This window comes from Dreissena polymorpha, chromosome 8 (genome assembly GCF_020536995.1).
Source record: "Dreissena polymorpha isolate Duluth1 chromosome 8, UMN_Dpol_1.0, whole genome shotgun sequence".
In the NCBI taxonomy this organism is placed as follows: domain Eukaryota; kingdom Metazoa; phylum Mollusca; class Bivalvia; order Myida; family Dreissenidae; genus Dreissena; species Dreissena polymorpha.
Window position 1 is genome coordinate 56,192,615 of NC_068362.1, and position 72,089 is coordinate 56,264,703.

Below are 72,089 nucleotides of genomic sequence, written 5' to 3' on the forward strand. Positions count from 1 at the left end.
TTTTCCGACATTAAATATTAACTTTTTTCAGGTCCTAAATTTATATACAACACATATTGTAACAAGAGGGCCTGAAAGGCCCAAAGTCGCTCACCTGAGATTCAAAGGAACCGACCTGTTCTGTGCAGCGCAAGATAAGAACTAAATGTTCTTACCAACTTTCATGACTAGTGACCACCCTGGCAGCCACATTTTTTCTACAGACCAGAACCATTTTCATACACATCCAAGATATCATTTACACAAATATTCTGACAAAGTTTCATGAAGATTCATGAAGCCATATAAGGAAAAATACCCAGCCCCCTGGTGGCCATATTTTTCAAACAACTGGAACCATTTTCGAACTTGTCCAAGATATCATTGGGACAAATCTTCTGACAATGTTTCATGATGATCGGACAATAGTTATGGCTTCTAGCTGCCACGCCTCCTTGGTGGCCATGTTTTTCCACCAACCGGAACCATTTTCAAACTCATCAAAAGATATCATTGGGATGAATGTTCTGACCAAGTTTCATTAAGATTGGACAATAAATGTGGCCTCTAGAATGTTAACAAGGTTTTACTAAAGCCATATAAGGAAAAATGCCCCGCCCCCTGGTGGCCATGTTTTTCAAGCAAACGAAACCATTTTCGAACTTGTCCAAGATATTATTGGGACAAATCTTCTGACCAAGTTTCATGAAGATCGAAAAATAAATGTGGCCTCTAGAGTGTTAACAAGGTTTTACTATAGCCATATGGGGAAAAATGCCCCGCCCCCTGGCGGCCATGTTTTTCAACCAACAGGCATCATTTTTGAACTCGTCCAACATATTATTGAGATGAATCTCCTGACCAGGTTTCATGAAGATCGGACAATAAATGTGGCCTCTAGAGTGTTAACAAGATTTTACTATAGCCATATATGGAAAAATGCCCCGCCCCTTGGCAGCCATGTTTTTCAAGCAAACGTAAACTCATCCAAGATATTATTGAGACCAATCTTCTGACCAATACATTTAAAATTTTAAACCTACTGACTGTCAGTCATTCAACCTATTAGCAAACTTGTATGTACCGGTATGTCGCTTTTACAATACATCTCCAAAGTAGGCTCAAGAAACAAGTGCTAAGAACCTTCCAGTACATATAAGTTTCCAAGATCTAAATCCACAGACATTTAAACGAAACACTGATTACAAAGAATCAAAAATAGGATTAAGTTAATAATTACTTACATAAATGCAATCAGTTTGGAACTGAGGTAAAGTACCAAAGAGACAGCTGATCATGTGACTTAAACCAGTGTGCAAGAGATGGGACTACTTTCTGAACCAATTTCAGAGGTGAGTGGAACGCAAGAGACGTTTTAGTTGAGCCAACAATATAGTTGAGTGAAATGTAGCCACTGGGCAATAAATGGAACTACTTTCTGATCCAAATATATATGTGAGTGAAAATTGTAGTCAAGATGCAAGACATTTTTTTTACTCAAATGCATAGGTGAGTGAAATGTAGCCAGTATGCAAGAGATGGGACTTCTTTCTGAACCAACTACATGGGTGAGTGGAATTTAGCCAGTATGCAAGAGATTGGACTACTAAGCCGACTATATACATACATGCCATAATTTTTTAGACCAATTCCGGGACATTGAGTTAAATTGTCCGGGACTTTGGCCGATTTTCCAGGACATATAAAATGTTCCGATATTTATAGACAAATGCATGTTTGGTACGTCTTTTTTTGATACGCATCGTTTATTGCAAACGTTGGAAAGCCTATTTGAAATACACTTGATCTATTAACGTCAAATTAAACATTACTACTTCCGTTACTAGATACAATCCACGTGTTTTCAGTGTAAGCGTTATAAACATAGATGGTGACATCACTGCGTTATTGTTATTAAGACCGGTGTGTAACGCGTAGTTGTTGAAACGCCTTTATTCATTCATTAACTGGGGGTTTAGAACAAGACAATAATAAACCTAGTTAGGATGACGTTTTTATTTGCTTACTTTTTTACTCAACTTCTTTGTCGGTTAAACGTGCGAACATAAACTGCTTTTAATATTTTACTCAGCGATGTTGGACATCAGATGTGTGAACAACTTTCCTTTGCCCTTATGCAGCGGGAAATAATGACGTAGTAGATTAAAGTAAAATAACAACCACATTAAACAATGCCGCCTTTTCGGTTTGACCGCGAACGTGAGACAATCGATATGATAACAGGACCCCTGTTAATTGATCGATTTTGACACGTAGCGTATTCTGCCTATTCGGGTAGGCATTGTCATGGAGACGCTGCAGATATACACAGATTCGAGGTGCAGTTAAGCCTAAGATAAGGTACATGTATATATGGATTTTGTAAATTCCGGGACATTTGACAGATTTCCGGCATAGCGCAACAAGTTCTTTATTTCCGGGACTGTCCCGGACAATCCGGGACGTATGGCATGTATGCTATATAGGTGAGTGTAATAAGAGGGGGTAATCACATGATAGTCAAGACGGCAACATCCATGCCGAGACAGTTATTTTTTGCCGTTTTATACCCTTTATTACTTTTGTTTAATTTTTAAATGATGCTCACTTTCCAGCCATATCAGTAAACATGTGATTAGCAATATTTCGTATTAAATTCGCTTCATATCTCTACTTTACTACCCCATATTTTCTTAGTGGAGCTTTAATTAGGTCATCCCGCTAAGAAATTTCGTAGGGAGTGAAATCCAGATAAAAAGCAAAAATCAACGAGAAATAAACGCTAGTAACTTTCTTTCTGATATGGCTGGGAAGTGAGCGGCATTTAAACAATAAATCAAGTAATAAAGGGTATAAAATGGCGAAAAATACCTGCCTTCGCTTGAACGTCGCCATCTTGACTATCACGTGATTTCCCCCTCTGGTAATGAACTGAGTGTCAAATAGATGGGACTACTTTTTGAACCCACTGCTAAGTTGAGCAAAATCTAGCCAGTTTCCAAGAGATGGCATTACTTTCTCAAACAACAACATAGGTGAGTGTAACATAGCCAGTATTAAAAAAATGGGACTATTTTCAAAGTCAACTTCAGGAATTCAGCCTGTGTGCGTGAGATTATTAAGACTGACCTGCAGGCTGTCCATGATATGTCCCAGCTGTGTTGCCATGGGAGACAGACTGTCCCCAGCCTCCTTGTGACCCAGCGCCTTGGTAACCATCTGTAGCTGGTACAGCGATGTCCTCGTCTCATCTACCAGCAGCTGATATAGCAAAATAGATAAATCTATGAATGTGTAAAGATAGGATTTTCAAATGTTAAGCTTTGAGAAGAAAAACTGCAAATCTTAGATACTAGATACTCAGATTTTGGTGATAATTAACCCTTTCCCACTTAGAAGAAAAGTGAAAATGGCTATGTGCAAACAGCATAAAGCCAGAACAGCCTACCAGTAACTATGTCAGTTCAGGTTCTATGCTGTTTGCTGCTACCAGTAATTAGTATCTTAGGGTTGGAAATGAGGGCTTTAAAATTTGAATCTAGTAAAAAAGGGATTTGATTTAAATTTGTTTTCCAAGGTTCTTCAAATTGGTCAAAGTGCGCATCTGAGTGGAAAAGGTTCATGACAAAGAATCTCTGACATCATACCTTGAGGTCGGTCTGTGAGATAAGCAGGAAGTTGCCTACGGCCATACTGCCCAGGTACTGGTGGGTCTTGGTGCGACACCAGTGCAGGGAGGCCCCAGACGTGGCCACTAGTCTGATAGCAACTGCCACCACCTCACACCCCATCGCAGGCATCCCTGAAATGGAGTTTGTCTGTGCATCTATTTGAATCTTAAAAAAATCAATAAATGCTCTGGGAAAACATGGTTTAATAGATATGCATAAAGTGTTGTCCCAGATAAGCCTGTGCAGTCGGCAAATGTTTATCTGGGACGACACCTTATCTGGGACGACACCTTATCTGGGACGACACCTTATCTGGGACGACACCTTATCTGGGACGACACCTTCTGTTTTATGGTATTTTTCCTTTTAAGGAAGTATCTTCTCAGCTAAAGTCCATTTAACTCTTTCAGTGCTGGAACCAAATTTTGAAGGTCTTTGCAAACAGTTTGGATCCAGATGAGACGCCACAAAACGTGGCGTCTCATCAGGATCCAAACTGTTTGCTATTCTGATAGTATTGTTTTGAAAAAAAATCGAAGAAAATGCTATTTTTAGAAATTCAGCAGACAACATTTTAGCAGACGACAAATTTCCCAGCATGCAAAGGGTTAAGGCAGACTGCAAAGGCTTATCTTGGATTACACTTTACGAACATTGAGCCATGTTTTCCTAGAAGCTCAGCAATCCCATTTCAACAATTAAACTAAATATAGTTTCAGGACTAATATCCACAAAAGTTATGAGGGCAAGCCAGAAATAAACTCGTAATCATCCAGTCTGTAATCAAGCAATCTACCCACTGGATTAGCCTGTACTGTAGGGTGTCACAGATTGTACATGGAAATACATTGAACCGTACTTTTAATATTGTTATCTTTTTTTAATTTTTAATGCGTTAATACACGTTAATATGGAGTCCTGATGCATATGAATTATAAAATGAACTCCATTGAAGTCATGAATCAGAATGGTAAGGAGCTGTTCATTGATCGTGAAATAATGACAAGAGATCCTAACGGCTCTGGTCCCTCACCGGAGACATGAAGAAACTTGAGAACTCTGCCAGAGTAGGGATAGAACCCTGAACCCTTTGGCAGAAATCCATTTTGCCACCAAAACAAGACCCCTAGAGACAATAGTCTAACTGACTTTCTAATGACTTGTTATAATTATTACTCTTGAATGCAACAAAAATTAAAAACAATAAAAACAATATTCAGACTCTGTTGTATTTAAAACTTCTAATAAGTTCCTTAATATGATTCTTGTTCTGGGAAAACTGGGATAAATGAAAGTGCATAAAGGGTCCTCATAGAAAAACCTCAGCAGTCTGCACAGGCTTATCAGGGACAGCAATTTCAGCCTTTGTGGATTTTTCTCATTTAAAGTCTCTTCTACACAAAAATCCAGCCTAAGCAGAAAAAGTTGTCCCTGATTAGCCTGTGCAAACTTCATAGGCTAATCTTGGACATACAATATAAGGAGGTACATTTAGCCCAGTATTCCCTTAGCCCAGCTCATATGAAGTCTCAGACCCCAAGTACCGACCTCCATGTGACGGCTCTATGGTCTCGGCCAGGTGCTCTCTCAGGAGGTGTAGCGCAGGCTGGAACGTATCCCTCAGCAACATGCCTGTGCGCGTGCTGTAGTCCCCACCAACCAGGGGGCATGGGTAGCACTTGTCTGACCTCTGAGAAGCCAGTGCCTCAGACATGCCTGCAAACACGGGGGTATCAGATTTAATAAAATACTGAAAAATCATTCCTATTCTTGGTACATTAACCCTTTACCACTTTAATATGTATTTTTACACTTATGTATTCACTTAGAAAATTTAATTAAATTAAAGACCTTTCTTACAAGATTCAAGTTTTAAAGGCTTCATTTCCAGCTTTTGATACTGATAAGGAGCAAACAGCATTGAACCTTAACAGACTGCGAGTTACTTGCAGGCTGTTCTGGTTTGATGCTGTTTGCACATAACCATTTTCACTTTGCCTATTCCCCAACCAGTCTTACGGGTACTGAAACCCCACTCTACCCCAACCAGTCTTACGGGTACTGAGACCCCACTCTACCCCAACCAGTCTTACAGTTACTGAGACCCAACTATATCTCAACCAGCACTTACAGGTATCCCAGGCACCAAATGCTGCTACATGGAGACATTTCTTGGCGGCCATTAACATGGGTGTAACACTGGCCGGTGGAAACAGATCTGAAACAAATGAGACAGGAGATGCTAATGACGAAGTAGTCTAACACCATAGAAATACCAACAATACTTGAGGCAATTATTCACTTGGCTACACAACTTGAATAACTTGGTTATACATGTACAATTTAGAAGGTACAATTATTTGTTTGTAACAGCTTATTGTCTGTATAGTTATTTGAACAATAAAACAGGTCGAATTATACTTATATAACCAAACTTATGCAAAACAGGGAATAAAAGTAAAATTTGAGCATACAATCATAAACATGTTAAGCTGAAAGAGTTATAATGCATTGAGTTCATTAACAAAATTACATCACACACTTATTAATACAAACCAAGCATAAAACTTATTGCTAAACCAAGTTTGTATGCTTTCTGCAATACATACATATACTTTATTATTAAAAATATATACTGGTTATTCACAACAAGTTACATGCCATAAGTGAAATATTTCTTTCAACACATCATATACAATTTAGCAAGCTGAAATCACAAGAGCTACGCGGTGAGAGACAGATGCCCCCCAAACAGGGCCTTGACACCCATCACTCAATCCTTCCATGACATTACAAACGGAAACAAATTTAATGCTATATGTCACAGTGCCCTTGACCTTTGAAGTAGTGACCCCAATTTCAAAAGAGGCCATCTAATGTCCAATGCCAATGTACATGTTAAGTATCAAGCCAATTGGTCAATTAGTTGACGAGTTATTGATAGGAAACGATTTTCACATGTATTTTGACAGTGACCATGACTTATGATTTAATGACCCCAATTTCAATAAGGGTCACCTACTGGCCAAGGCCAATGCACATAAAAAGTATCAAGCCATTTGGTTAATTCATTGACAAGTTATTGATTGGAACAGATGTTCACACTTATTGTGACAGTGACCTTGACCTAAAACATAGTGACCCCTATTTCAATAGCCTTCATCTACTGTCCAAGGCCAATGCCCATGTGAAGTATCAAGCTAATTGGTAATTGGTCAATTTGTTTGAGAGACATTGATCAGAAACAATTTTCACACTTATTGTGACAGTGTCCTCGACCTTTGACCTAGTGACCTAAGTTTCAATAGGGCTCATTTACTGTCCAATGCCAATGCATATGTGAAGTATCAAGCCAATCAGTCAATTCAATGAGAGTTATTGATCAGGAACGATTTTCACACTTATTGTGACCTTGAACTTTGACCTTGTGACCCAAATTTCAATATGGGCCATCTACTCCCAAGGCCAATGCACATGTAAAGTATCAAGCAAATCGGTCAATAAGTTGAGGAGTTATTGATTGACAACTATTTTCACACTTACAATGACAGTAACCTTGACCTTTGACCTCGTGAACCCAATTTCAATCAAGGTCATCTACTATCCAAGGCCAATACACATGTAAAGCATCAAGCCAATCAGTCAATTCGTTGATTAGTCATTGATCCGAAACGAACTGGTCTACCAACAGACAGACATCCACCAAAACAAAATACCCCCTATTCTTTGAAGGGGGACATTTAAGCATTGCAATGTAAAAGCCATGCCAAAAAGGTCATTTAAATTATCTATACTAACACATAGCTGTAAAAGCACACTGCCTCTGAGTTGGTACCATCAGTAAGTTTTGTACATATTCTAAAAAACCTAAATATATATTCTAGTATATGGCAAAAACAGATCTGTTTGTCTGGCCTTGTCATCCTGCTAATAGCATTAGTACAAATATATTGCACTCACTAAAACATCATTCCCAATAGAAAACACATGTTAACAGCGCTATCAACACCAACTCAAACATAAACACTGCTGACAAACATAAACACTGTTAACACAAGCATCATGACATTTATTGCTGGAATGCAGGTACGCCTAGGGAATGCAGGTACGCCTAGGGAATGCAGGTATGCCTAGCTAATGACTACACAAGCTGCTCTGGAAGGACACTTTATACGTCGGCCATTCTCAATTAGAATGAACACCCCCTTAAAATGCTTGTCGCTGCTTATTTTTTCGCAAATGCAATTGGATGGTTATCACTTATTTACATTTTTAGGTAAAACCATACGTATCCTTATCACAGCACATATACAATAAAAATACCAATCATCGTTTTTGAAAAAAATATAATAAAATATGTCAAAATGACAGGTTCGCTACTGTCGCCGTCCAAATTTTACAATATAAATACAAATCCAGATGCATTAAACACAGTAAACTTGGCTTCTTTTGACACTACATTATCATTTAAACACAGATGTTTCGGAAAATGCGAAATAAGTACGTAATATGATAATTAACATTTTAATTTCTATTCAATAATATTTGTCATTGAAACTGCATACAAAAGGACTGACGTTAAAAACCTGGCTACATCATCACCTGAAATTCTCTTATTTTTTAAAGTTGAAGTGTTCTAAAGCATGTATTTATACCATATAATGAATTAATAATGTGGGTAAGTATGTATGCTTCCGAAATTTTGAAATTAAATTACTCATTTCACATATTTTTGCGAGACAATTTAAAGTGAAAAGGTTCGCTACCGCGATTCATTTTATTACACACTAAGTTTACGAAATTTACATCCGCTAACACCATGAATGCTGTGGATGGAACCTGTGAGAAAGAATTTCACCTATTCTAGTAACCTTTCATACGTGTAAAGAACAAGAAAATGTGTTGAAAACAGGTTCATGACAAAAGGTTGGTGCAGGTGCAGCATTAATTTATATTTATTTAACAATCACGCGTGAAACACAGCTTGTACTTGACAAGTATGTTCGTTAATGACATCATGCGGTTATTACGTCACCATTCTTTCCAAAATGGTTGCTTCTGTGACACAGCGCATTGTGTAAAAAACAATTTACCAGAAACCTTCGGTAAGTAGTTGTGATTTATTGTGTGTGTGAAAAAAAATTCAGAGTATTTTATGACATGGCATTGATTAAAGAGGGTGCTGTGTTCAATTGCCATTACTTTATTTAAGGCATTTCATGTTATATATCCTTAATATGTGTAGTTATATATGAGGGAAGGTTCGTTACATTTAATCATGAACTTTTCTATTAGAGCTTTTCTGTACAACTTTATATGCTTCACACATAAAATGAAGGTTCAATATCGTCTCTAGTATTGTCTAGTGTATAATATATTCATTTTGAGGGAGAAAAAGTATCTATATTATAATTCGAGATATTATAACGAAGAGGCTGAAGTTTATTGGTAAATAAATTCTATAAATCCAATAATTTTGAGTTAAAAAAAACAACATATGTCAATATATATTAACAGGGACACATGTTTTGGTAAAAAATGAATTATTTAAATGAATCAACAAACTTTTATACTTAAAATACATGCTGAACAAATCTTAACAGCACATTTTCAAATGAAAGGCTCGTTACCAATGGTCACGAACCTTTCAATGAGAAAAAACGCTAAAATTCACGTTGTTAATAAAAAGAATGGTTTACAAATTATTTATTTTTACATTGTAGGTATACATGATGGCCAAGTCAAGGGCAGAGATTATGCAGGACTACTGCAAGTGAATGAAAGAGGATCCAGCAAGGTATCTGGAATACCTTGCACAGGCAAGGAACAGGAAGAGAAAAAACTACGTTGCTGCAGAAAAGTTAACCAAAAAGGAAAAGGAAAAGCGTAGTGAAAAAAATAAAGAATACCTTAGTCGACATCGGCAGAAGAAGAAACTTGAAAGAGAGTTAGAAACAGCTAGAAGAGACCTTGACCAACCGACACCAGAGTCAAGTGGTTACGACACAGGCCGATCAGAAAGCACACAGCTTGTTGTCGACTTTCAATTTCCAAATAGAAGAAATGGACCAAGAAGGAGAGTATCAAACGCACTTGCTAAGAAGCAGAAAGAATTACGCAGACTGAAAGCTGAAAATGAAGAAATGCACTTGAAATACCAGAGAACACTTAGAAGATTACAGAGATATAAAAAAGCAGAGAAAAAAACTGACGAAAGTGATCGAATGTTCTATTCAACAGGAAAATGAAAAGTCACTGAATATAAATAAAACTTTAACACCAAAATAGCAAAACAAAACGTATGATGAAAATGGCAAATTATCCCAAGAACAAAGGTCAAAGGTACACAAGCAATTCCTGTTTAGTTTTGCCGTACAAAATCTAATGAAAACGGAGAAGCGTGGCATAAAGCCAACAGAGAAAGGCTCTCTCAGAACACACATTGGTTCAATTTTGAAGAAGTACGGATTGAAGAAGACTGTAAGCAAGAACATAGGGTTATCTAGAAACTGCTTGAACGGTTTGAGCATACATGACATAACAAGAAGAAGAGAGACCAGTAAGTACAAGCAGAAAGTCATAGATTTTCTATCACGAGATGATAGCTCAAGATCGAACCCTGGGAAGAGAGATAAAGTTAAGACACCTAATGGCCAAGAGCAAACACGTACATTGACCGATTACATGAAGAATCTTTATCAACAGTTTATGAGTGAAAATCCAACTGTAAAACTCTCTCTTTCCTCATTTTGTAAATTACGACCTCGCAGCATTAAACTTCCGGCATTCATCACACGAAGTTCATGCCTTTGCACTAAACATCAAAATATGTCGTTATCTGCACGTGCGTTGAGGGGTTGTGGACTCAATCTACCTATCAACCCAGAGGAGTTTGTTAAAGATGAAAGGGTGAATCATGTACTTGAAAATGACATTCTAGATTCAATAAAAGTTGGACAGTGGAAGCGTGTCCCTGTGGAAGAGAAAGGTAAAAAGAAAATGATTATGAAGATAGTCAAAAGTGAGTTCAAACGAGAAGATTTCTTGAAATTTGTCAAGGAACAAATGCAGTCGTTCAGTGAACACGTTTACCGAGTGAAGAGACAGTACGAGGAAATAAAGCAGCTGAAAGAAAACCTGAAAGCTACAGATGCCATTCTACACATGGATTTCGCAGAGAACTACACGTGCGAAACGGTGGAAGAGATACAAACAGCGTACTGGAACAAAAGAGGGGTCTCCTTACACTCAATAGTAGTTTATTACAAGGGAGACGAAGACACGCTTTCACATAAAAGTATGGTTATGGTTTCCGATGAGCAGGGACATAATTCGTCAACCATTCTTGCTTTCTTGGACAAAGCAATACCACAAGTGAAAACATCGGATTCATTATTGGACGGATTGTCCGACGAGTCAATACCGGAACAAACCATCTTTGACGCAGTGGAAAGGCATGAAGAGTTATTCGGAGCATCCTGGAATTTCGAATCAGGGCATGGGAAGGGCCCATGTGATGGGTTGGGCGGGCTAACTAAGAGACTTGCTGATGAAGCTGTTAACATGGGAAAAGTCACAATACAGGACCCAGCCGAATTTCATGCCTTGACTCAGTCTACCCATTGCACAATGAAAAACGTTGATTTCATATTTGTATCCAGTGAGGAGTGTACAAGGAAGGCTGAAGAACTTAGCAGAGTTGTGATTAAACAGGTTCCAGGAACGATGAAGCTTCATGCAATAGTAGGTGGACTGGAGCTTACGAATGTGTATGTAGCCAATGTAAGCTGTTATTGCTCATAGTTTAGAACAGGAGACATGTGTGAACATTGGAAGAAAGTGACAATAAGTAGGTGTGAACGAAAAGCGGATGAACCATCTGTTCAAGTACAAGAACCTGATGAGCAGACTACGGCAGCAACCGACCTTGAAAAGGACAGCAACGAACTAAATGGTGAGAAGTCTAAAAGTGATAATGGAAGATTCAATGAGCTGACACAAGTGAACCATCTGTTCAAGTACAAGAACCTGATGAGCAGACTACGGCACCAAACGACCTTGAAATGGACTGCAACGAACCAAATGGTGAGAAGTCTAAAAGTGATAATGGATCGAAGATTCAATGAGCTGACACAAGTGAACCATCTGTTCAAGTACAAGAACCTGATAAGCAGACTACGGCACCAAATGACCTTGAAATGGACTGCAACGAACCAAAGGGTGAGAAGTCTACAAGTGATAATGTAAGGTTCAATGAGCTAGAAACAAGTGAACAAACCTCTACAAAAGATGAAAGTTAAAATATTGATGAGTATAGCAAGGGAGACTTTGTGGCCGCAGTATACTTGAATAAGTGGTATGTTGGTAAAATCGTCGACAGACGAAAGTGAACTAGAAATCAGTTTCATGAAATCTAATTTGTGCATGACTTTTCAGTGGCACGCGTCCAGAGACAAAATATGGTTAAAATGTGAAGACATACGTACTAAGATCGGAAAGCCAAAGCCAACAGGTAGGACCAAGAGAGCGTTCAAGTTTGAAGAACAAGAACTTCAACTAATTCAAACTTTCTTTGACGCCAATAATGGTAGCGTCAAAGCGTAACAAGCCTTTCTTCCGAGATTGTACCAATGGATGCATTGTTTTGTTGGTCTGCTTTGTCAGTCTTTTACAGTAACTGTGTGAATAGTTTGTGTTTGTAAAACAATGATTAAAAATACAGAGTTATAAGTGTTTTGATTTTGTTATATTCGAATTGTTTTAAACCTTGTATATTCTATGTACTGCACTTGTTCATAAGGTTCCAAAATACTATACTCTATAGTCAAAATTTAAGCTAGATGGATTTGACAGTTTGCTGTCTTATAGTACTTTCGTCATTAAATCATCAAAATAGTGACAGTTTAATAACACATTGTAGAGATTACGAGTTTATTTGAACAGTATGTGCGATAAAAGTATGTGCGAGAATATTTGTGAAAGGTTCGTGATTAACAAAAACATATTTTACGCAATTACACCATATTATTTATAATTGTGGGAGTGTACTGGTTCATATAAACATATAATTCTTTATGTACATAATGAAGTTAGTAACATAGTTTCTTCTTGTTTGTGGTTCACTACCAGAGTTAGTTAATATGTTCTAACATTTAGCAATAGCTCACAAATTAAAAAAAAAGACAGGATATTTTCAGAATATTTTTTTCTTAAAATGTGTTTTACAAGTTTGGTTGAATAAAATTGTTTAAAATAATACATATATTTTACATTTCTGTCCATCAGAAACAAGTATAAATCTAAAACAAATAGTTATATTGTTCTTAGAATGTACTAAAAGGTTCGTGATTTTACACATACAATGTCTTACTTAAATTGGTTCCCTGAAGATAAATGTTGTAGTACAGTTTTCGCTACTCTTTAAATAACAAGTAATAGAATAAAGTTTGGTGTAGAACAGCATAATATGCGTTTTTATTGTTCCGATATGGGATGATATTGTCTTTAACAAAATTGATTTAATAGTTTGATATTTATATAGTTGTTCGATGATATTTTGCCAAAGATTCAGACCAAGTTTAAACTTTATGAAGCTGACTTATCAGATAAGTTTTTTTTTTTATTAAGTATAAAGTTTAACAACTGTTTTATCCAAAGGAATGTGTTTCAATTTCGTTAAATTGATCATATATTACTGAATGGTGCCTTAAATTATATGGTAACCATTTTCACGAACCTTTTTAGCACTTCTTAGTAACAGTCAGGGTCATCTCGAATTAACAACCATTGCAAGATAACGAGTACACTGATGAAAATTACACAACTCATAAGTAAGTCATCTAGGATTCTAAAAACGTCATTCAATTGACAATATAGCAAAGTTCATATTTTTTTACTCTTTTCTGTGGGTGTTCATTCTAATTGAGAATGCACGACATGTGCACAGAGGACTGCGATGGCTAATCTGGGACGACATCTTAGGACTAAACTTGATTTTTGCTACGAAGATACTTTCTCTAAAAGAAAAAGAATAAAGTTGCATCCGTGATTAGCCTGTGCGGACTGCACTGACTAATCTGGGACGACACATTACGCACAGGCATTTAGCCCAGTGTTCTCCAGAAAGCGGCTCATTTTACAAACAAAACTGCACACTTCGTTTTCCCACATCAAGCATATGAGCTGGGGACAAGTACAAACAAGTAAAGCATATCATTGCTAGCAGCCTATCTTTTAACTCTGCTGGAACCGAATTTTGAAGGCCTTTGCAAACAGTTTGGATCCAGACGAAACCTCACAGAACGTGGCGTCTCATCAGGATCCAAACTGTTTGCTATTCTGATAGTATTCTTTGAATTTTTTTTAAAGAAAATGCTAATTTAAGAAATTCAGCAGACAACATTTTAGCAGACAACAAATTTCCCAGCATGCAAAGGGTATGCAATTAGATTAAAAGTAACGAAAAACATACAGAAACTTTAACCATCACTTAAAAATAAAAATATCAGATTTTAAGGTTCACATCATTACATTTATTTATGGCAAAGCAATCTTTAAATTTATACAATTTTGATACATCTACATTTCAAAATTATGCTGAATCATTTACATATATAAATAATGATAACCGTGAAAAGAGGCTTGTGATTATGTGCAGTTCAACAGAATTCTGAACAAGAGCTCTGTGAAAAGGGGGTTTAATGCATATGCATAAAGTGTTGTCCCAGATTAGCCTGTCTGCACAGGCTAATCAGGCACGACACTTTCAGCTTTTATTTTTCGTTAACAGAAAGTCTCTTCTTAGTGAAAATCCACTTTAGGCGGAAAGTGTCGTCCCTGATTTGCCTGTGCGGACTACACAGGCTAATGTGGGATGACACTTTATGCACATGCATTAAACCCCCTTTTCAAAGAGCATGGCTCAAATATATTATAAGTATGTTTTTTCACTAGGCTGTGGATATAATGCCTAATGACTTAAACAGGGTAATGACTTTAGGCTAATAAAAGGTCAAATGAACACATCTGGAGAGAAAATATTTTTCTCACAAATTGGTTGCCATGGTGAATGCATGTCACACAGCATGCATACAAACCTGGTTGGGGGTAGGGCAAGAACATGGGGATACCACAATCAGGAGCTCCATGGTAAACAGGGTAACACGGGGTCGTGCCCCAACCTACAATAATAACATGGGGCTATCCGTGGCTATTAGTTATTAAAGCTTTATGTTCTGTCATAACAAGGGATGACATTATATATATTATATACATTTAAGGAATATGCAAAAACTTTAAGTCTCCATTGTGACCTTGACATTGAAGCATGTGTTATGGTTGTTGTGTGTCACATCATCTTGAAATGATGATTATGTGTGCTAATTTATTTTGAAACCCCTTCTGCATGACATGTATTTGGAAGGAAACAAAATGACCCACATCAACACACAAACAAATGGACAGAGGTAGTTAACACTATATGCTATGGCTATAAAAAAAATGCACACAATTGTGTGCAAAAGCTGGTTAAACTCCTCTATGCCTGATTGATGCAAAATAAATGTCTGTGATTTGATTGGAAACAGTAAGAAATGTTTATAAATACACAGCATGATTTAGTCAATAATGCTGGTCAAGGATCACTTCTAATTACATGATAGGGGACTTGATGAAAAAACTTCCTACTGTGTTCTTATAAGCACAACTTGATCAATAATGGTGTCAATGTAATTGGAAATACTGGAGGCATTTGATTTGTCAGATTTCTTAACAAATGACTCAATCCAACCAACCATTGAACTCTCCAAGTAGCCTTTGTTAACTAGAGCAAATATCAATCACCGACAAATCAATAGTAGTTTAAGTACACAATCCATGAACAAGAAGCAAATATAAACTGAGGTCAAACTTATTAAAATGTTCTGTAGATCTTAAATCCAAAAATATATTCTATTTGTCATGTAAATATTTTATTAACATAAATAAATGTTAAATATTTTATTAACATACACATCTGCATGAAAAGAAAGTATTTCTCAAGGTGAAGCATTTTTGTTCCACAGGATACTTAGTGATAAAATAAACAAGAGGGCCAAGATGGTCCTAGTTCGCTCACCTGAGCGGAGTCGGTTCATTCAATGTTTACCTAATGCCAAACTTGACCTAGATCATAAACATCCTGGTCAAGTTTCATCATTATTGAATCAAAACTCTGGCGTATGGAGTGTTTTTGTTTCTGTAAGATTTAAAATGGTGACCTATATTTTGAGTTAACCCCCCCTTACCAAACATCAAACTTTGCTTACAAAAATAAATATTATGACCAAGATTAATAAAATCTGAAACAAAATTGTGACCTCTAGAGTGTTTACAAGGATTTTGTATAATATAATGAAAATTAGGACAATCTAAGGGCAATAATTATGGCATTCATTATGTGATTTGCTCATCATCAAACTTGACTGAGATTTTTCAGCAATTTTGATAAAGAATGCTTAAGAAATGTTAATGCTAGAGTGTTTACAAAACAAATGTGGACGGACGGACAGCAAACAAAGACCAATACTAAAACCTCACCTGAGCAATCAGGTGAGCTAAAAAGTGTGTTTCACCGATCTGAGCCATTTTCCAACTTGTCCAAGGAATCAATAAAACCAATGTATTGACTAAGTTTCATGATGATTAGGCAAAATATGTGACTTCTATAAGTGTTCAATCACAAGGTTTCTCTCTATATATAGTCACATAAGGAAAACTGCCCCACCCCCCTGGCAGCCATGTTTTTTGACCGATTGGGACCATTTGCAAACTCATCTGAGATATATATAAATATAAGAAAACTGCCCACCCCCCGGCAGCCATGTTATTCAACTGACCGGAACCATTTTCGAACTCAACTCTTGTATCAAGGAAACAATAGTTCTGACCAAATTTCATTAAAATTGGGCTAAAAATGTGACTTCTAGAGTGTTCACATGTTTTCACTATATACATATAGAGAAAAATGCCCCACCCACTGGCGGCCATGTTTTTTCACCAATCTGGACCATTTTTATTTTTTTTCGAACTCGTCCAAGATATCAATAAAACCACTGTTTTGACCAACTTTCATGATGATTTGGCAAAAATTGTGACTTCTAGAGTGTTTACAAGGTTTCTCTATAGCCAAATAAGGAAATTTAAACTGCCCCGTCCACTGGCGGCCATGTTTTTCAACGGACTGGAACCACTTTTGAACTCAACCAACATATCATTAAGACAAACATTTTGACAAAGTTACATGGAGATTGGGCATTAAATGTGACTTCTACAGTGTTTACAAGGTTTTGCTTTTTTTTGACCTAGTGACCTAGTTTTTGACCCAGCATGACCCAGTTTCGAACTCGATCAAGATATCATTGGGACAAATCTTCTGACCAAGTTTCATGAAGATAGGACAATAAATGTGGCCTCTAGAGTGTTTACGAACAAATGTGGACGGACGGACGACGGACAAAGACCGGTCACAAAAGCTCACCTGAGCTAAAAAAAAAATCAATTCTACAAACGGTAATGAACACATCTAAGTATGTACACTTTGTATCTAAGTTGCAAGAAAACATCTCATTCTGTTTTTGATCTTTTTAGCAGAGCCGCTTTTATATTTTTAATAATGAGGAATATACATTAAATGTTTAAATGAAATCCAACAAGCCATTCCTGAGAAACTAGCTCACAAAAAAACTTCAACATAGCTTAGATCTTGGGCTTGTGGAATAGCATGCCTTTATATAAACAGATGAGATAAAAATGCTCACTAAAATTGCATTTAACTCTTCCAGTGCTGGAACCGAATTTTGAAGGCCGTTGCAAACAGTTTGGATCCAGATGAGACGCCACAGAACGTGGCGTCTCATCAGGATCCAAACTGTTTGCTTTTCTGATAGTATTCTTTGAAAAAAAATAAAAGAAAATGCTAACTTGAGAAATTCAGCAGACGACATTTTAGCAGACGACAAATTTCCCAGCATGCAAAGGGTTAAGGGTCTGAATTTCCTATCGGTCTTTTAGAATATTATTTCAAATTTACAGGACAAAATTGTCGGGTACCAGTCGTGCCTTATCACGTCATAAAGACGTTAGATCATTTAATGCTTTAGGAATTCTAGACATAAAGCTTCCTTGTCACACTAATCTCTTTTAATTTGAACATTCTGATTGGATTATACCAGCAAGAGGTGCAAATACTGCCAACATATATGTGGGTGCTTGTGTTGGGAGAATTTCTTCTGAAGCAAGTTATAAAACTGGAACGACAACACACAATATTGCAAGCAGTGCAGGAGGTCATGGGAAAAGCATGTAACAGCCTACCTGATTGGCTAGATTTCAGGCCTGTGTCTGTTTGGAGGAGAACTGGGATTTAAACAAGAGCACCGCCGTGCGGTTGCAGACCGCTCATCCATTTTTCTTTTTAAAGGTGTAGGGCCCTATCTCGATTTAAATCACAAAGGATGGAGGGGTTGAGTGGAGAGGGGTGTATAGTGTGGGGGTGTGGTCATTTATTACATTATCTTCCAAAAATGCAAAAAAAATGTTTTTTTTTTTTTTTTGGGGGGGGGGGGGGGATTCTTGGGTGGGATGGTTGGACGGTATTTCAAAAATAAAATAATAAAAATAAATATTTGTGTTTTTTAACCATGTTTGAAAAAAACAAGAGATGTGTTTGTCAGAAACACAATGACCCCTATTGCGCCGCTTACAAATGATTTTTTATTTTATTTTTTTACATTTGACCTTGAAGGATGTCCTTGACCTTGAGCTTCCACCACTCAAAATGTGCAGCTTTATGAGGAGGCCGCTTTGAAATATTATTTTTTTGACCATTGACCTTGAAGGATGTCCTTGACCTTGAAGGATGACCTTGAACTTTCACCACTCAAAATGTGCAGCTTCATGATAACGCCGCGTTGAAATTATTATTATTTTTTTACCTTTGACCTTGAAGGATGACCTTGACCTTGAAGAATGACCTTGACCTTAAACTTCCACCACTCAAAATTTGCAGCTTCATGAGAACGCTGCTTTGATTTTGATTTTTTTTTACCTTGAAGGATGACCTCGACCTTGAACTTCCACCAATCAAAATGTGCAGCTTCATGAGAACGCCACTTTGAAATTGTTTATTTATTTTTTTTACCTTGAAGGATGACCTTGACCTTGAACTTCCACCACTCAAAATGTGAAGCTTCATGAAAACGCCACTTTAATTAAAAAAAAATATTGTTTGACCTTTGACCTTGAAGGATGACCTTGACCTTCAAGGATGACATTGACCTTGAACCTTCACCACTCAAAATGTGCAGCTTCATGATAACGCTGCTTAGAATTATTTTTTTGACCTTTGACCTTGAAGGATGACCTTGACCTTGAAGAATGACCTTGACCTTGAACTTCAACCACTCAAAATGTGCAGCTTCATGAAAATGCCGCTTTAAATTTTTGTATTTGTTTTTTTACCTTTGACCTTGAAGGATGACCTTGACCTTGAAGGTTGACCTTGAACTTCCACCACTCAAAATGTGCAGCTTCATGAGAACGCCACTTTGAATTAATTTTTTTGACCTTGAAGGATGACCTTGACCTTAACTTCCACCACTCAAAGTTTTCAGCATCATGAGATACACATGCATGCCAAATATCAAGTTGCTATCTTCAATATTGAAAAAGTTATGGCCAATGTAAAAGTTTTCAGACGGACAGACACCATAAATTTGACATTTGACCTTGAAGGATGACCTTGACCTAGACCTAGACCTTTCACCACTCAAAATGTGCAGCTCCATGAGATACACATGCATGCCAAATATCAAGTTGCTATCTTAAAAAGTGAAAAAGTTATGGCCAATGTTAAAGTGTTTTTTTCAGACGGACAGACAGACTGACTGACATACTGACGGACAGTTCAACTGCAATATACCATCCTACAGGGGGTATAAATTTTTTTTTTTTTTTTTTTTGGGGTGGGGTGGGGGTTGTATAGTGTGAGGGTGTGGTGGTCATTTATTAGATGATCTTTAATTTAAAAAAAATAAAGGGGGGATTGAGGGGGGATTCGGGGGGAGAGGGGGGAATTCGGAGGGGGGGGGGCGTGGGGGATGGTTTGGAGTCAATTGTGGTATGTCAGGTAAGAGTTGTTTTGTCAAAGTATCAATCAAATCTAATCATAAATAAAGAAGTTATGGCAATTTTAGCAAATTTAATAATTTGACCTTGAGAGTCAAGGTCATTCAAAGGTCAAGGTAAAATTCAACTTGCCAGGTACAGTACCCTCATGATAGCATGAAAGTATTTAAAGTTTAAAAGCAATAGCCTTGATGCTCTAAAAGTAAAGTGAATCTAAACACAAAATGTATCCATATATTCAAAGTTACTAAATCAAAAAAGGGCCATAATTCGGTAAAAATGACAACCAGAGTTATGCAACTTGTCCTTTACTGTCCCCTTATGATAGTTTGAGAGTGTTCCAAGTATGAAAGTAATATCTATGATACTTTAGGGATAAAGTGGACCAAAACATAAAACTTAACCAAATTTTCAAGTATAAAGGGCCCATAATTCCGTCAAAATGCCAATCAGAGTTACATAACTTTGCCTGCACAGTCCCCTTACTGTAGTTAGTAAGTGTTGCAAGTATGAAAGCAATGGCTTTGATACTTTAGGAAAAAAGTGGACCTAAACACAAAACTTAACCAAATTTTCAATTTTCTAAGTATAAAAAGGGCACATAATTCCGTCAAAATGCCAGTCAGAGTTACATAACTTTGCCTGCACAGTCCCCTTACGATAGTTAGTAAGTGTTGCAACTATGAAAGCAATGGCTTTGATACTTTTGGAAAAAAGTGGACCTAAACACAAAACTTATCCAAATTTTCAATTTTCTAAGTATAAAAAGGGCACATAATTCTGTCAAAATGCCAGTCAGAGTTACATAACTTTGCCTGCACAGTCCCCTTATGATATTAGTAAGTGTTGCAAGTATGAAAGCAATAGCTTTGATACTTAAGGAATAAAATGGACCTAAACACAAAACTTAACCAAAATTTTCAATTTTCTAAGTATAAAAAGGGCACATAATTCTGTCAAAATGCAAGCCAGAATTATCTGACTTTGCCTGCCAAGTCCCCTCATGATAGTAAGTAAGTGTACCAAGTTTGAATGCAATAGCATTGATTCTTTATGAGAAAAGTGTACCTAAACGCAAAACTTAACCGGACGCCAACGCCGACGCTGAAGCCGACGCCGACGCCAAGGTGATGACAATAGCTCATTTTTTTTTTTCAAAAAATAGATGAGCTAAAAATCGAATGTACAGGAGAACAGAAGTTAATTAGATAGATAAAGGGTTATAATACTTTAAAATGGTAGAGACAATAAAGATCCAGCACAATGAAATACATGTGCACAAAACACTAACAATTTCTACCAAGAGAAAACAAATCTGATAATTTAACCTCACTTGAGTGCATATATTATTGCATACTAAAAATAATTAAAATTCATATAATCTCTAAAGGAATTTCTACTGTGCTTTGAAAATGTGCAGATATACAACAGTTTTTACAATGACCCCAAATCACCAAGCACAAAAAATGTTTTAAATTGCATTTATTAGTATAATTTAACCCGCTCCTCCAAAAAAAAAACATCAAACTATTTATTATTCAAAGACCTTTATTTAAAACTAGCGATGTTGACTTAATGTTATATGTTCCAAACAAAGTGGCAAAGGAGTCATTGTGCATACTTGTACAATGTACAACATTACTTTATCAAATGAGCCTGGTTCAGGTAAAACTGGGCTTAATGCATGTGAACAAAGTGTTGTCCTAGATGAGCCTGTGCAGTCTGCACAGGCTTATCAGGGAAAATACTTTCCTCCATTTTGGTATTATTCCTTTACAGAAAGTCTTTGCAAAAATCCAGATTAGCCGGAAAGTATAGTCCCTGATTGCAGACTGCAAAGGCTAATCTGACATTTACCACACATGCATTAAGCCGTGTTATCCCAGATCAAAGCTCATATAATACCATAATATAAATTGCTAAACTGGTTTTCTAGAAATTCACACAAAAGGGGGACAACTCCTCACCCTTGAGGCAGACGTGCTGCATCATGTGTTTCATGATCGCTATGACGATGGTGTTGAGCACGAGGGTGCTCCCAATCTCTGATGAGTACAGAGAGGTCACTCGTGCCCAGCAAGGCTCGTAGAACATCGTGTACAGGTTGGTGCCGAAATGGTTCCAATAGAGGTCCATGTACCTGAATTCAGAAACTGTTGTTTAATTATCCCTCTACCACTTAGATACGTATTTTCACGCATTTGTAGTCCCTTAAAAGTTACATTTAATTAAATAACTTTCTTACTTAATTCAAGTTTTAAAGGTTTCAATTCCAACCCTAAGATACTGATGAGCAGCAAACATCATAAAACCTGAACAGACTGCTAGTTACTTGTTTTCAAAGTTTTTTACAGAAATACAAAAAAGGTTCTTTTTTTTGTTAAAACAATAGCCCTGAAGTACATTTATGTTAAAAACATTAGGTCATACACGTTTTCACATAACCCTTTGCCTATTATAAATGCCATTTGATGTGTTTGAAGTCCTTTGTAATTCAAATCAAATTCAAAATCTTCTTTACTAGACTCAGGTTTAAAGGCTTCATTTTGAACCTTAAAATACTGATGAGCAGCAAACAGCATAAAACCTGAACAGACTGCAAGGGACTCACACTGGCTGTTCTGGTTTAATGCTGGTTGTAAAAGCTATTTTTACTTTGTTACTGATGGGGAAAGGTTTAAAAGCAGTGTAATACACAATCTATGTAGAGTAAAATGTCAAAATATTCAGAACATATTCAAGTTAAGAAACACTTTGGTTTTTAAATGTAATGTTTTTTCATTCTATTGGTCTGCATGTGTATGGATTTTAAGTTTTAATTCTATAATTAAAATAACCTTGGTTTTGTCAAAGCAATGAAGAACAAGATTATTTTGACCCCAATATACACACATATGGTATGAAACTGCGTATTGGGGTATCAGGTTACACCATTCATGACCATTGATATATTGTGCACCCTCAGAAACAATCTCCACGCAGAGTTGTCGTTCCTTGCTCTCACATACAACTCTGCATAAGGCTCAGCACGCCATTTTGTCTACCAAATAGATAAAACCGAACAAACGCATTCAATGTATATTTGAGTGGATATTTAAGATCGCATGCATTAAATTAAGAAATATGACTTTGAAATTTACGATAAATCGTGTCAAAACTTGTGAGTTTTAATGCAACTCTTCGGAACTATTTTATTGCCCATTTACGCAGATGGAATCATTCCACGCACTTCACAAATGTAAACAATTGAACATATTTTTTATTGAGTGACGTTAGGTATTGCTTCGACGTATTTATGTATGGTGGTTTCTAAACATCAAAAAAAAAACATCAATTTTATAATAATGCATTAAGACTGATATAAGATATCATGTTATGAGATGGTATTCTATTTAGCAGTGAATGTAATGTAACCGTCGTGCAAGAGATTGTTTAGTATACTGTAACCTCAATGATGAACGCTTGGAATGATCATGACATGAATGAGACGCTTTCATAACAATAGTCCGTTCTGAGCCCAACACAGGGTTGAATGTAATGTAACCGTCGTGCAAGAGATTGCCTCAGAAAGTTGAACTAGTCTCAAGACATTACCATAAATCCCAAATGTCAATTGCAGATACTTATATTGCCATAATAATAGAGTATCAGCAAAACAATTATGAAATAGAAAAGATGGAATCAGTTATTGCTTATTCATTTCAATATTGCCAGAAAACAAACAGTAAATACACAAAATGACAACCATAAAGCTGTATATTCAATTAACAGTGTGCAAAAGATAAAACCAAATTGTTATAAATCTTTTTTTTTAAACCTTGACACATTGTAGCAATTTATGTTGACATATCGTATTGGTCCTCTGAGACCAACCCTGTTTGTTTATCCAATAACTAGTACACATGTATGTACAATGATATAGGAGTTAAAGTATCATGACATGCAAACACAATGTGACATTCCATTATTGTTAAATCAATACTTTCATAGCCATTTTGCATGTGGTTGTGCTATAAAGACTGCTTTTAAATGAGTTAACTTAGCATTTTAAAGAAATGAATCTACTCACATAATACATGTTATCAACATTTTTACATATTTGAGATAAATCAACAGTCCTTCACCTAAAAATCATCTTAAAAATTAGATTGTTGATCATTACTTGTCAATGTTTCAATGCAATATATATATATATATACATGTACACAAATTTCAAATTGAATAACTTCAACTCAAGTCATATTAACATAAAACACATACATTTACATGGATATAATATAGGTATGAAGCTGCTAGAGATCCGATCATAGAGTTTAATCATCATTTTAATTTTTGGTCTATGTTTAAATCAAGACTCATATGTATACTTTACATGTTATCATACTGGTTTGCGAGTACCTTCAGGATGAAATATGTTTTCCTTGTGGGATTTTTTATTATTCTTTTTTATTTAAACAGCAAAACTTAAAAGTAAGCATCATCGGTTCTTGCTTGTTGCAAATGTACAGACAGTTCAAGCAGGTTTTTTTTTCCACTTTTTGGGAAAATAGCCCATGGCTTTGGAATTGGGAATTTTATCGGCATTTTCATGAAATTGGGAAAATTAATTCATTAGCCTTTTTTTTCCACACGAAAAGTCCCCTAATTAGGGAAATACTAAATTTGATATAACACTTTATTATCATTAAAATTAAAAGAACAAAATCATAAAAAACTTTGTTAGATGTAATTGAATTAAAATTGAGATAAAATACGCATAAGACACTTCTTTCTAAAAAAAAAATTATTTTTTTTTTTTTTTTTTTTGGGGGGGGGGGGGAATTGGGAATTTTTTGCCACATTTTGGGAAAAAAGTATACTTTTTTGGATTGGGAACATAGCCGAATTTCGGCTATAAAATCGGGCCAAAAAAAACCCTGGTTCAAGCAAATACTTTTACACTGTTGGGAAGCTGATTTGGGGATTTTTTCCACATGTGCACTAAAGTTCATTTCCCCAGGAAGTTACAAACATTTTAGACTATCAACATAACAAAATATTATTTTTTTTGCATTTGCATTTTTCTGAATATGTAAAAATGTCAACAACATATTACTTACTCTACAGAAGTACTTGCCAACCAGTAGCAGTAATTTTAACCCTTTCCCACTTATAAGCAAAGTGAAAATAGCTACATGTATGTGCAAACAGCATTAAACCAGAATAGCCTGCAAGTAACTTAATTGCAGTCTGTTCAGGTTTTATGCTGTTTGCTGCTTATCAGTATATAATGTTGGAGATGAAGCTTTAAAAAACTTGAATCTAGCTAATAAGAAAGATCTTATATTAAATTTAACACTCTTAGGGACTTCAAATGGGTGAAAATATGTATCTAAGTGGTAAAGGGTTAAACAGGACAGAAAGAAGAACCCACCTTAAGGTCAGCTGGGATTTTATTGAGCTGTCAGTTAATAGGACAGAAAGATGTACCCACCTTGAGGTCAGCTGGGATTTTATGGTGCTGTCAGTTAATAGGACAGAAAGATGTACCCACCTTGAGGTTACCTGGGATTTTATTGAGCTGTCAGTACATTGTAAATAGGACAGAAAGATGTACCCACCTTGAGGTCAGCTGGGATTTTATTGAGCTGTCAGTAAATAAGACAGAAAGATGTACCCACCTTGAGGTCAGCTGGGATTTTATTGAGCTGTCAATAAATAGGACAGAAACTGAAAGATGTACCCACCTTGAGTTCAGCTGGGATTTTATTGAGCTGTCAGTAAATAGGACAGAAAGATTTATCCACCTTGAAGTCAGCTGGGATTTTATTGAGCTGTCAGTAAAAAGGACAGAAAGATGTACCCACCTTGAGGTCAGCTGGGATTTTATTGAGCTGTCAGTAAATAGGACAGAAAGATGTACCCACCTTGAGATTAGCTGGGATTTTTTTGAGCTGTAAGTAAATAGGACAGAAAGATGTACCTACCTTGAGTTCAGCTGGGATTTTATTGAGCTATCATTAAATAGGACAGAAAGATGTACCCACCTTGAGGTCAGCTGGGATTTTATTGAGCTGTCAGCCGAGTCTCCCCAGGACACAGACTTTCTCATGGAATCCGCCCTCGACAACACTGGGGTTTCTCCCCGAGGGGGTTTATCTGAACCCGAAAAACTTTGGGAACCTTTCACAACCTTCCTGGGTCTACTGTCGTTTCGCCGCAGTAAGTTTGTGGAATTGCACACAACAAGAAGGAAGTTTTCTGCGAAAGCATGCTCTCGACGTCCGAGTTCAACTAATGGAGAGTCCGAGTCGGATAAATCCGGTGCTCGCACACTGCCAATTTTCAAAATGGCCGCACTCAAAGACGTCATGCTGCCAGTGGCGGTATGATAGTCCGACGTCTCACGTTCTAGCTTGTCATTTGCATGACTAGATTCCTCAGTCCATATGTATTCCGGAAGTTTCCCAGAATTTAACAATTTCACAAACTCTGGACTTGTCGTGAAAAATCTGTGAGTCTCGAGAGCGGCGTACTTTGACCGTTCGTTCGCCAAAATTGATAGCACTCTTGTGAATGGCAAAGATTTAACATACTCGCCTAAACTGGCAAATGAATTAGTTGATTCCGCACTAAGCCCGTGCAGCCTGAGCACATTTGGTGATTGTAAGCCATATTTTGAGGTAGGTGAGGGTGATTGTAAGCTGTTTATTATTTTATTTAAATCTTCAAGGCCTCGTGTTACATTCCAAATCATTTCATGCGTGAACGTGTCCACGCTTCCGTGAGCAAACACCTGTAAACCGACAACGACAAACTTTTCCAGCCACCATATTGAAGACTGTATCAACTGGTCTAACACCAATTTTATCCTATCCAACTGAAAGAACAACGCTCCTTGCACTGGCTGTAGCCACCGGTTAGTGTGAAGCTTCTGTTTTATACACTTCCAGTCGCCTACCAGCGTCCGTAGGTCCTCACACAGTGCATTGAGACAGAATATCTTACTTTCGGGAATCTCCGTCACACAGTCGTGACTTATATGATAGAAGACTTTGTACTCGTTTTTCACCAGGTGCTGAAGGTCACGTACAAATATGGCGCCAGTTTTCAGTCGGAACAAACAGTCTCTAAGGAGCTCTTTTCTTGCACGCTCCTCTAGGTGGTGTCGGAGATTCACATAGCGCTTGCCGAGTTGTGACGAGTGACGGCAGTGGATGAACCCAGAGGAGACGTTCTCCGATGGCTTGCGAGCTGCATGGTTCCCAGGTTGTAACACCTATGAATGAAGGAAAACATTGAGCCTGCCTATGGGAAAACAGGGCTATATGCTTGGACTTAAAGTGTCATCCCAGATTAGACTTTGCAGTCTGCACAGGCTAATCAGGGACAACACTTTCCGCCAAACTTAATGCCTAAAAACAGACTTCCTTGACACAACAATAAAAGCCAAAAGTCTCGTCCCTGATTAGCCTGTGCAATCTGCACAGGCTAATCTTGGATGACACTTTACACACACCCATTTAGCCCTGTTTTCCCAGAGCAACACTAATTTAAACGTAGATCAATAAAGGTCCGGTCACTTAGCTCAATAAATAGAGTCCAGGGGGCTGTTTTATAAACGATCGTACGACAATTTTAACTTAAGAGAGAAATTTGTAATCTTTATAAGAACAGAAACTAGTTCTCCAAGCTCATCAAATATATACGGCGCTTGAGATGCCAATACAATTAATTAAGTACTGAAAATGTATAATCATATGATATGGACTTTGGCAATTATGCATCTTCGAAAAATGTATCGTATCGTAAATGTGTACTACGATGTTAATTGAAACGGTCCCCAGGACTACAAATCCAAGGATTGTGGGTTCATATCATGAGTGTGGACTGGGGTTAGGTCATGAAATAATTTCTTTGTCCATACTTCCCCTACCTGTAATTCAAGTAGGACAGTTTCCAGAAACTAAAGTATTTGCACTTAGCACTGATAAATCTGCTAATCTAGACTGACTGCTGTGTAAGACTTAACCCTTTGCATGCTGGGAAATTTGTCGTCTGCTAAAATGTTGTCTGCTAAATTTCTAAAATTAGCATTTTCTTCGATTTTTTTCAAAGAATACTATCAGAATAGCAAACAGTTTGGATCCTGATGAGACGCCACGTTCTGTGGCGTCTCATCTGGATCCAAACTGTTTGCAAAGGCCTTCAAAATCCGGTTCCAGCGCTCAAAGGGTTAAAATACAACAAATCCATATAAACAAAACAAATAAATTCTCATAGCAGTATTTCTGCTATCTTATTTAATGTGTTTTGGTGAGGTTTTTGATGGCATTACGCTATTCTGCTAGAAAGAAATTATTGATAAAGTTTATTCTGCTAACATAATTATTAATAAAACAAAACAAGGCATTTTTTATGTTATGTTATTTATAAATAGCCCCCTTTTAGGCTTACACCTAAAATTTGAAAATGTTGATAGTAACGAAGATTAAACATGCTCTAAATTCCTCAATCAGCATGAACAACCCATGCGAAAGACTTGGGACATCTCCAATAAAATTTGCTGAGGTCCCGTATTATTACTTAAACTGTCAGTTCTTGTGTCAGAAAAAATAAAAACAATATGTAAAACTTAGTTTTGATTAAACAGGAATATGTAAAAAAAATACGAACAGGTTATTTTACTTCGATAGATTGTTTAGCTTTCAAATAAAATGGATTTTACCATCCAGTAGAATTTGCTATCTTTGATGGTGATGTTACAAACTTCTTAGAACCAGTCAAATATTGCACCTTGTTTTGTGACATAGGATACACCTTTTTTTTTTATTGGTTGAATTGAATTTTACTGATTTCAATCCTTGTGATGATTGTAAATCAAAAGCGGGGAACAACACGACCGTTGTCTGTTCCATTTCAAGATTTGATGCGAAAGTCAGACGTACAAGCGGCTGTTTAAATTTAGTTGTTTTTTTATTGTATTTAGACTTTTTAACCATTAAGATTGTCATCATGATAAAAATACTAGTAAGCAATAAAAGTTTGTTTTCTATTGTTTGGTATAAGAACAAGGTCTGGTAAAATCTGGTGAGGTCCGGTAAGTTAAAAAGGTTATCGGACCTGACATGTCCTGTAAGATTTTTTTGCTTTCGCATGGGTTGCAAAAAAAGTCCTAATTTCACAACCATCTATACCAATTCCAATTCAGAGAAAACAAAAAATGTGTTTGTCAGAAACACTATGTCCCCTACTGCGCCGCTTTGAAGCCATATATTTGACCTTTGACCTTGAAGGATGACCTTGACCTTTCACCACTCAAAATTTGCAGCTTCATGAGATACACATGCATGCCAAATATCAAGTTGCAATCTTTAATATTGCAAAAGTTATGGCAAATGTTAAAATTCGACGCAAACATACAAACAAACAAACAAACCAACAGACAGGGCAAAAACAATATGTCCCCCACTATAGTGGTGGGGGACATAAAAATGTGTTTCACCCCTTCTGGTTCTAACCTGAGAAGTCTTTTGAAGACACCATATTTCTCCCAATTTCACAACCATATATACCAATTTGAATTTGGTGAAAAAATGTATAAAATAAACCCATTTTTCCTAATCTGAGACACCTTTAACAGGCACTTTATTGCTCCCAGTTTCACAACCACATATACAAACTGAGTTCAGTACAAAATATGTGTAAAATACGCCCTTTTCGTTTTCTAACCTGAAATGCCTTTCGCAGACACTTGATTGCCTCCTCCCCATCGGTGCTGGTGAAGACACGGGGCTGTCCGGAAAACTCTTCCGGCTCTCTCTCCGACAGGAAGCCCGACATCCCGGTAATCCCGAACCCTCCATTGTCAAACTCCACCGAACTCTTTGTGAAGGCCAGTTGGCCTTGCAGTGGCGGAAATGACATTTCCATTTTCTCAGATAATTTGCATGTGGTCTATCATCAATAGGGTTGGATTAAAACCACTTGTTGTATACCTCTGTATTGTTATTGATTTCTCCTCTTTAATGAGCCTGAAATATATAGAAAAGCTCAGATACAAGGCTTGTTAAACAGTTTAATAAGGATAAACTTGCAGTTAATTGTGTACTTACATGCATACTGAGTGTTTGCTGTTATTGTTGTGTGTCATATTCAGTGTTTTTGTTGCATATTGTTATTTGTTGAGTGCTAGTGCACATCACTGTGTTGACTTAGAAAATTACATTTCCATTTTACCATGTAAATAACACACCTTGGACTTAAGTTAACCTAGGAAATACACCGCTTTTAAAATAACATCAGGACTTTTTATGACTAAACTGTCAGCTTTTTTATATGAGCCGTGCTCTGTGAAAAGGGGGTTTAATGCATGTGCGTAAAGTGTCGTCCCTGATTAGCCTCTGCACACTGCACAGGCTGATCTGGGACGACACTTTACGCACATGCATCAAACCCCCTTTTCACAGAGCACAGACATTTACATGTATATAAACTGCTTGACAACATAGTATTTTAATAAAGCAACAAATATCAAGTCATATTGATAAAAAATTTAATCCATAACACAATCAATCATCTGAAACCATTTACCTGGAATAATAAACAATACATCAGACTCAATTTCCATAAAACATCTTGCCCATCACTTAATAAATAACCTTTCATCCATTCATTGTCCCTGCATGATTCCAACCCAGCAAATATTGATTAACGGCCATTTTCCCTTTACAGGGGAAATAGGTTAGTGCTATAACATCTGATCATAGAAGTCATAGTTGTGTATCTCACCACCAGCAGGCACATGTTTAATAACATTTCATATCTGAGTACAAGATACACCTTTGGGTGCTGATTTTTTAATACAGCAAGTTTCTTTTATCTTAGCAGCATTGTTCCTCTATCAGTGAAAACCACAGAGTATAGTGTTTAGGTACTGTAAATTCATTTTAATTTGTTTGCATAAAATTTAGTGATTATAAATAAAATACTACTTTTGTGGACACATTAACTTGTGGATTTCTGTTTTTGAACAAAAAAGAGATGTGTATGTCAGACACACAATGCCCCCTACTGCACCGCTTTGAATTAAAAAAAAAAAATTTGATTATATCCCTTTAAAAAATATTACTTCCCTTGTGAAAATGATCTGTACCTGCCAAATTATATAAAATAGAAATTATCTTTCTTTAAAGCTTGTTACTTCCCTTGGATTTTGTTTTTTGACCTTTGACCTTGAAGGATGACCTTGACCTTTCACCACTTAAAATGTGTAGCTCTATGAGATACACATGCATGCTAAATATCAAGTTGCTATCTTCAATATTGCTAAAGTTATGGCCAAAGTTTTCGGACAGACGCACAGAATGACAGACAGACAGACAGACAGACAGACAGACAGACAGACAGACAGACAGAGAGACAGAGAGACAGAGAGACAGACTGACATTTCAACTGCTATATGCCACCCTACCAGTGGCATAAAAAGATGATGAATTTGGATTGGTCATTTTAAGAAATGTTTATGTTCAATTCCAAGATCGGTCTGCCATCAAAATCAACAAAAATTAATGTCCCGTTAATATAAATGACTTTACAGTATATCAACTTCAAGACATGGGTAAAAATAAAAATACAATAATAACACATTCATAAATCAATTCCTGTATCAAAAGTCTGACAATCATTGTTTCCCATAAACATTTCTCTGATAATGAATGATTAGCATATTGATAAAGTTTACCTTGCACTTAAATGCTCTGATTTAAGTCGCAAAAAGCGTTTAAATAAATATATCTTATCTTAAATATAACTGTGAAACAAGGGACAAAATTGTCACAAAACCAGGTTTTCATTGTGAAAAATCTGATTAAGGGAGACAACTCAAACTGAACTTTTGAAATGAACAAACAAAATTAACCCCCTTTGTAAGTTTGTTTCAAAATAAATCTATTTTAAGTTGTGGTGACCTTGACATTGGAGATATTGACGTGATTCTTTTGTGCGACACACCGTCCCATGATGGTGAACAAATGTTCCAAATAATTGTAAAATCTCACAATGAATGACATAGTTATGGCCCAGACAAGCTCATTTATTGCCAATTTTGACCTTTGAACTCAAAGTGTGACCTTGACCTTGGAGATATCGACGTAATTATTCTGCGCGACACACCGTCCAATGATGGTGAAAAAATGTGCCAAATGATTTTAAAATATGACAATGAACGACATAGTTATGGCCCGGACAAGCTTGTTCCGCCAGCCCGCCAGCCAGCCCGCCAGCCAGCCAGCCAGCCCGCCCGCATTCGCCAATCTAATAACCAGTTTTTTCCTTCGGAAAACCTGGTTAAAAATATTTTTAATAATTACAAGACCTATGGTTGTGAAACACAATGCCCCCTACTGCGCTTTGAAGCAGCACAGCAGCTGTTTTAGAGAAAAGTGTTAAGTTCAAGGCCCTACATAAAAAACTCAGACAAAAGGAAAATTTCGAAGGCCAAAATTCAATGGACCAGAAGGAAACTCACACTTAATCTGTTAGTCATGTTGGTAGACTCACATACAAAAAATCAGCTCAATATCTGGAAGTGTTGAGTAAAAAACCCTCCGGAAAACAGTTATTATAGACAAACTTTCTCAGTCCAAGACCCATAATTCAATGAACAGGAAGACAACTCACTCTTCATCTGTAAGTCATGTTGGTAGACTAACATTCCAAAAATCAGCTACATATCTTAAAGCGTTTCGTGAAAAACCTTCGGAAAACGGAAAATTTCTAAGTCCAAGGCCAATAACTTCACAAAAAATCAATGGACCAGAAAGAAACTCGCACTTCATCCGTAGGTCATGTAGGTAGACTAACATACACAAAATCAGCTACATATCTGTGGGAGCAGTGGTCTAATGGTAGGACACTGGCTTAGGGATCGAGAGGTCCCGGGTTCGAATCCCGCCCTGACCACTGGAATTTCCTTGAGCAAGAAATTTATCCCACATATGCTCCTCTCCACCCAAGTGTATAAATTGTTACCTGTGAGGGAAATAAGCCAATGTGCCGTGGCTGCATACTGCGCCAAGATGTTAACAGACGACTAATATGACCCAGTGATCAGGGACAAAATGTAAAGCGCCTTTGAATGCACATCTCGATTATGAAAAAGGCGCTATATAAATGTGGTATATAAAAAAAACAAGGGCTGTTTGTAAAACATGCATGCCCCCCATATGGGCTCTCCGTTGTAGTGACAGCCATTGTGTGAATATGTTTTTTGTCACTGTGACCTTGACCTTTGACCTAGTGACCTGAAAATCAATAAGGGTTATCTGCCAGTCATGATCAATTTACCTATGAAGTTTCAAGATCCTAGCCATAAGCGTTCTTGAGTTATCATCCGGAAACCATTTTACTATTTCGGGTCACCGTGACCTTTGACCTAGTGACCTGAAAATCAATAGGGGTCATCTGCGAGTCATGATCAATCTACCTATCAAGTTTCATAATCCTAGGAATAAGCGTTCTTCAGTTATCATTCAGGAACCATTTTACTATTTCGGGTCACCGTGAACTTGACCTTTGACCTAGTGACCTCAAAATCAATAGGGGTCATCTGCAAGTCATGATCAATGTACCTATGAAAGTTCATGATCGTAGCCATTAGTGTTCTTGAGTTATCATCCGGAAACCATTTTACTATTTCGGGTCACCGTGACCTTGACCTTTGACCTAGTGACCTGAAAATCAATAGGGGTCATCTGCCAGCCATGATCAATCTACCTACGAAGTTTCATGATACTAGGCATAAGCGTTCTTGAGTTATCATCCGGAAACCATTTTACTATTTTGGGTCACTGTGACCTTAACCTTTGACCTAGTGACCTGAAAATCAATAGGGGTCATCTGCGAGTAATGATCAATCTACCTATTAAGTTTCATGATCCTAGGCCTAATCATTCTTGAGTTATGATCCGGAAACCATTTTACTATTTCGGATCACTGTGACCTTGACCTTTGACCTAGTGACCTGAAAATCAATAGGGGTCATCTGCGAGTCATGATCAATCTACCTATCAAGTTTCATGATCCTAGGCCTAAGCATTCTTGAGTAATCATCCAGAAACCATTTTACTATTTCGATAGGGGTCATCTGCGAGTCATGATCAATGTATCTATGAAGTTTCATTATCCTAGGCCCAAGCGTTCTTGAGTTATTATCCGGAAACCACCTGGTGGACGGACCGACCGAAAGACCGACATGTGCAAAGCAATATACCCCCTCTTCTTCGAAGGGGGGCATAAATATCTAAACAAACTCAGGAAAACAGTTATTATAGAGAAAATGTCTAATTCCAAGGCCAACAACTTCGCCAAAAATCAATTGACCGTAACAAAATTCGCACTTCATCTGTAAGTCATGTAGGTAGACTCACACACCAAATATCAGGTCAATAACTAAAGCGTTTTGGAAAAAAGGTCAAAAAATGGAATGCCGGACAGACAGACGGACAGTCCTATTGCTTTATGCCACCCTACTGGCGCATAAAAAGACAATATTTTGCATTTACACATTATAAGAAAGTTTCTCCTTGTTAAGTTAAATTACAATAACACACTATTTTAAAATTTATGAGAACTTTTTTGAGTTCTATACAAAATTGATGAAATAAATATTGTAAACCTGTTACAGAATCCCCCAAAATACATCACACTTTTAGAGTATTCTGTAAACTAAATTATTTTGAACATCTGGAAATTATAAACATTTTATAACAAATTATCCTATCCTGATCATCAACCCAATAGAAGCAATAAACCTGTGATGATTACCCATAACCATGATGTTTAAATATACTTTTGCAATTAGAATGAGGTCCTTAAATTTCACTTGTCTGAAAAAGTTAAATGTACAAACCTTTAATTCTTAATTTAATATAATTTACCTTTAAACAGAAATAACAGCGACTGGAATTTTTAAACACTTTTAAGTGCAGTTGGAGTTAGACATAAACATTGGAATATTAACTGTGGATTTCAACAATGCATTTTTATAAATTTTACCACTTGTACTTTAAAATGTTGACAAATAATATGTAATATAGACACTTGCATTTATAAATGCATCATATAAATTCCTTTGACTTGAAAACTGGATGTTTAATTCTATTTTTTATACATTCCTCAAAAATATTAAACCATGCCCATGCGAGCATGGACACAGTTTAAAAATACGGTCTAAATTTTTATATTTTCTTTAATCTTAACTAATGAAAAAGTTAAGGAAAAGTGTTCATTATGCTATAGGTATAGACATAATATTTAAAAAAAATAGATCCAGACTGTTGCAAATAAACAATTTTGGATGAGAAAATCACCAAAATTATATCCATGTCAAGTTGGATGTCTACATGTATATGTAATACTCGATTCACTGTATACATGTAATACAATAATTTTTATAACTTAATATTAAGAAATCAAATACAGAACTAGAAAGTGCAGTATAGATATTACCTGTTATATATCAAAATGAAAGTTAATAATTTGTTATGCACCCAAACTTTAAGCCTGTTTTTGAAATTACTCCATGTTTTATAGAAAAATTTATGAAGTCTTAGTGTAAATTTGTGAATGTTTAGATTATCATGACTATAATTTTTAATGCTTGCTGCTGCTTAGAACTAACTATGTCATTTTTGATAGGAGTGAAAACTTTGTAAATATTTTCTTGGATGATACTGTCTATGCTTTTTTGGAATTTACCAATGGCCTATGATTGTTCTTTTGAGCAAGGTGCTAAAATGAATCTCATGCCATATGCGAAGGCCAGCATATCTCCATGCAGACTAGCCGGCATATCACTAAAGTTTAGTCAAAAGCTACCCTGCGCATTAAAGATATCACAATAACTTGCGTACCTTTACAGCTGACCTGAAACTATATGTTTCACACAGCCTGTCTGCTGTACACCTCTCTATAAATTAGGAGGAATTTCAATTTCATTGAAAACCTGGTTAATTAACTTGAAAGACTTAGATTATACTTGTGTAGGAACAGAATGATGTTTACACTTTTAGCTTCATGAGTAGTGATAAAATATTTTAAATTTGTATATTTTAAATGCACAGAACAATTGCATTTATTTAAACGGAATACCTTTTTTTAAATTCCAATGTACAGTTCAATGACCGAATAAGTCATTTTAAACCATTTTATTAAAGCAAATACAGTGGTATTTTTGCTTTGTGGTAAACTCCATTAAAGCAGATAATTCACACTAAATTTCACAGTTTATTCCATGCTCTCTCTTGAATTCAGATTTTCTAACAGATATATACCCCAATGACATGAAAACTCCAGGCAACCCACACCTTACTTCATGTCATACCTTTAAATAGCTTTATGTTTTGCTAAATCAGCTAGTCAAGTCTCTTTGATATTCTTCACTGTGTATCATTGACTATTGATTAGACAGTTTTAATAAAAGGTTTTCACTATTAATAATGTATATTGACCATAAATAGAAGCAAGTTTAACGAAAGGTGGCCATGATATAGCGTGGGAAGTGAGTTATTTATAAAGGCGTATTCTTATGCTTAAAGGAATGGATCAGGGCCCTTCAGAGTTGCATTTTTTATGAGGAATTTCTACAAAGCACAATATTAGAATAGGTTCAATTAACTTAAATATTGAATATTTACATACTTTAAAAAGATATAATTACTGAAAAAAACTACAGGCATTTATATAGTAGGCTACTATTAAACTTTAAGAAATACTTCTGTTTCTAATTCATCAAACACTTACTATATTTTAGCGACATCATAACAGCTGCATCATGCAAAAATTGCCCAGGCTTGCTGCATATGAAATAAGACCCATTTTCGCATTATGCAGCTCATATTACACATGACAAGAAAATTATGTAGTAGGCTTGTTGCAATACAAGAAATGTTGCAATACATAGAATATTAAAGACATCAAATACGATTTCCTTCACACAAAATTAACACTTACCATAGTCCTGACCATGAATGAATATTTGAACTTAATTACCTTATCAACCGTCTTCATGATCAATATGTTAATACTAAAATCAAACATCTCAATCAATAAATACAAATATACGGATGAGTTTTCATCCAAATATACACTTAATGTTCGCATACCAAGGCCGTTTAAATTCCAAAACATTGATCAATCCTTTCAAATTGAAACCAAAAATGGCAACTTTTAAATACTGGAATATTGCTCGTTCATAAACATACCTTTCAACATCACAGAACTTCAAATTCATAATTCATTTCAACCAGACATCACTTGAATGTGTTAATTCATTTTGTTAACATTAAATTTCAATGTGATCTTTTTACAGCTTAATTAACTACAGACCAGAGGTTGAACTCATTCTTAAAGGGGCCTTTTCACAGATTTTGGCATTTTTTTAACTTATTCATTAAATGCTTTATATTGATAAATGTAAACATTGGATCGTAAAAGCTCCAGTAAAAAATCAAGAAAAAAAATAAAAAAAGGAAAAGAACATTGCCCGGAGCAGGTTTCGAACCAGTGACCCCTGGAGTCCTGCCAGAGTCCTGAAGTAAAAACGCTTTAGCCTACTGAGCTATTCCGCCGAGTACACATTCTTATCGTATTTTATACCTTATATAAGCAATCTTCGTAGTTTCACAAAATTTAACGACAAAAACAGAACTCTCCAAATTATTCAATCGTTTCGCGTTGCAACGCTTTATAATTTTTAGGTTTTAAAATCGTCAAAAGATGCATATAATGGCTATATAAGAGCATGGTTAATGTTCAGTATTACTGTTTCCTCACAAATATCATAACTAAAACGAAAACTTACGAATCTGAAACAACTTTTTTCAATTTTGTCAATTTACCAAAGCGTGAAAAGATCCCTTTAAGAACTTGTCTTGCAGTAAATTATTCTATACATTTCAAAATGAATAAATGTATGGCTCTTTCTCATACAGACTACTTATTTAAAGAGATGTTTTATTTAATTTTGGTCTCAATAATTAAAAGATATTTAATTGCAGTAAAAAAAAAATACTATAAAAAAAATTGTTCAACAAATCTCTCAGTCTTTTACTTTGCTTTAAAGATTGCTCAACAAATCTATCACAGCCTTTAACTTTGCTATTTTGTTTTTCATAATTATAAAAAAACTGTTCAATTTAATGGAAACCTCTTTTACAGTAGTAGATTTTTTTTATAGTATTCTATCAATAATTTACAGCATATGAGATACTGACACCATGAGTACTTTTAATAAATGGACTGTACTTTTGTAAAATTCTCATCTAAGGAAGAAGTTAGCAATCTATGGATTTATAGATTTAGAATCTCCCTGGAATAGTGTTACGAGTGTATTTGAATTATTTATATTTTATCAGAAGTCTACATGATTTCATTAACATATCATTTCTACTAGACAAATACATCTGTGGAAAGTGGGAATATGCATTATTTTAATACTAGACGTATAATATGTAAAAGGGAATTTAGACAGCTAATTTATATTTTATCTAAAATTATATTTTTCTTTTTAAGTATTAATTAAATTAATTTAAGTATAGGTGTTTATTTGTTTTCATTAACTCTCAGTCACGTTATAATTATATCTTTCATTAATTTTTTAATATTGAAATTAAAGTGACATGTGGATATTCACACATGACTTATTCACATCCGTTCGCATGATCTTAAGTGCCTCAGGGCCATAGTTCAGGAAAATTGTAAAGTAAAATCTTAAAAAAAAAAAATCAGATGACTTATTTTGTATTTAATTGTTCATATTATGTTTTTTTATTAAATTTAACAATAACGTAAGTTGCAGTACAAGTACATAGTCTGTACATCAAGATCTCTAATACTAGACATAAAACAGGCAGTTCTGAATGCTTGGCTAAAACTTTGGCTTCAGTTTCTAAAATTTCTAAAAAGTAGACTTCAGAAATGTTTCAGTGAGGGAGAGCACTATTGTACATAAGTCACATAGTATTCACAAGTTATTTTGAAAACAAAATATCAAATAGTTTATAAACTCAGATAAATCTATGAACATCATAAATCAAAATTTATCAATTATTTTCTTACTGTATTTCTCAATAATAAAATTAATCCAGGTACCATAATTGTGAATCACAACAATGCTATAGCACATATAGTTAACATATGTTTCCAAGCAAGTCATCTGCACCAGCAGGCACCATGTGTGCTGGTAATTGGTAGCAAGTGATGAGAGGTATCATACTTGTTATCCTTGGCAAAGTCACTTAGTCACATAGATCTAAGAACTAGCAAAATAGAAACTGGTTTCTTTGTTAATCATTCCACATTCTCACAGTTACCCGAAATGGTTGTTACGAAGATATTAACCCATTACCACTTAGAAACGTATTTCGACGCATTTGTAGTCTCTTAGAAAGTTAAATTTAATTAAAGACCTTTCCTACTAGATTTAAGTTTTTAAGGTTTCATTTCCAACCCTTAGATACTGATGAGGGTCCTCGGATGTTTCGCCCCCAAGACGTTTCCGCCCTGGTCGTTTCGCACCTGGTCGTTTCGCCCCCATATTAGGTGCGAAACGACCAGGGACTAGGTGTTGAGTAGTTTAATTGGTGACCATTATATAATCATCAAAGAAAGTACCCTGAATCAATAATGTAAGTATATTAGTGGAACACTAGGTGTTGAGTCGTTAAATTGGTGACCATTATATTCAATAAAGTAAGTATATCACGCATTTATCCGACAAAGGGTAGGTGATAAAAGCAATAAGCCACCATAAGTATATATATTAATGTAAAATGAGTGCAGATATTTTTTTAATTGACTTGATAATCACAATCCAATCAATTTGATATGAGTATCTTTTATAAGCGGGTTATATAGATATAGATATATATATATATGAGGCAATTGACCGTAAATTTAAATAGCATGAGTCTTAAATTAACAATGCATTTCATTCCCTCATTATGTAATTGTGATAAAACAGGTGTTAGTTATGGTAGCTATAGCGCTTACCATTTGTAGAAAACGAAATGTGAAAACATTTGGAGATCTGTATTAAAAGAATAACAGTGCTGCTATATATTGTAATGTCAATAATTACGACTCATTCAGTTTATAAATGTGCTTTGCTGTAATTTATTATTGTGTGCTATGTATACTCGAATAAACTATGTGTTCTGTTCTATTATATTCCAAAAATATTCATGTAGTGCAATTTCATATTTAATACAATACAATGTATGGAAATAAAAAAGTTGGTTTCTTGTATGCGTGATATTCTATTAGTATTACTATTTATTAAATTCAATTAAAAATGACGTTGTAAATGGAAATAATAATAAGAAAGTGATGACATGTGTAAATAAGTAGTAGTGTTGCTTATTTTATCTAAATAGCAGCGATAGTATATTTATTATCTCTGCTATATAATGTACTTGTGTATAGTAAGAAATTCTAGTCATAAGTTGATGGTATATTGAATATATTTTGTGTATAGAATCTATTATATAGGAAAAATACAAAAAGCCACTGTTAACCAGTTTACTAAGGTCGTCGCTCTTTTACATCATTTTTCACTATGCGCATTAGTACCCAGTTTTACAAACACCAGTGTTGTATCAACTTCAATATTTTATAACAGGTGTTTAACATAAGGTTAACAGGGGCAAATCTGTAAGATTGGCCATGCATGTTTGTAAATTGTGTTATTTTATGTATTATTATATTGTACATGTCATGGACGAGAAATAAACCTTGAAACTCTATGTTTAAGTCGTAAGACATAATTAAACATCTTAATTGCGATAAGTTCCATTGATTAACTTGACAGCTTACGCACAAAGTGGTGCTTAGGCAACAATCAATTACTGACACCCGCCTTCGATTGTCAATAAATAAACAAATCAGTTTTCTTTTAAAGTGCTCCCTAAATGGATATTTGATAAACAGTATGAACAGGTGTTATAAACATGCCATTCAATGCGGACAGCTTATCTTAACATTGCCACTAATCCGATGTTGTTGCGTAATATTATTTTAACTATCAGATAAAGATCGTCGTGTATTCGCTTCACAGTAAAATTGATTTTTAAAATGTCGTTTTTTTAGGGTTATTATTATTATTTATTTATAATGAAATGATAATTCAACTTGTTCATCTATGTACTTGATTTACTAATAAAACGATATACATTTACTTATTATAAAAAAATTATTATATAATCCATCGATATATTATATGTAATTAATTAAATAACATTGCTATAGTCTAAGTAGTTTTGTATGTAGTTGACAAAAAGACAGTAATTCATCAGTACTTAATCTATAAAATTATATCTTAAATTGTAATACGAGAAAATTGAAGAATTATTTACTTATACAAACATTAAATTACATGGCAGTAGTTTTGTATGTATTTTTTCGTATTAATTTATAATAGTGAAAAGTCTATGTAGAGTTCTATTTTCGCGTTCTGCTAGTGTTTGGGCTGTTATACCTAAGTATTTAAAGGATGTCACTATTTCTAATAATTCTCCGTAAAGGAAGAAGTTGTAATTTGTATGGCGATTACTTTTTTCTTAGATCGAGGCCTTTGTTTTAGATTTATTTATTTTAAGAGACGCTATGCAGTAATTAAACAATAATTCCTTCGTTTCACAGGTATTTCTCTTGAGGAATACAAAGCCGCTGTGACGTCAGGATGCGAGCTTGACTTCGTCTGCAGTCCTTGTTCTAAAAAAGAACAGACACATAGATCAGAGGCCGATATTGATGTCGATGACTTTGCTGCAAATTGGGAAATGGGATTCGACATAAGCGACATTCATGACAACGTCACCGACGAGGACTTGGACAGTACGCGGGCAGAAGGGAATGGAAACGTGGACGATGACGGCGCTATTGACGGTGATCACATTACCGGAAACGAAATGGACGACACAACTGGAAACGGGGACGATGACGGCGATATTGACGGACCGCCAGACATGGAGTGATGTACGCTGTCGAACTCACCTACCTGCGTGCCTGCGGAAAACTACTGAAATATCGAATGTGTTAAAATAGACCCTACGGACATTTCTTCGTGTTGTCATGTTTATGTACTTCATAAAATATATAAATAAAGAATGCTTTCATTGTCGTTTTATGTAACTAAACTACTGAAAAATGTTAATTAAGTTACACAAGTTGCATTAAAATGTCAGGAAAAAAAAACATGAAATATATATTATAACATGTAATTATAACATAAATAATACTTGAAAAATATGCATTTTTAATTCATATTGTCACATTAATTCAGATGCTGTTTAAAGTCTTGTTTTCTTTTCAAGGCAGACACAGGAGCAAGAAATTAATCATTAATGTTACTTAAAAACATATAACATAAAAATTTTAAGTTAGCTGTAGAGTAATACAAGCCTTTTTTTTAAGAAATACTTTTGAAGCTTAATTGTGTTAATATGAAATTTTATCTTCATGTAGAGAACAAAACTATATCTCTCAGTGATTAACACAATCAAATTGGTCATAGTGACTGCTCATTGTGTTTCGAAGTTACATGATTACATGATTATACTGAACTCACTTGCATGACTTTAATGGATGTAATCTAATTTCATTGTGAAGAATTGCCCATCTCCTTTTCTAAATCGTTTTATGTAACTAAACTACTGAATTATCGTATGTGTTCATCGCGATGTTTTACAACACTGTAATTCTACGTTATTTTATGCCAAATAAAAAAACAAATAGACTCTACGGACTTTTCTTTGTGTTGCTTATACGCTGTTGTGTTTATGTGGTTCATAAAATATATAAATAAAGAATGCTTTCATTGTCGTTTTATGTAACTAAACTACTGAAAAATCGTATGTGTTCATCACGTTGTTTTACACTGTTATTCTACGTTATTGTATGTCAAATGAATAAATAGGTCAGAAAAAATATCTCTTTTTAGTTTTTTGTTACTACTCTAGAGTCTAGACTATAAGTTTAGTCATTGACGTGATAAATATCCTCTTAATAAAATTATATAATTGTCATCAATTAAACTACTCAACAACTATTGTTCCGCTAGTATGGGGGCGAAACGACCAGGTGCGAAACGACCAGGGCGGAAACGTCTTGGGGGCGAAATAACTAGGGTGCGAAAAGACTTGGGCGCGAAACGTCTGTAAATCCTGATGAGCAGCAAACAGCATAAAACCTGAACAGACTGCGAGTTACTCGCAGGCTGTTCTGGTTTTATGCTGTTTGCACGTAAACATGTTCACTTTGCTTCTGAGTGGGAAGCAATAATATATGTAGCTCTTTGTTGTTTATTCCCTTAACTAAGAATTATCCCAAAACAGTTATACTTTAGTTTGATCTCCCAGTATACTAGATTATGAAACACATGGAACAATGTGGCATTAAAAAATAATATTCTTTTGTGAGACATCATAATGGAATATGTACATAGAATTAATACTCACATGGAATTGGTGAATTAATCACTCATAGATGTAACAGACAGTGTAACAGATGCATGATCACAACAGGAAAACAAGTTGCATTAAAACATTTTACATCATTTTGAACGCTTAAAACATTTTATATCATTTTGAACGCTCAGTAAAGATTATATAATATCAGAGTTTAGTTGTTATTGTTTTGAACACATTTCCTTGACACAACCGTTCAGACAGGCTTCAATCTCCTCACATACATCCCAATGATAGCAGAACAGGACTTGATATGCAAGAAGCTTAGTTCCTGATTATCTACCAAAAAGCATGGATCCTTATCAAAGATGCCAGCCAAGTGCTTTTACTACATCATCAACACAGAGCAGTCTAGCATGTTATTGTTTACACTTGTAATGGATCTCTGCGATGGCATTCCATTGGATATGTTGAATGATTAGAATATTAGCATTAAGAAAAAAACAACTTGCCCACACAGATTAGACAATACCTGATATCTGATATACTCAATACCACCTTCAATGAAAGCAATCAATAATCCCTTTACCACTTAGATACGTAGTTTTACGCACTTGTAGTCCCTCAGAAAGTTAAATTTTATTAAACGCCTTCCTAACTAAATCTAAGTTTTAAAGGTTTCAGTTCCAACCCTTAGACACTGATAAGCAGCAAACAGCAAAAAGCCTGAACAGACTGTGCATGCTGTTCTGGTTTTAAGCTGTTTGCAAAAGCTATTTTCACTTTGCTTCTTATGGGGAAAGGGTTATTGACTTGAAAAAAGTATTCAGAGGCTGTATCACCATGCAGTCTCTGCAGTCCCAAAACCATTCTCCTGGCAAGTCAATAGATTTTGAAAAGTCAAAAGAATGCTAGAAATTTTCAGTGGTAAAATGAAATTTTTCAGGTGTCAACATTCTGAAATCCAAACTGTATATTTTTTTTTTTCTTTGTTCAATAGTCTGCAAACGTTATTTTGAAAAAAGATTAGTAAAATACAATGCAAAACCAGAAATTGTATGATATAAAATATATTTTAGAGTTCGATTTTTGGTAACATTTTTGTCCAATAATGCAAGGCAGATTATTTGCAGGAGTCAATAGTGTGAAAATGTCAAAATGCTAGCATCAAAAAGCAGGATTCCTCTTAAATCAAAATCCCTGGTAAATGCCCTCTTTAAACTAAAGAGGGAGGAACTGTGGATAAATAATATACCTCGTTCTCTTCCTTTCAATTGTCTTCTCATTGGATTCGTGCTCAATTTAATACATCATTTCGCTGTCATCAAATACTGCACTTGTCCGGATTCTATTCAAGTAGATCGAGCTTTCGCAACTGCTTACTATTTTGCCGTGTAAATGCGATTTAAACAAGAAATGCCCCACAAATATAAAGAAATTGCTTAAATTGTGGTTAAAATGATCATTGTATCGAGTATTTTTTTTTGCATTATAAATCACCAGCACTTAAAACAAATGAGTTTTAAAACTCTGTGTGCAAGCTGAAGAAGTATTTCTAACGAAGGACAAGCTCTATTCATTTCGGAGCACTGAAAAATACCTGACGGGGTATTGTTCCTCGCTTAAACTTATTTCAAAATGTCACTTAAAAAATTACTTCCCAACTGGGAGCCCCATTTAGAACGCGGTCATGCAAAGAGAACAAATCCAATGAGAAAAATCATCTGGATGATGCAGATCATTGACCTTAACCTTCACAAATTAAATGTTTTGTAAATATGTATACAAAGACGGTTTTCAGAGGGTTTAATACTAAAATAGTATTTTATTGGTGATATGAAAGTTATACAATTCTAAAAAATACTAGTCATTGGATGCGCATGCGCAAAATACATATGTGAGGGACACCAATGTACGAGAATATTATAGCATAATGCAGGGCTTTTTTGGGGCTGATTCTATAGCCGAAACTCGGCTATATTCCCAATCGCAAAAAGTATGCTTTTTTTCCATTATTTGCTAAAAAATTCCTAATTGGGAAAAAAACGCTAATGAAATCGACTGTTTCGCTTTATAACAAAGCGTAGTCCAATCCGGTCTTGTACGGGTTTAAGACTATACCTTGATTTGGATAACGTCGGCATTATTCGTGTACACGATATTCTCCGTGTTGTTCAGATGCTTATTGTCCTCTACCAGTTTCAACGGACGGGACTTATTATGCAGGTTGGCTCTCTGTGTGTCCGTCAGTCCGTGAGTTTGTCACACTTTTCTGGATCATGCGATTACTTTTAAAGTTCTAAATATTTTTTTCATGAAACTTGAAACATGGATAGATGGCAATTTGGACACTATGCATGTCATTTCATTTTGTTCCTATGTCAAAAATTCTGGTTGCTATGGCAACAAATAAAATATTAGAAAAAAAAATTCTGAGAATGGTGGAGCCGGTAGGGGACATACATTGCTTGGCAATAGTTTTGCTATACATGTATTTGCGATGAAATTCAAGCGTTTCGTGATTCGGCTGAATGGAAACAAAAATGTCGCGCAATTCGAAATATATTACGTGAAAGAGATTGCTATTAAGCAAAAACATGGCGGAAAAACAAAAACTGTTGATTTTTTTTAATTAAGTAAGCGTCATACAAAAAAAACATGATCAAGAAGTACAAGTCTTCTCATCGAAACCTCTTCCATTGTCAATAATAGTAATTTAATAACAAGTGACTCTTTGCATCGTCATCGTTGATTTCTGAAAGCAAAGTGCTGACTGATATTCAACATGTTGATAGCAGTAGTTCTTCAGAAGAAGATGAAGCGCCTCCTAATAAAATGGTGCCGGATGTGACTCAAGACTTTGTGTGAGCTTATTATGTGGAAAACTGTTGATCATAATGGTGTTTGTGGTGTTTGTGATTAAAGATGCTGAACTCATTCATGTAGTTTGAAATCCCGATTTATTTTCCCAATTTCTTGAAAATGCCAATAATATTCCCAATTTCAAAGCCATGGGCTATCTTCCCAAAAAGCTGAAAAAAAGCCCTGTAATACTTATTTAAATTATTTTGATGTTATGGGGAGGAGGTAGTTGCAATTATCTTACTCCCAGTTATTGACCCTCCTGGTCGCTGGCAGTTGCAACTGGTTACAACATTTTCTATGTCAAGTCCCGGCCACCCAAAATCTGGGCAGTACTTTAATTGGTTATATTAGAAACATAAACTATTTTCTGGCATAAATAAACACAAACAGATCATATATATATATACAGTAAAACTGCGATAACTCGAGGCAGCACGGGACCGACATTGATGCTCATGTAATCGCAGGTTTCGAGTAATCCATGGTATTATTTGTTTTTAATGTCTCGGTTGATAATGCCAAATTCTGAACGCAAACGCTTTATTTACATTTAAGACAGTGCTAGAGAAAGAAAAGGCTTTGTAAAAATCGCTTAAGGTTACAGTATAAAAAACAAAACAATTAAGATGATCGTAAATTAATTTTATTATTTCAACATACACACAAAACATATATATAATCAAAAATATCTCATCAATATTCACTGTACATGTAGAATAATTATTTTTAAAAAGCGCACAAGGTACGTACATGCGCATGAACAAAAACACACACTAAAAACAACATAATCACTACACACTTTGCATTTTATGTACATTAGTCAGACTTGTGTTGCGCAAAGTCAAGGATTGAAGATTGTCGCAACCCATTAGCTTCCCGGAACTGATGCTGGTAATTATTTAATTATCATTAAAACTATGTAGCTTTGATCTGCTTCTCAAGGATGACCATTTGCAGTGTTTCTCAAACTGCAACTACCTTCACACCTAATCGAGCGTCTTTTGTCTGCTATATTGCGCTGTTTTCACAACTCGAATATTTTTAGCACCGACCAGGCGAGAAAGCGTCCTCGAATAATTGCCAGTTAATTAGGTGTGAAATGCCTTTCAGGGACCGGCACATCGACCTCGAGTTATCGAAAATCGCACGTTTGAGTTATCGCGGGATTTTTATATAGACATTAAAGGAAATTGCTAGGGACTTTTTTTAATGCTCGAGTTAATCGCCAGTTTCGAGAAATCGCCAGCTCGAGTTATTGCAATTCTACTGTATATATAATATATATATATAGATATATATATAATATATATATATATAGATATAGATATATATATATATATATATATATGTACTATATATATATATGTATAATATATATATATATTATATTATTATATATATTTATATATATATATATATACAGGGATCATATTATTTTCGGTTTTGTCAGTCCTTGACCGATTGGGGTCATGAAAGACCGATTGAAAATTCCAAACAGTCGGTCCGATTCTGTTTGCTATTAAAATTCCCATGTCATGAAATCGATTACACAGTGTACATGCTAACACACCCTAATGACATTCTTATCTCGATTAGGTGTGATAAACCATTAGCTGCAGTCTCTAAACCGGTCAGGACCGGTTTATTGCACGTCACTCTGACCAAGAATCAAAAACTTGTGAACAGCGGATTAAAGACGCATCCGAAAAGACGCGTCTGAATGCACGCGCTGTAACTAAACAAAACATGCCGATACATTTTCCACCAGCTTAATAATCGGGTAATATAATTATGAACAAGGGACAAAATTGTCACAAAACCAGGTTTTCATTGTGAAAAAAAATCTGATAAAGGCAGGCTGTCAAGTGACCTTTTTTCAAAAAGTAGGAAAAAATAGGAACTACTTTTGCAAGAAAAGTAGGAAAAAAGAAGGAAAAAGTAGGAACTTTTCCCTCAAAAGTAGGAATACATAATACTTATTTTTTAGACACAGGTCCAGGAAACATAGCTTGAAACAGAGCAGGAGTGCCATCACATGTTCTGTATGGATACCCACTTGAAGCTACCTTAAGGGCCCAGAAGATTTCAGCCTTTTGTACCTGTTCCTTGTGTGATGGATGTACTTGCATACAGATAGATTTATCCCCACAACCCTGAGAGCTGCTTGGCTTTTGGGCACTTCCAAACAAACGCTTTTGTGAATTATTATGCATGTATTTCATGTTTTCCTTGTGTTTGTATCCATCTGCATGACTTATAAGTTGATTAGCACCAGAATTACTACAAGATGGACTTCATTCAGACAGTACAATATCTTGCAAACTCATTGCCGGTATCTCTCTTGCACCATGATCCCAGTGTTTTTCCACTGTTGTCCAACTTCTCCATCCATGAAGGGTTAAACTTTGTTTTCCCACTAGGAATTTTAGCACTTATAGTGTATCTATGATAATTAAGTTTCAAGCAAAGCTACCCTGATAAAGAAGTATACATGTAATTAGATGCTGTTCATTTTGGTGTATCATCAAATAAGTGGTTAGAGGTCTTCTGTGTATCGATATAAAAATGGTAATTATATTGTGCATGTTATATCCTTAAGCAGAAGACCAAATTTATTTAGTGATACACCTACTTGTTGTACAGGATTAATACTAGTATATAAAGCAGTGTAAATGCTCTGCTACAGCTACATTGTGAAACCTTTAAATTGACAATAGGGTGCAGTTATAATGACTTAAGTTACATTCAAAATGACTGGTCATTGCAGAGCAGATTATGCAACTGGAGATAGGACCTTATCACCTGACATCTTTTATGACAGCATTGATTGGGCAATGAAACAGTTGCACTACATTGTTTATTCCAGTTTCAAATAATGGCTTTTACATTATTGATGACTTTGCGGGAGTGTAATAATGCCGTTTAATAATTTTAATACTTCGCTTTAACACCTTGAAGTTACCTCACTAGCAATGGCATCATTAGACAAGAATTGTGTTTGTCCGAAACACAATGCCCACTATTGCGCAGCTTTGAAATAAAATTTCAATATATCATTTGGCAGGTTTAGAAATTATCTCCCTTTTAAAGCTTATTACTTCCCTTGGATTGTATTTTTTAACTTTTGACCTTGAAGGATGACCTTCACCTTTCACCACTCAAAATGTGCAGCTTCATGAGATAAACATGCATGCCAAATATCAAGTTGCTATCTTCAATATTGCAAAAGTTATGGCCCATATTAAAGTTTTCGGACGGACACACACACACAGACAGACAGACAAACGGACTGACAGTACAACTGCAATATGCCACCCTACCGGAAGCATAAAAATGTATCAGGGCATTTAGGCTCTGTGCATTTATCTTTAATTACTAAACATGATGTACCTATGATATCAATAGAACATCATATCCGTTGTCATGTAATACAGAATTTATTACATTATATTTGTAAATGATGAAAACTCTGCAAAGCATCAGTTTTATCTTTTTTCCAATAACTTGTGTAATAAATTCCATATTACATAACCACTCATACAATACATGTATCTCTATATCTCTACATTCCAAACAGGAATATCATGTAAACATGCATAAGGTTTGGTAAAATTGTTGTCAATGGAAACAAAATAAAACTGGAATAATCAATGGGTTCCCTCAGCTCTTGCATCACTGGGAACTGTGTAAGGTAGTGAAGTCTGCAGTGTACAAATGCTAAGGAAGTAAACAAGGCACTATTGTTACTTCAAAAAAAAACTCAATAATTTTAAAAGTTACATAAGAAATAAATATTTATGCTCCTGAAGAGGTGCTAGCAGACAGTCAGCATGGGTTGTCAGGTCTCATCTAGATGAATGCACATTAACAGGGATACAGTCATGCCATAGATTCATTCATCCTGCAAGTTTACTAAATTCATTCATCCTGCAAGTTTACTAAATTAACTCTTAAAAAAAAAAAATTCTCCCTTGAAAATGAAAAAGTAGGAATAGTAGGAAGATTTGGTAAAAAAATAGGAAAAAGTAGGATCCTGATGAAAAAGTAGGAAATAGTAGGAAAAAGTAGGAAAAAGTATGACCGCTTGACAGCCTGTAAAGGGAGACAACTCAAACTGAACTTTTGAAATGAACAAAGAAAATTAACCCCCTTTGTAAGTTTGTTTTAAAATAAATCTTTTTTTAGTCGTGGCGACCTTGACATTGGAGATATGCACATGAATTTATTTGTTTTGACCTTTGACCATGAAGGATGACCTTGACCTTTCACCACTAAAAATGTGCAGCTTCATAAGATACACATGCATGGTAAATATCAAGTTGCTATCTTCAATATTGCAAAAGTTATGAGCAACGTTAAAGTTTTCGGACGGACACACGGACGGACAGACGGACGGTCAAAATTTGTGTGCGTATGGAAAGGCGTTGTCCATATACACATGCATACCAAATATGAAGGTTATATCTCAAGGGACATAGAAGTTAAGAGCATTTTTCGAAACCTAAACGCAGATTTTGAAACCTAAACGCAGACCCCTACTTCAAGGTCAAGGTCACAGGGGTCAAAATTGTTGTGCGTATGGAAAGGCCTTGTCCATATACACATGCATACCAAATATGAAGGTTATATCTCAAGGGACATTTATGGCCATTTTTGACCTTTGAACTCAAAGTGTGACCTTGACCTTGGAGATATCGACGTAATTATTTTGCGCGACACACCGTCCAATGATGGTGAACAAATGTGCCAAATGATTTTAAAATCTGACAATGAACGACATAGTTATGGCTCGGACAAGCTCATTTATGGCCATTTTTGACCTTTGAACTCAAAGTGTGACCTTGACCTTGGAGATATCGACGTAATTATTTCGCGCAACACACCGTCCAATGATGGTGAACAAATGTGCCAAATGATTTTAAAATCTGACAATGAACGACATAGTTATGGCCCGGACAAGCTTGTTCCCGCCAGCCCGCCAGCCAGCCCGCCAGCCAGCCAGCCAGCCAGCCCGCCCGCATTCGCTAATCTAATAACCAGTTTTTTCTGAAAGTTGCGGATCTGATCGACAGAACAGCTGAAAGTTATTTTTATGGGCGGAACTTCACATAAAATAGTACACAAGAAAAATGATATTCATTGAATAAATCTTTAGTAAAACCGTGTTAGAATCAAAATAATTTGTGTACTTTATACTTTGTTGTTGAATAACTCACGACCGGAAAAATAGATGCGTGGTTTCAAACACTTGACTCTCGTGATAAAATCCCTAAACTATCGACCGTGGGTTATTTGACAACAAATTATTTCTTAATTATTTGGTTTGTTGTTGTCAGTAGCCAACCTATGCACAGACATTTGTTTGGTTCAGTGCATGTTTGTAAGCTATTATCGAGTCGACAACAATTTAAAACATCGGTATAGACTTACACAGATAAATAATATTGACAACGATGAAAAAAGTCTGATAAAACAGCACACGAAACAACAATGAAATACCAAATGATAAAACCAGTTGAAAAATCTCGTTCCGTTTAAAATAAATGCCTAAGGGAATTTTACTTGTACATGTATTATACCACCTTCATGAATGGCAAAATCAATGGTATATATTTTAACGTAATTTGTCATGATTTAGGATATACATTTTCGGATACTTTTCCCCATTTATATCCGGATCGATTGATGTTGCGGGAAAATATGATCCTGTATATATATATATAACTAATGTGCAAATTAAAACAAATTACGTGATGTGGTGTGCTTGCATAATAATGATATTAATCCAAAGTTTCAAACACGTCAACGGTTCATGAAAATGTGTAAGTTTTTGCAATTGAAAAAGCCCAGTATTCCGAACATTCCGAATTAGAAAATACTCTAGTATGGATTATCTCCGAAATCACCCGCGAGATAGAATTCTATCTAATCAACCAATTGTGATACACCGACTTTCTATGCCGGAACCTTTGTAAGAAAGATCGTATTGTCAATTTAAAACTTAGACTTTCCGTTTGATAAAGTTTTTTTTATAAACTTTTAGTTTTGAGCATTTATACACAAACAAAATGCAAATTGATATGGATGGTAACAGGTATTGTGTTTGTTAAGCTTTTTTAGGTTGACTGAATTCGAATTTATTGACAAACTTGATATATATTTTTTTTTTTTTAAATTATGTTTAATCAAGTGGCACCGTCTGAACTTGGTCATGTAAGGGGAGAAACTTGTGTGGCCAGTCCGGGACTCGAACCAGGGACACCTCGCTTACAGGGCGAGTGCTCTCCCGACTGAGCTAACCTGGTCGCCACACAACTTCTCCCCTTACGTGACCAAGTTCAGACCGTGACACAAGAACGATGAGCTGTACTTATGTACCCTCAAAAGCTCAGAGAATTCAAGAAGAACTTCTGAAATCTAAGTGGAGGCACAAGCAGCAGTATCATAAATTTGCCCCCCCCCCCCCTGCCTATTGCTGAAAGATTGTGGAACACTGGACGTGACCTTTTTCATCGAAAACACACATGTTCCCATGCAGTTGCCGACAAAATCCAACTGGATTGGTTAAAAGACAGTAAAAGCAATGAGATTACACTACTAACCGATCTCCTGTTCGGCTAATAACTTTAATATTCACTTAAATTCGACTTTCTCGCTACATGTCTGTGTTTTGCTGTCATATTTTGTCGATCGGGGTCCCGGGGAGGGGGGCACATTTTTGCTGCCTGTGAGTGGAGGAGGATATATCACAGAATGGTAATCTTCCATGATTACACAATGCAGTGCTTCTCATACAATTTTCAGTTTGTTCTGAGTCGTGGTCATGAAAGTGTGATAAAAATCATAACGAAGATTACAATTTAAATTTAGCTTGAATGGGGATTTATAAGTTGTTTTTAACCTATTCTTCAATAAAGTTTAATTCAATAATAATAACAGTGCAAATGATTTGTGGATGTTGTTTATACTAAATATTTTTGTATATGTCAAGCGTGAATGCAATACGCCATGTCACTGTTTACTTTGAAGTGGTTAAACTTACCTTTTGTGGAGAAGTAGTAGAGCTACATATCCATTTGTAGTCATGTTTGCATGTCACTCTGGATCAGCAGACGATTTATTTCATAAATCAATCTCTGGGTTAATGGTCGCCATCTTTCGAACTACTTTAAAAAGTACAACAACAACAATAACAGTAGAAGACAAGTTTAATTGCGAAATGTTGAAAAATTGAGTACATGTGTCACGGTTGTTGAGTGAAATAGTGTTATTTTCAACTGTGTATGAAGCATGTGAACTGGTAGTGGAATAACCGAATTGTTGGTGGAAATGGAATTTAGAAATATATCTAATAATTCATCATCGTGTAGAATTATCATCAGCATCATTTCTGTGGAACATAGCACTATTCAAAATACAAGTGTTTCATAGATATGGTGCTTTTGACATAGTTCACTAACCATCAAGACTGAAATGATTCATGCATACAGGTAAAGTAAATAATTGAATTTGTGCAGAATGTTTATTTTTTGCAAATTATTATTTAATTTGACCAATTTATTTTAGATTGATTGCACTGAAACTCAAAGTCTAAAGCTTAGTAAGACACTTAAGCCAGTTTTCTGAGAAGAAACAATACTTGTTTAGAGTATAGCAGGCTCATGCGGCCTCTGGTTTATTTATTTGGCCTCGGCCTTTAACCTGGGTCGCTTTGATTTCAGGTGTTTAGCCCCCATATCAACAAGGCTTTTGACCCTATATGTAGTTATTCATATTGTTTAAAGATTTTGAGAACCCTCACTCGGTGCCAGTGGGGATAAAACAGGGAGCTTCTTATAGCTAGATGAATGCATCAAATATGCCAGCAACACTGTATAATCAATAACTTTATAATTGATGATTCTGTTCTTTTAACTACATTACTAATTTACCAAAACAATGTGAAACACATTTTTATGCCCCCAAAGGAGGGCATATAGTGATCGCACTGTCCGTCTGTCTATCCGTCATACTTTGCATTTAGGTTTCGAAAAAATGCTCATAACTTCTATGTCTCTTCAGATGTAACATTCATATTTGGTATGCATGTGTATATGGACAAGGCCTTCCCATACACACACAAATTTTGACCCCTTTGACCTTGAACTTAGGGTCGGCGTTTAGGTTTTGAAAAATGCTCATAACTTCTATTAAAGCGTTTATCGGGGGCATATGTCATCCTACGGAGACAGCTCTTGTTTTTGCTACTGTCCTCTGCACATTAACCATGATATATCTGCATATATGCATCCAACCAAATCAGTAAAACTATTTTTCACTTAATTACAGTAAACTTATTGCATGTTAACTTTTCAACAATATATATATACATGTATATATAATTATATATAACAGATCTTGAAAAAAACACACATCAAACTTCAAATTGTTTTAGTAAATTATAGGCTTTAATTGGTATTGTGACATTGACACCACTCATGCATGCGACTATACAATTATACAACTATGGAGCACATTATTTATGAGAAATTCCAATACATCAACATATCGTCTCAGATTTAAGGCAGATAATCTAGTGCTTTTTGCTGCCATTTTTACTATTACACATTTTTTCATTTTATGTTATGATGCATTGATCTTGTTTCTAAATTAACCAAGCAATCATGTTAAACTTTTGAAGAAAGATGTTGTCTGATAAATATAGAAAATATAATCACTACAAAGTGAACAAAATTCAGTTGAATACTGTGACCAACAAAGATTTGCCAAAGAGCAATTCAGATCATGATTTAAATTAAATACAAGTAAAATGAAAGTCTGCCTATTGGATCCCAGTTAAGACTTATTTGTCAAATCTGCACATTAATTTTCCCTTAGCCATGTAGAATTGGGGACTAAATACCATCAAGTCATGTAAAAAGGAGCAGGGTATAGCACGCTGCTATTGATCTCTTGAGCTTTCACAAGAATTTTACGGGTAATTTTCATACAACAAATGATATTATGTAGTGTAATGATAAAGCATTATGAGCACAAATTATATCTCTTACTAGTGGTGCAAAAATCATTTAAGTGTCACATTTCAAAAGAAAATTTATATAAAAAGGTATTATTAATTGTTAAAACGATATAAAAGGTTATTTCAATTCACTAAAGCATTTAATTACAAAAACAAGTGCATTTTATGTCCATTACAATACATGTAACAGTATTGGCATTGTATTTATCTGCATTTGATGTGCATTTAATACACTTAAAAATGCAGACAAGACACACTTCTAACAGAAACAAATGTATTTTTTTCTGTATTTTTCCAGCATTAATACTCTTCAAGTGTATTTTTTATCATCCCAAATACACTTTACCAGGAAAAAGGTATGTTAAAATGCATTTTAGTTTGTTTTAAGAATATTTTCAAATGCATTAAGACACTCTTTTCTTTTGCAAAAAATGTTGAACAAAAACTTGAAAATATTTAATATACTAAAGCGTAGTAATAATTAAAGTTTTGTATGAGCATCAAAAACAGTGTCAAATTCATACCAGTGCCTATTTAGTAGCAGTAGGCCTTATATGGTCTACTTGTGGTAGAATTAATGCATTTTGTATAATACAACATACATAAATTAAAAAATATAGCTGCCCATACAGTTCAATACAATGTTCAATTAACTACACTATGCAAAGTTGAAATATGACATCAAGCTTGGAATAATCTTTTCAATAATGAATAATATGCTGTTTTAATTTATAAGTGAAATAGACACTTGCATATAAAAACTGATATTAAATCAAAACTAAATGTTTAATTTGATTTTTAGCTCCACTGGCCAAAGGTCCTGTGTCCATCGTGCATCCATGCATAAACTTTTCCTTTAAACATCTTCTCCTAAACTACTGGTCCAATTCTGATGAAATTTCTTAGGAATGTTCCTGGGGTGTACCTCTTTCAAATTTGTTCAAATTATGCCCCTGGGGTCAAATTTGACTCTGCCCTGGGGGTCACAAAATTGAAAATTTGCTTAAATAAGGCCTATTTTGTGAAAACTTTCAAAATCTCCCGTCCATAACCATTTGGCCTAGGGCTATCAAATTTGGTATGTAGAGACATCTAATAGTCCTCTACCTAATTTGTTCAAATTATACCCCTGGGGTCAAATTTGACCCTGCCCCGGGGGTCACAAAATTGAACATATGCTTATATAGGGTATATTTTGTGAAAACTTTACATATCTTCTCGTCCATAACCATTGGACCTAGGGCTACCAAATTTGGTATGTAGTGGCATCTTATAGTCCTCTACCAAGTTTGTTCAAATTATGCCCCTGGGGTCAAGTTTGACCCTGCCCCGAGGGTCACAAAATTGAACATATGCTTATATAAGACCTATTTTGTGAAAACTTCAAAAAATTTCTTGTCAATAACAATCCGGCCTAGGGCTATCAAATTTGGTATATAGTGACATCTAATAGTCCTCTACCAAATTTGTTCAAATTTAATCCCTAGGGTCAAATTTGACCCTGACCCGATGGTCACAAAATTGAACATATGCTTATATAATGCCTATTTTGTGATAACTTAAAAAAAATCTTGTCCATAACCATTAGGCCTAGGGCTACACAATTTGGTATGTAGTGACATTGTATAGTCCTCTACTTAGTTTGTTCAAATTATGCCCCAGGGGTCAAATTTGACCCTGCCCCGGGGGCCACAAAATCAATTATATGCTTATATAGTGCCTATTTTGTGAAAATTTTAAAACTCTTCTTGTCCTTAACCATAAGGCATAGGGCTACCAAATTTGGTATGTAGTGACATGTTATAGTTCTCTACCAAGTTTGTTCAAATTATGCCCCTTGGGTCAAATTTGACCCTGCCCCGGGTCACAAAACTGAACATACGCTTATATGGGGCCTATTTTGTGAAAACTTTAAAAATCTTGTTGTCCATAACCATTGGGCCTAGGGCTACCAAATTTGGTATGTAGTGACATCTAATAAACCTCTACAAAATTTGTTCAAATAATGCCTCTGGGGTCAACTTTGACCCTGCCCCGGGGGGGGTCACAAAATTGAATAAACGCTTTTAAAGCGCCTATTTTGTGAAATCTTTAAAAATCTTCTTGTCGAAAACCATTTGGACTATGGCTACCAAATTTGGTATGCAGTAACATCTTATAGTCCTCTACCAAGTTTGTTCAAATTATGCCCTTTGGGTCAAATTTGATCCTGACCCGCATGTCACAAAATTGAACATTATATACGCTTATATCTTGCTTATTTTGTGAAAACTTAAAAAATATTCTTGTCCTTAACTCTAGGACCTAGGGCTACCACATTTTGTATGTAGTGAGATATAGTAGTCCTCTACAAAGTTTTCCCAAATTATGCCTCTGGGGTTAAATTTGACCCAGCCCAGAAGGTCACAAAAGTGTACATGTGCTTAAATAGGGCCTATATTTAAGTATTTGCACATGCAGAGGAATTTGTTTCAGCCTTTTTTTCAGCAGTGGAGGGATACAGGGCCATCATGGCCTTCTTGTTTAAATACTCAAAAAATGAAACCGTGTTCATGCTTGCATGAACACAGTTTATAAATGCTGTCAGAATTATAAAATATGCAATTACTATAAATACAAATGCCAGGGAAAAGTGCTTTTTGTACTTAAAAATTTGAAAGAATATTACAATAATACATTCTGAATACTTTAGTATGTAATTAACAGTTTTGTCTGAGAAAATCACTAAATTTTATATATTTATTCAAATTCACATAAATCATATTTCAAAAACACATCATGACTTCAAATCCTTTCACACAATACTGAAAAAAATGCACAGTTTCTGATTGTTATTGATTCTTTATTAATTTATACATGTACCATTTTTTAATCTTGATGCATCCTCAATTGTATAATGCACATCTTAATCTGTTTTAACAATTATAATATAAAGATTAAGGCTGACTCAGTAAAATAATAATCCATGATTTCTGCAGTACTTGCAGACAAAATAGGAATACTGCTGTGATATTATCTATCTATCTAATGGGATATTAATTTGGCTTCAATAGAAAAAATCAAAGCATACACATGTATAAAATGTGTATGTATATATTAGTTAAACTTAAATTGATTGACCATCGATACAAAGATATTATAATATATGTATGTATATATATATCCTTGTAAAACTAAAAATTAAATATGTATGTTTCTATTACATCATTTAGGACTTTTATTTTCAGACAAAGTAGAGTGAAGCTTAAAACAGTATCCAATTGTAACAGTCAATTTTTGGAAAATCAACCTTATTATTATTTTCTGTGTTGGCCAATGTCATAATTTGTATAAAATGTATATTGAACTGGAAGTTTTCTTTATTTTAAATGATAACATTTGCTTTGTCAGCCATAATTGTCACAATCAAGTGGTCTTTTTACACTGTAGTTTTCTCACCGACTATGGGTTTGTTCTGAGAATGAGCCACACAAAGTATCGTTGGGGAGATGAGTTGTCAATTTTATGTTTATCAGTCTTTCATAATCCAGTATACCTGTAAAAAGGGAATTTGTAACTAATAATCACACAATATACACAATTAAAATTGTCTGCATTTAGATTTATTTAGTACTGCACATTAATCATTTTCCAAACATATGTAGCAACATAACATTATATAATGCTGCAATACTAAAGTAATTTACTAATTAAAGGTCGCTGATGTGTAATGGATGTGGTGTCCACCTAATGATCTGGAGGTCACTGGTTTGATCCCCAGTGTGGGAGCATTCTTAAGAAATCTCCAAGAGACACCCAAGTACTGGTTCTAGGCCCAGGAAACGAACTCAAGAGCATTTCACATACATGTACGTAGTTAGTACTTTAAATTTAATCGAACTAAAAATGGGTTAAAACTAACAACTGAAACCCTTATTAATACATTTTATTTTGAATCAAGCAAATGTGCAAATTCATTAAAAATAATGAGTAAAATTTAAAAATTCTACTTTAAAGTAATCATGATAATTTAGATCATTTTCAGAATATTTAATGATGATAATGATACAATTATATATTCCCTAAATGATAAAAATAAAACATGTAATGTTAATTTATGAAAAAAAAACGTTTTGATTTTATCAATATAATGGTAATTACAACTAGATACAGGCAATTAGATCAGAAACGTGCATTAATTATATTAACCCATTCATGCCTAGTGTCCTGAAAAAAAGGACATTGCAAACAGCGCATAATGCGGCGTCTCATCTGGGTCTGCACTGTTTGCTTAAAGAAATTTCTGTAAGAAATATTCTAAATATAGAAATAAACATACCAGACAGCCCTACTTTTGGAAATAAATTAATCCAATTTAGAAGGATGGTAGAGTCCACTGGGCATAAATGGGTTAATGAACAACCCAGACATTTGTAGTGATTTATGGTCACTATTTGATTAACGTTCTATACATTACCTGTCATAACAGGTATTTTTTAGCCAGTACTACAATCGGCAATGATAGTCTGTATTGCATACATATTCCAACGTCTATTATCGATTCGCTTCCTCAAACTGAACAAATATTTAATGTTTACATCGCGAAACGTAATGCATGCAGTTTCACTTTCGGTTTGGTTGGTTTTGTAAACACCGTACTTTCATCTTAAAAATTGGATGATAGGGTGATTAAATAATAATAGAAAAGTAAATCACTTGGATAATAGGTCAAAATGCAACACAAATGAACGTTAATAGTGCTCTTAATATCAAAGTTTCGGTAAAAAGTTTGGCGCTAGTTCAACGCGCATGTATACAGCCTCATAACAATAGACTGACAACCTTTTGGGTAGTAAAGTAGTAATACAAGGCAATATGGCGACCGTTAGCCACGAGGCCTATCTTACGGAGGAATCCGAGATAGCCGATGTATCACGATTGGTTTGCATGTAAACATTTTGTCACGTGATCTCTCGCATGTGAACATACCCTACTATATGAAAGGGCGATATTTCAATAAACAAAAAAAAGTTAAGTTATAAAGGGCGGAAGCTTTATCACGTGGGATATGTATGGTTTTATCTGTTTGCACGTGGAAATGATGAAACGCAATATAATTCCAAATGATTTCAATTTCATCATTTTAGATGGGTTCTTACATCAGGATAACATAAAACTAGATCTAGTCTTTAATCATGTATGGCTCATATGAATATTTAAAGCGAGATTATACGATTTTTATATGTGTTGAATTGTAATATATTGATAAAATATGTTACAATAACACAAAATGGGCAAGAAAAAGTATGCATTGAAGACGAATTTCATAAAATGCAGCAAAGACATATATACGCACCGAGTTGATTTTGACGAAGATATTTCGTACATAGTTTCCTACGATAACCGAAGCATTCGTCTTTTTAGTAAGTGTTCGTGTGTCGTATGAATAGATATCGTTGCAAAAATTTAAAACGAACCGTTAAACTAAATTTGGATTCACATTGTACATGCATGATCTACATGCTGGTGAATTCAACTGTACAGACATTTTCGATTTCAGAATTAAATATATTGCTTATTTCGCATTTTTCGACACATGTTCTTCTTAACTTTTATTTTAATTTATATTGAAATATATATTTAATAAGTTTTTTTACACATTTTATATAAATTTATATATATTTGACAAAATCGTATAATCTCGCTTTAAGAACCACGCATTTTGGCAAATTGCATGTTACGTGCACGTGTATTGGGGACTTTTCTATCGCAACACGTTTCAAGTAAAGATGTTCATTCAAAATTGTAGATGCGGTTTTTTGACTCCATTCCCTACAAGCTAGATAAAATCATTCGAAAGGAATCATTCGGTAAGGAGTTAATATTTTTAACTAAAATTGCACATGCGATTATTTGACTACATTATGTGCAAGCTAACGATTAAATAATTTATCCGTGACGATCTGACGCTTTAAATAGCAAGTGGGGAAGGTAGCCTGCAAAATGCAAAGTGTGCGATTGCGCTCCTGAATATTCATAAAAGCTTTATTGTTTTGGAAATTAATTTTATGTTTTTTCTTGTGTTAGAACCCACCTTTAATAATTAAATTGAAATAAAACTAGAATTATATCGCGTTTCACCATTTCCACGTGCACAAATATGAAACCACACCTACCCCACGTGCTAAAGCGTCCATTCGTCACGGAATATTGATTATATCTTAAGCTTGCATAGAATGTAGTCAAATGATCGCATGTAAAATGTTTAACCAATATCTTTACTCACACCTGAGATATTGAAGTTTGAAAAGTGATGCGTTAGAAAAGTCTCCAAGTGTGTATTTATACACCTTTGTGTTTTGGATCTAATTCTGTTTTATGTATAAGGTTCGGAACGCCTTCAAACAACTTAAAATCCTTATTCTTGTAATTGACCATTCCAAAATACTGACCAAAGTTTTAATACTTATATCACATGTGTGTGTCTTCATTAAATACATATGGCTTTATTGATAACTTCTCAATCTATATCTAATTGTTTCCTTTCCCATCTAGTATAAATGTAAAGATTGGAAATGGGTGGAGTATTAATAACTAGGCAAAATTAATATGAATTATTTCAAATATACTAGCGATACTATTTTGTTAATATAATATGACATACAAGATTCCGATACAAACAATAAAAGCCTTTTAGAGGACTGGGACCCGTTTCTCCATTCGGCCATACCGTCGTGTCGAATTCGCGCAATTTCATTGGTGGGATCAAATAATACTGCGCGAAGTTCGAAAATCACTTCCGCTATACATTATACAGTTGTTTACATTTTGTTTTTGATGTAAATGAAAATGCCGCCATCAAAGGTGAAGGAATCTATTCAAGAAAATCAACATATTCAAGTTGCCGTGAGGCTAAGGTAATACTATTGTTACGCGTTACCACGTTACAGTTACACTCATATCAACATGATCAATGTCGCGAAAACATATTTCATTGATGTTAACACTTCCTACATTTGTGTCTTCAAGGAAATTTAAAGAGCTCTTACAGGTTGCTCTTCTTGAATGCTCGGAGATTTTATCATTTTGGGACGACGCCACAAAGGGTAGGAATCGTACTCGGGGCCCTCAATCTGTCAAATCCACGGTCGAAATTCGGCCGCACCCCCCCCCCCCCCCCCCCCCTCGAAAAGTATACTTTTTTGCCCTTTTTGGGGAAAACATTCCCTTTAAATTTATTTTATTTTTTTTATAGATAGATGTCTCATGATTACTATATCTCAATTCTATTTTAATTTAATCTTGTCAAACATACTAAATTATGAAATAAGCAATGAGAATAGTGCAAACATCGTTACATGTACAAATGTAATAATTAGAGAGTAATAAAGTATTTCCCTAACCTAATCCTTCATTACAATGGGCCCTTACCATAAATACGACACGATAAACTCTTCGTTAGTCGGCACGTCCAACCTCTGCGAGGACAACAGCTTGACTACCCAGAATAACATCAATCCTGGGATAAAGTACGAGCCAATCCAACTGTGGGGTTACAACGCACCAACTCTTAGTGGAAATCTACTTTCCACTACACTCCCTCCCTCTTTCTCTTGAAGGATTCGTTGATGTCCTTCTAATTTCCTTTTAAGCCTTAGACTGAATAAGTAAGACTTTTCATTGTTGTGGATCCTGTCTTAATCTGGACAGAATAAGCGTTAACTCAGACTGAAATTACTCACATCTGAAGTTCAGGGCTCGAATTTAATTTTTTTTTTTACTAGCAAAACATTGCGAGCAGCTTAAATACCAGCTCGCAAAATCAAAAAACATTCTCGTAAATTTTGCTGGAAACATAAATAAAAGCAAGTTTGGACAATTTAGTTTAGTACGGGTACTATTAAAACTAAATAAAATATGACATCAACCACAAGTTTAGGGGTTATATATGAAGTTCTTTTTCCCACTTTTTCACTGTTTTCGTGGAAGAATTTAATTTCCATGTTTTTTCTCTCAACTCAACGGTTAACTTTCCTTTATATTTCGTATTGTTATTTCAATCTGTGGGCAAAAAGAAACTAGTTATTTTTCGCTTCGACGACATGACTGTTCAGGTTTTTTGTCATTTATAGTGAACATGTGTGGATAATTGACTGTTTCATTATCTTTGTACCAATACCATCCGCATATATGTACTATAAGTATACCAGTCTACATACAAGGTGCGAGCTTCCGCATATGGGTATTCGGACGTTCTATTAATTGACCTGCAGTTTAGCATTGAGCGCATTTAGCAATATAACTCTTTTTTTTCACTCGCAAAAAAATTCTAGTGGCTTCAAACTTAACTCACAATCTGTATTTTTCAGTCGCATTTTGCGAGTGTGCGAGTGTTAATTTCGAGCCCTGAAGTTATCTCTTTTAACTAGTGTCAAAACAATTAAGTTTCGTCCCCATCCTGTCTTATTCTGGACAGAATGTTAAATCAGACTAAAATTACGCAGAACTGATCTTAACTGATCTCTTTCAACTAGTCTTTTGGGGTAGTGTATTCTATCAAAATATGTTGCTTCTTCTACATCCTCCTTCCTACCCAAAAAGAAGGAAGGCCGGCCCCTAAACCTTAACGCTATGTAAACGTCTTGAATTGGTGTAAGCATCATTTCCTCCTGGATCCCAAATCCTTGAACCTTGCATGTCTGTTTGACTCTGCGATTTACTATGACTGTATTGCAAATTGTCCCTCTTGGAACCCAAGTCAACCTCCCCGCTCTGGGAGGACCTCGGCTGTTCCCTTTTTATCTCTGGTTTCTCTTCCAAAGATGCTGATCTCCCGTGCAAATCACCACCACGCAAACCCACGTCATCCTGCTTAAAGGACCGCGGCTGTTTACCCCGTAAACCCACGTCATCCTGCTTAAAGGACCGCGGCTGTTTACTTTGGAAACCCACGTCATCCTCCCTCAAGGACCGCGGCTGTTTACTTTGGAAACCCACGTCATCCTCCTTTATGGACCGTGGCTGTTTACTTTGGAAACCCACGTCATCCTCCTTTAAGGACCGCGGCTGTTTACCCTGGAAACCCACGTCATCCTCCTTTAAGGACCGTGGCTGTTTACTTTGGAAACCCACGTCATCCTCCTTAAAAGACCGCGGCTGTTTACTTTGTAAACCCACGTCATCCTCCTGAAAGGACCGCGGCTGTTTACTTTGTAAACCCACGTCATCCTCCTTAAAGGACCGTGGCTGTTTACCACTTGCACTGACCAAAAATGCTTTGCAGCCTTTCACATCAGTACTATACAGGTTACAGTAATCTATCAAGTTATTTGAGCCTACTTCGACCTGGGACCAGCCTTGGCTCTCTAACTGGACCCTTTTAAGTTTAAAATCTCCTGTTTATAAGGACAATTTGAAACAAAATGACCCGTTTCATCACATGCAAAGCATTTCCGTTCATTCAACCTAGATGGTGTCCTGTTGTTTCTCCATGGCCTTCTTTTTTGACCTACAGCTAATTCATTGAGTTGTTCTTTTATTTTAATTAATTCTTTCTGCAATGTGCTTAAGTCATTGATAGATTCTTTGTCTGAATGTGATTGTACAGAACATATGTAAGCATTTGTGTCATTATAGTCTATAGCTGTTTGTGTAACTTTAGTACGACAACCTAACATAGCACCCTTAGAGTGCTGAAACAGCCTAATATCATTCATGGCGGCTTCAATAGTATGATGTCTTTTCATAAAAGTGTTATGTCCAGCATCAATATCTATTAAGCCTTGACAAAATCTATCAATGGCTTGCTGATTACAGAAGGATTCCGGTAAGTCACGGAAAGCTTCAGAAGCAAGGGCTTGTACTCGATCTCCCCAGTCCTCCATTGTTTCGCCTTTCTTTTGTATCTCTGTGGCAAATTTAGCTTGAGCTGATTCCGCAAGCTCAGCGCCAAACCTCCCTTCCAGCTTATTTAACAAAATTCTGTATGGCACTTCAGGATTGCTTTTCATTATTCGGGCGCAATAATCCAGTGCTGTCCCTGACAGACAGTGCAATAGGCACATCTTGCATTCTTCTGCAGTCCACCCAAAAGACCGTGCGTACTGCTCGAACTTCATGTGAAATGATTGCCACCGTGATTTGCCATCATACACCAGATTCTTGGGAATATCCCGCAAAGCCGATCTCGAAAATGGCTGCCCTCTTTGAAACGGAGTCCCGTCGCTGCCAAGTACTGGTTGAGGTAGCTTACTAGCTGGCAGATTATTTGAGTAGGCAATAGTGTGAAGAATCGGTTGATCCTCCTCTTCTGATGACACACCCCTTCCTGTGACAGTGTGGTGTGTAACCTTCTTCCTGTACACCTTATCTCGTGCATTCTTTCTCTTTGGAATTCCGGATGAGGATTCCAAATCATCGTCGCTATCCTCACGGCGGCGAAGATTATCTTTAACAAAGTGCAGTTGTTGTTGCGCATTTGTTAAAAACTCGCTAAATGCGCTGCAATCACCTTGTTTTTTGGCTGCAACTAGTTTTTTAGCAGTCGATAGGACCTCCTGGACGTCTTCCCACTGTGCTATTTCTGAAACCAACTTCTCTGAGGCATCACCATCCGCTTGTTTCTCGACTTTAGGTGATTCTGGTATGGGGCCCATAATTTTCTTAGGAATAGCGCCTAACGTTATATTAGGCGATTGTTGGGATCGATCTTTCCCCAGCTGCCTGTTGGGTGTAAAATCTAACAACTGTGTCAGACTTTCTGAAAGTGATTGACGCGTCAATGTTTGGAACGATTCTGCCGTTAAGTTCCCTAACCTGTTTCTGACATCAACAATAGTCGATGCCAGTCTACTGCTAATACCCGGGATTGATCTTAATTCTTCTTCTGTCAAACAATTAACAGGCTGCTTTATACAGGCCATGTTGGCAAGAAACTATTTAATCCAGAAGTATTCGATGACAAATACAACTAAAATAAATATGAAGATGTTTCCTCCAATATGTGTAAATTTAAATACACAAGATATGGGCTGCACTAGTTGTCATAATCAAGAGTATTTTTTATAAATACATTTGAAATATACTTACAACAAGGGACGGTAGCCAAGCTGCGTAGGTCACACTTTCTTTTATACTTCCCCGCCCACTGTCAACAATGGACTCGTCCAAGTTCCGATATTGCTGTAATTGGGCTTAAATAATGTATAAACAGGAAGAATAACCTCTGTTGGTCTGAATTCATAAAGAACCACTACCAACACAAAAAACTGTGACCTACTAGAGGCAAAACACACCAACTAGTCGTATGGTTTGGCCAAACAAAATTCCAGAAATAGGTGGTTATCAAAAACGGCGGGAAAAATTACCCACAGAAAATACTCAAATTCTGGTAAATTCTGTTTTGGAATGGGTTTAAAAAATCACCGCTGCCACCAATAAAGTATTTCCCTAACCTAATCCTTCATTACAATGGGCCCTTACCATAAATACGACACGATAAACTCTTCGTTAGTCGGCACGTCCAACCTCTGCGAGGACAACAGCTTGACTACCCAGAATAACATCAATCCTGGGATAAAGTACGAGCCAATCCAACTGTGGGGTTACAACGCACCAACTCTTAGTGGAAATCTACTTTCCACTACAGTAAGTTAAAAATCCCCCAAAAAGGGAAACGCCGCAAAAATTCCCCCTGCTATGGGTAGCGACCCGCTTTCCCTAAAATGGATTGAGGGCCCTGGTACTGGCGCTGCCGATGAAGTAATAGTGCCCCTCGCGTAAGCACCTTGACCTAACACCTCAAAGTTAGGTCTGCATGCCGGCCAGCTTTCGTCCGACCTCTCTTTCTCAGTTTCTGCGCAACGTGTGCAATATACCACAACTAAAGTTTATTCATCTTGATTAAATGTCAATAACCCCCTTTTTATAATCTTAGAATAATAACCCACAATTGGCAGGGGTTGAAGAATCCACTCGACTGCTTGCATATGCAAGTGAAGTTGACGGTCGGGCGAGTAAAATTTGTTAAATACTCGACCGACCAGGCGAGTGCTGTTTTTCAATTTGAGAAATATAAATTCAGTTCCAGAACTCCTTCCACATTGATACAAATTGCAAACAATTTTTCGAACGAACAAAAAATACCTTAAGTACACGAAGAAACTGCACTTTCGTTTTTTACAATGAAAAATTACCTCACAGGCACAGTAAAAATAATGCTCAAAATCGGCTGCGCTCTTTTCAGCATTATCAGTGCTCTTATCTAATCGATTAAAAGTGAATAAAACTGTTAATATATTGGTCATTCCGTGAATTTTAATGTAAATATCAATAAAACAATAATACATCACTGGTAAATTATAACACTTCTTATATTTAATTAAAAATAAACAGAATTTTTTTTTTTATTAATAAACAGAATAATTCCGAATTTCGTGATCAGAAGCCTTAAGGCAAAATTTACCATATTGTAACCGTTTGTCAATCAAGCGTGTCTTTCAGTAAAAGTTAGTCTGAAATACTAAAATGGAAAAGGGTTCTATTTTAAAATATCTGCAAGGTGGTGGCGACAGCGAACAGAAAGAATTAGAAAGGTCGTCAAAACTAGAAGCGGAAAGAATTGAGAAAAGGAAAGAGGTGCAGAAAACGTAAGGAAAGCAAATATAATCCATCAGATAATGTAGTTAATTTGTTTGCAGTTTAGTGTCACTATGTTTAGTAGGTTTAAAAGGTTCTGGTTGATCATAACTATAAGTATAGATATCTATTTTTTATTGCAGGGCGAGTAGATTAAAGTGAAGGGCGAGTGGATTGTCAAGCCTACTCGCCCTCAGGTTTTTTTTCCCACTTTTTGGGAAGATAGCCCATGGCTTTGGAATTGGGAATTTTATCGGTATTTTCATGAAATTGGGAAAATAAATTCATTAGCCTTTTTTTTCACACGAAAAGTCCACTGATTAGGGAAATACTAAATTTGATATAACTCTTTACAATCATTCAAATTAAAAGAAAAAAATCATATAATACTTTGTTAGATGTAATTGAATTACAATTGAGATCAAATACACATAAGACTTCATTCTAAAAAAAAAAAAAAAAAAAATTTTTTTTTTGGGAAATTGGGAATTTTTTGCCACATTTTGGGAAAAAGTATACTTTTTGGGATTGGGAACATAGCCGAATTTCGGCTATAAAATCGGGCCAAAAAAACCCCTGGCCCTGCAGGGCGAGTGGCTCTGGAAAAATTCTTCAACCCCTGATTGATTGTGCCTTAGTGCAAATAGGCTTGCTTACAAAATGCAAAGTTATTTATTCATGGGTGAAAGTGTTCCGTATTTTTACGGAATTCCGTATTTTTTGGCTTCTCAGAGGTCGTTTTCGTGAATCATGTAGATCCGATGAGATTTTGTTGGGGGGGGGGGGGGGGGGTAGGCCATGTGTACAGCAATGCCGACAAACAAACAAACAAAATACGCTCGATTCCAGACGTGATAAATTGGTTTTCCACTGTTCTGTTAACCCATATCTAATTGTAGATTCGACGCGGCCATTGCTTGTTTATAAGTCTATCACCCTGGGCGTATTGCTCTTTCATTTTCTATAGCATCGTTCTTTCCCTCTTGGCACTATTCACCCGAAATAACATGTCTCCCGCAAGACTCTCCGCGCATGCAGAAGGCAGCATGGCGTCACCTAATTAGAATATTCTGACGAAATCTGCCGATAATTTACGATTCCTTTGTCTATGAAATGGTTTACCGCACGGAATAACTCGAAGTTAATCGGGAATCTGACTTGGTTTCCAAAAAAGCGTTTTAATTGGTTTACGTAAATCGGTCAACCAATGGAAATCGACGTTATGAAACGGTCTTATCTCTCAAAAAAATATGGCGGACAAGTCAAAATAACTTCCGAAACAAAAAAAACACGACCAACTCATGTATTTGCTTCCGGGGTTCGACACAAAAGAACTTGAAAGTGATGTGAAAAATAAGTGGCAATGGGAATGGCTCCATGAAAGAGACTCTCGTAGAGAGAAATGGGGAGATTGGTTTAACAAACAAACAAAAAAACATTCAGGGTAGCGCATATGATATTGTGATATCTGTTTCAAAACGATCAAGTACCAATCAAATGGGAAAAAGGCATTCAAGTCTCACGCCGAGGACGTTACGCATGTGAAAAATTACCGGACGTGTAAATCATATCATTAGTAAATAACTAGATAAGATATAAAAACAAATTACTTTAAAATACAAGACAGAAAATGTGTTGCTATAACATCTTCATTGATCTATACATGTATTATACTGTAAATATTTGTATATAGTTGAGAAAGTTTAGTGTTATCTTAAAAATTTTGCCTATCACATTTGATCTACATGAAATGTTAAAGAAATAAATTGTGATATATTCTTGCAAAACTAACTGTTTTTTCTGTTTTGAATCACTTAAAAATACAGGTGTCTTTAAGCTAAGGAGATGTGATTTCTTTGTTTCAAATAAGCTAAAATGCAGGAGCTTCCGGGGGCCTCCGGCACCATGGACCCCTAGCCAGGGCACTTGCCCTGGACCCACCGGGGGCCCTATCGGTAAAGCCCCCATATTTTTTTTCAGTATTTTGGGAATTTCCTACTTTCACCCATGTTTATTAAGCATGCTATCAAGACATGATAAACGAAAACAGTTTCAATGAATTGCTAATTATTTTTGTTTTGCCCTTTTGCACAATAATGAAACTATACGCTTTAACCATAAAGCCATAATTAATTGAAATCAATAGTCACTGTGACTGCTTTTAATTTGATGATGCATATGAGCCATAATTTTTGTAAATACAAATCTGCCAAAAAATTCGCCTTCTTTTTCAAAACATGGTCCTGTAACTCCTGTCCTTTTCTTGTCTACACAATTCATGGACAGGAGCACCCACCTTACAACATATTTCCACAAATTTTAACAAATAACATAAGTGCCGACAAAAACATCCTCCTTGCAGCACACATGAAAAGGCCCTCACCCCCCACATGGAACTGCATAATCTACAATAGAAAATAAGCCTTTAAAATCTCTTTCACAACAGCTTTGTTTTTCTCTGAAGTGACTTTTAAACTTGAAAACATCACATTGGCTCCCGATCAAACTTTATCTCTCCGGTGTAATCACAGCCTACTTAATCTAATATAAACAAGAAATATCTTTAAAAAAGATATACGGCGTAAATAGTTTAATGAATGAGATCAAGGATAGCGAATGTCTTTTTCTGTGCAGTTCTTAGCTGCATCACACGCAGTACGGGATGTTACGGGGAGTTTTCGCGGCTTATTTTACATTATAACATATTGCTGGTCATAAACCTATAGATACAAAACAGAAAACCAAAAGAAGAATGGAAGTGAAATTTAAACATATGAGTCAACCGGCCACACGAGAAGTATCCGTATTTATAGGCGCGTTCTTGGAACAAACCTGTTTTAGTGGTTTGTCGGGCATTGCTATTTGATTCGATTATTAACAGTATCAATTATCATCGTGCTAATGCTTAAAGTGATATTATGGGCATTTTGCACTGTTGAATTGAGCTGAAAAGAATTAACAGGTCAAAATAGTTAGTTAAAATGTGGTTACTGATTAATTATCTGCAACTCACCTTGCTACCAGTTGTTTTTAAAAATATATTTTATATTCGATATTCTTACGTGACCCACCCAGTCCTGTAAGCTGAAATGATCCGTAAAACAATTTCGTGTCTTTGTGTCGTATGAACAAATCTGCACTAAAACTAAATTTAGGTTCAACTCGTAAACGCATGATCAGTTGTCAAACGAAAGTACGGTTGATATTCAACTGCATTATTTTTCTCTTTCTGGTATATTGTTTTAGTATGATGATGCTGCATTAATTAATATAAGTGTATATGAAGTAGAAACATAAAAAATAATCAACGGTTGCGATAGACACCTCTAAACTGTTACATGCTCATAATATCACTTTAGTACATAAGCAATATGGACGAATAATTATTGTTAAATATATCAACAATAATATTTATCATTGTATTGTTGAAAACACATTAAGAATCTATTATTTACATACCATAATTATATTGCTGAATATCTTCATTTAACATATTTCTGGTCTAAAGAAAATTCCAGGTCACCTAGTTCACGGATAGCGTCTTTATTATATAACGATTATTTTACTGGCCGCCAACTCCGGTGATGACCTGTATATAAACTCTGAATGTCCGCGAATTGACCCGATATACCTCGCGGGTTGAAATGCAATGCTTTAAAGTGAGGCCTCGCTTCCATTGCTCTTTATACTTTTAAATGTTAACATGTTGACAGGAATAAGGAAGTAAGTACTAAATATGAGAACATAGCCTTTTAAGTATAAACGCTCTTGCGCTGGTAATACTCTGAAAATAAAAGGTGCACGCACAAACTGTATTGATGTCGAGAATTGAGTGTAAAACTGTTCTATCTATTAAGCCTTTTCATTCGAGATAAAATTGTTTCATACAGTAAAACAGTGTTACAAAGACGCGGATATGTTTCCAATGTTCTGGTGGTATACTCAAATCAGCCAATGGAATAAATGAAGTGTATTCATTCGTACCTAGCCGCGGGAAATTTTATTGGACACTTACAAAGGTCAGGCTAAGGTGAAAAACTGGCTTATGCAGCTTACGCCGAAAAATTGACTTCATGTACATTTTAAAAACTATTTTGCATTAACATTTCATTGAAACTGCTGATCCTTGCATGAATGGTATTGAAGAATGTTGTCAGTATAAGAAAAAAAAAAATCTTCTTTTTGTCCAAGGACAAATCATACCTATAATTGCTTTAAATTTTATACAGATTAAGTACATTTTGCAGCATAATCACTTCATTGACATCTGGAGGAAAAGACAACTAAAATAAAACAAAAACTATTGTACCCACCCCCACCCTTTACCAATTG

At 35.6% G+C, this 72,089-nt stretch overlaps 2 protein-coding genes across 3 annotated transcripts in view; one reads left to right on the forward strand and one right to left on the reverse strand.

Moving 5' to 3' along the window:
* Positions 1-3,075: 3,075 nt before the first annotated feature.
* LOC127840546 (uncharacterized) lies at positions 3,076-29,819 on the reverse strand. Its single transcript, XM_052368959.1, has 8 exons — positions 29,526-29,819; positions 25,841-27,072; positions 21,782-21,954; positions 18,003-18,029; positions 5,782-5,868; positions 5,199-5,366; positions 3,627-3,781; positions 3,076-3,240 (listed from the first exon to the last, which is right to left on the reverse strand). Exons 1-8 carry the CDS (start codon positions 29,724-29,726, stop codon positions 3,076-3,078), a joined length of 2,208 nt encoding a protein of 735 aa, XP_052224919.1. The 5' UTR covers positions 29,727-29,819.
* Positions 29,820-61,901: 32,082 nt separating this feature from the next.
* Positions 61,902-72,089, forward strand: part of LOC127841766 (kinesin-like protein KIF11) — a 66,618-nt gene continuing 56,430 nt past the window's right edge. For both annotated transcript variants that reach the window (XM_052370818.1, XM_052370819.1), the window contains exon 1: positions 61,902-62,038. In XM_052370818.1, coding sequence (XP_052226778.1) covers positions 61,965-62,038 — 74 coding nt within the window. In that variant the 5' untranslated portion in view covers positions 61,902-61,964. The remainder of the gene's footprint in view (positions 62,039-72,089) is intronic.

What these genes read in the sequence shown, in the direction of transcription:
- LOC127840546 (XM_052368959.1), bottom strand. Translation starts at nt 29,726, where the DNA reads ATGGAAATGTCATTTCCGCCACTGCAAGGCCAACTGGCCTTCACAAAG. An exon ending in GTCTGCGAAAGGCATTTCAG is followed by an intron (nt 27,073 to 29,525) that starts GTTAGAAAACGA and finishes CTTCATTCATAG; the next exon opens with GTGTTACAACCTGGGAACCA. An exon ending in AAATCCCAGCTGACCTCAAG is followed by an intron (nt 21,955 to 25,840) that starts GTGGGTACATCT and finishes TTCTGAATTCAG; the next exon opens with GTACATGGACCTCTATTGGA.